The 52,765-nt window shown below is 38.9% G+C and overlaps 3 protein-coding genes across 3 annotated transcripts; 1 reads left to right on the forward strand and 2 right to left on the reverse strand.

The window, feature by feature from the left end:
- Positions 1-9,017: 9,017 nt before the first annotated feature.
- LOC138901596 (uncharacterized) lies at positions 9,018-9,792 on the forward strand. The gene is made up of 2 exons (XM_070189370.1): positions 9,018-9,343; positions 9,726-9,792. The coding sequence occupies exons 1-2, from the start codon at positions 9,018-9,020 to the stop codon at positions 9,790-9,792; spliced, it is 393 nt and encodes a 130-aa protein (XP_070045471.1).
- Positions 9,793-13,828: 4,036 nt separating this feature from the next.
- LOC138901597 (uncharacterized) lies at positions 13,829-25,278 on the reverse strand. The gene is made up of 2 exons (XM_070189371.1): positions 24,943-25,278; positions 13,829-14,002 (listed from the first exon to the last, which is right to left on the reverse strand). The coding sequence occupies exons 1-2, from the start codon at positions 25,276-25,278 to the stop codon at positions 13,829-13,831; spliced, it is 510 nt and encodes a 169-aa protein (XP_070045472.1).
- A 584-nt stretch (positions 25,279-25,862) lies between these two features.
- LOC117281239 (uncharacterized) lies at positions 25,863-33,373 on the reverse strand. Its single transcript, XM_070189372.1, has 10 exons — positions 33,247-33,373; positions 31,704-31,787; positions 27,889-28,232; positions 27,670-27,843; positions 27,251-27,408; positions 27,107-27,161; positions 26,653-26,883; positions 26,359-26,511; positions 26,131-26,256; positions 25,863-25,973 (listed from the first exon to the last, which is right to left on the reverse strand). The coding sequence occupies exons 1-10, from the start codon at positions 33,371-33,373 to the stop codon at positions 25,863-25,865; spliced, it is 1,563 nt and encodes a 520-aa protein (XP_070045473.1).
- Between the last annotated feature and the right edge of the window lie 19,392 nt (positions 33,374-52,765).

Genomic DNA, 52,765 nt, shown 5'->3' on the forward strand with positions numbered 1-52,765 from the left:
CGGAGCATATCTTCCAATATCTGAATAGTGCGCTCTGTCTGTCCGTCTGTCTGTGGATGAAATGTTGTACTCAACTCCACCCGCGTGCCTAACTCATGTTGTACAGCCCTCCAGAAATGTGAGGTAAACTGCGTACCTCAATCTGAAATATTAGACATGGGCATCCCGTGAAGGCAGACAATCTTACGAATGTAAATTTCAGCTAACCTCTCTGAAGAATAGGTAACTGCCACTGGAATGAAATGTGCTGACTTGGTCAACCTGTCCACAATGACCCACATTGTGTCAAATTTTCTCTGAGTCCGTGGGAGCCTAACAACAAAATCCATAGTGATACGCTCCCACTTCCACTCAGGAATTTCAAACTTCTGAAGCAAACCACTAGGTCTTTGATGCTCGTACTTAACTTGCTGACAATTCAGACATCGAGCTACATATGCAACTATATCTTTTTTCATTCTCCTCCACAAATATTGTTGTCGCAAATATTGATACATTTTGGCGGTACCTGGATGAATAGAATACTTTGAACTGTGTGCTTCTTCAAGAATTAATTCACGAAGCCCATCCACATTAGGCACACAAATACGACCCTGCATTCACAGAACCCCATCTTCCCCCACAATAACTTGTTTGGCATCACCGTGCCGCACTGTGTCCTTAAGGACAAGTAAATGAGGATCATCATACTGCCTCTCTCTGATGCGCTCATATAAAGAAGACCGAGCGATTGTGCAAGCTAGAACCCGACTGGGTTCTAAAACATCTAACCTCACGAATTGATTAGCCAAAGTCTGAACATCTACAGCTAATGGCCTCTCACCAACCAGAATATACGCAAGACTGCCCATACTGACAGCTTTTCTACTCAAAGCATCAGCCACCACATTGGCCTTTCCGGGGTGATACAAAATGGTGATATCATAGTCTTTCAACAACTCCAACTATCTTCTCTGTCTCAAATTAAGATCCTTTTATTTGAACAGATACTGAAGGCTACGATGATCAATAAATACCTAACACGAGACACTGTAGAGGTAATGCCTCCAAATCTCCAGCGCATGAACAATGGCTGCCAATTCTAAGTCATGAACATGATAATTCTTCTCGTGAACTTTCAATTGCCGTGACGCATATGCAATTACCTTTCCATCTTGCATTAATACTGCACCAAGCCCAATGTGAGATGCGTCACAATATACCGTATACGATCCTGAAACTGTGAGTAATACCAACACTGGCGCCGTAGTCAAAGCGGTCTTGAGCTTCTGAAAGCTCAACTCACACTCATCTGACCATATGAATAGGACACCTTTCTAGGTCAATCTGGTCAATGGGCTTTCTATAGATGAAAACCCTTCCACGAACCGACGATAATAACCTGCTAAACCCAGGAAACTCCGGATCTCTATAACTAAAGTAGGTCTAGGCCAATTCTGAATAGCCTCAATCTTCTTAGGATCCACCTTTATGCCTTCTGCCGATATAACATGCCCCAAAAAGGCAACTAAGTGTAACCAAAACTCACATTTTGAAAACTTGGCATATAACTGATTATTCTTCAAGGTGTGAAGCACACTTCAAAGATACTGCTCATGCTCCTCTCGACTGTTGGAGTAAATCAAGATATCATCAATGAATACAACCACAAAAGAATCCAAATAAGGCTTGAACACCCGATTCATCAAATCCATAAATGCTGCTGGGGCATTTGTCAACCCAAATGACATCACTAGGAATTCGTAATGCCCATACCGAGTTCGAAAAGTTGTTTTAGGGTTATCAGATGCCCTAATCTTCAACTGATGGTAACCAGACCTCAAATCAATCTTCGAAAATACCTTGGCACCCTGAAGCTAATCAAATAAGTCATCAATTCTTGGCAGCGGATATTTGTTTTTGATAGTGGCTTTGTTCTACTGCCGATAATCTATACACATCCGCATAGAGCCATATTTCTTCTTTACAAATAATACTGGTGCACCCCAGGGAGAGACACTAGGTATAATGAATCCCTGATCATGCAAGTCTTATAACTGCTCTTTCAGTTCTTTCAACTCCGGCGGGGCCATACGGTATGGTGGAATAGAAATGGGCTGAGTGCCCGGAGCAAAATCAATACAGAAGTCAATATCTCTGTCGGGTGGCATCCCTGGCAAATCTACAGGAAATACTTCTGGAAAGTCACGAACAACTGGTACTGAGTCCATAGAAGGAGCATCCGCACTGGGATCGCGAATATAAGCCAAATAGGCTAGACACCCTTTCTCTACCATACGCTGAGCTTTCATATAAGAAATAACCCTGCTGGCAGAATGGCTAGAAGTTCCTTTCCACTCTAACCGAGGTAACCCCGGCATAGCTAGGATCACTATCTTGGCATGACAATCCAATATAGCATGATAAGGGGACAGCCAATCCATACCCAAGATGACATCAAAATCTACCATATCAAGAAGTAGAAGATCCACACTAGTCTCAAAATTACCAATAGTAACCACACACGAGTGATAGACATGATCTACTATAATAGAGTCTCCCACCGTTGTAGATACACACACAGAAGCACTCAGAGAATCACAAAGCATAACCAAATATGAAGCAAAATAGGAGGATACATAGGAATATGTAGATCCTGGATCAAATAGAACTGAAGCATCTCTATGGCAAACGAAATAATACCTGTGATCACAGCATCAGATGAATCGGCCTCAGGCCTAGCTGGAAAAGTATAAAATCGGGGTTGGGCCCCACCACTCTGAACTGCGTCTCTAGGACGGCCTCTAACTGGCTGGCCTCCACCTTTAACGGTCTGACCTCCACCTCTAATGGCCTGACCTCTAGCTGCCTGACCCCTACCTCTAGCTGGCTGAGCAGGCGGTGAAGCAACCGGTGCCGGTATGATGGCACGAGAATCTTGCCGAGATCTGTTACTCGCCAATCTAGGGCAATACCTCCTGATGTGACCAATGTTTCCACACTCATAACACCAATCCTGATGTCATGGCTGTTGAAGCTGAAGCTGACCCAAATGGACCAGATAACTGCTGTAGTAACTCTAGAGTGGTGATGCACTGATAGGAGCTGAATGTGCACTGAATACTGGCTACCCAGAGTAAGGCATAATAGGACCATGACTCCCTGAAGCACCGGGAGATACATGAAGTGCTGAATGAAACGGTCTGGGAGGATGACCCCTACCAAAATTACCTCTGCCTCCAGACGAGGCACTACTAAAACCACCGAACTAACGAGGCCTCTTATCGGACCTCTGCCCTCTCTTCTGTGCAAGAACCATCTCGATCCTCCTTGCGACATTAGCAGCCACCTGAAAAAAAATCTCACTTCCAGTCTCCTTGTCCATCTGAAGTCTGATAGGGTGAGTGAGTCCCTCAATAAACCTCCTCACTCTCTCTCCCTCCATAGGTAGTAAAAGGAGAGCATGACGGGCCAAATCCACAAAACGGGACTCATACTGAGTAACAGTTATACTGCCCTGCTCTAGACTCTCAAATTGCTTACGGAATTCCTCTCTCAGTGTGATAGGGAGGAACTTTTCCAGAAATAGCTGAGAGAACTGCTCCTATGTAAGTGCAGGCAATCCGACTAATCGGGTCAATGTATAATCTCTCCACCACCTCTTGGTGGAACCCGTCATCTGAAATACAGTAAAATCAACCCCATTGGTCTCAACTATACCCATGTTCCGCAGCACCTCATGGCAGCGTTCAATATAATCCTGTGGGTCCTCAGAAGGTGTACCACTAAAGTGAACTGGAAAGAGCTTGGTACACTTATCCAGTCTCAATAAGGCCTCAAAAGACATTACGAACCTATCACCGTTCTGTGCCGCAACTGGCTGAACTACCCCAACTGGCGGGGCTGCTGGAGCCTGATTCTAGGGAGCTATCTGCTCCGGAGCGGGAGTAGTGGGAGTTTGTGCTCCTCCCCCAGCCTCTGAGACGGCTGGTGCCACTGGAAATATACCATTCTGGGCCACGCCCTCCATAAGACTTACCAAATGTACTAGAGCGTCCTGGAGTACTGGAGTGGCTATGAATCCTTCTGGGACCTGAACTGGTCCAACTGGTACATTCTGAACTGGAACCTCCTCCTGAAGGTCCACCTGAGATTCTTCAACAAGTGCAGCTGCTCGAGCTCTGGACTGAGCTCTATCTCGGCCTCTGCCTCGGCCTCTAGCACGACCTCGGCCTCAACCTCTACCCCTGGCCATAGTTGCTACCGGGGATTCTGGTCCCTGACCATCGGTAGAGGTATTACGTGTTCTCACCATCTTCGAGAGAATAAGACTAGAATGGTTCAATCATCGATGATAGAATAAAATCGCACGACGGAATAAGAAAGAAGTGATATTGTTCCTAAACTTCATAGCCTCTGAGAGATAAGTACAGACGTCTCCATACCGATCCTTCAGACTCTACTAAGCTTGCTCGTGACTCGTGAGACCTACGTAACCTAGTGCTCTGATACCAACTGTCACGACCCGAAATTCCCACCTTCGGTCCGTGATGGCGCCTAACATTTCACTTGCTAGGCAAGCTAACGTTAGAATGATATTAATCAATTTTTAAAAAATCTTTAAATTTATTAATAACAAATAAATAAACGCAGAAGTAAGGTCTAAAATATAGTGATTAATCCATAAAGACAATGGTGTCTAAATACCATCCCAAAATTGGTGTCACAAGTGCACGAGCTTCTAGAATAAATACAAATAAAGGTCTGAATAAAATAAAGCTGTCTGGAAACAAACACACAGCTAAAGTAAAGTAGATGGGGACTTCAGAACTGCGAACGCCGTACAGTTATACCTCAAGTCTCCTCTGAGTAGCTGAAATCCGAGCAAATCTATGGTACGCCGCTGGGACCAACTTCAAAATCTGCACAAGAAGTGCAGAGTGAAGTATCAGTACAACTGACCCCATGTACTGGTAAGTGCTGAGCCTAACCTCGATGAAGTAGTGACGAGGCTAAGGCGGGTCACTTACATTACCTGTACGCAATATTAGTAACAACAATAATAGTAGAAATAAATCAAGTAACTCATTTATAATAATTGAAGCCAACTCAGCAGTCATAACCAATTATCATTTTCATCAATTCTGTTGCAGCGTGCAACCCGCTCTCACAATATATTCACATTCAGTTATATTGGGGCGTGCAACCCGCTCCTCCAATATATTCATTTTAATCAAGTCTGTTGCGGCGTGCAACCCGATCCCCCATATATATATATATATATTAATATATATATATATATGTACGTCGACTTTTAAATAAGTCTGTCGTGGCGTGCAACCCGATCCTCCAATATGGACTTTTAATAAGTTTGTTGCGGCGTGCAACCCGATCCTCCAATATATTCATTATAATTAATTCTGTTGCGGCGTGCAACCTGATCCTCTAATATATTCATTATAATCAAGTCTGTTGCGGCGTGCAACCCGCTTCTCCAACATATTCATTTACCAATTCTTATAAAAGAAATTTTTCCAATAAATGCAACAATTAATATAAAATTATAAGACAACAAACATATAATAATTGTGATTTAATTATGAAACAAACAAAGGCAAATAGCAAATTATTATAGAAATCAGAGAGAAAATATGCAGTTTAATATTTAATATGCTAAATGTCAAATAATAATTAAGGCACATAATTCAAATAGCATGTAACAATTAATGCAGGAATTCAAGAATTAAAATTTGACAAAGAATAGGAGAGAAACAATTATTATAATAATTATTTCATGATTTAAAATAATTTATGATTTTTCAAGTAAGCAGGCAAACAATTAATTTGACGACGTATAGACACTTGTCACCTCGCCTATACGTCGTTCACATGCAATTCACATAATGAATAATTTGAGGGTTCTATTCCCTCAAGTCAAGGTTAACCACGACACTTACCTCGCTTTGCAAATTCCAATCAATTACTCGACCACAGCTTTTCCTTTTAAATTTGTCTTCAAAAGCTTCAAATCTATTCACAAACAATTCAATATACTCAATACGAATCATAGGAATTAATTCCATATGAATTTACTAATTTTTTGGATAAAATCCGAAATTCATTAAAATATTCGGCAGTGGGACCCACGTCTCAAATCTCAGAAAAACATACGAAATCCGAACACCCATTCCGAGATGAGTCCAACCATACAAAAATTATCCAATTCCGATATCAAATGGACCTTCAAATCTTAAATTTTTGTTTTTGGAAGAATTTATAAAAATCTAGTTTTTCTTCCATAAATTCACGGATTCATGATATAAATGAGTATGAAATCATAAAATATAATCAATATAGGATAAGGAACACTTACCCCAATGTTTTCCCGTAGAAATCGCCCAAAAATCTCCTCTTGAGGTTTAGGGTTCGAAAAATTGAAGAATGAATGAAAAATCCCGTCTAAGTCCAAAGTTATCAGCTGCGGATGTCGCATTTGCAACCTGAGCTTCGCAATTGCGAAGCTCGCAAATGCGAAGAGGTCATCGCAAATGCGAGAACCTTCACATTTCCGCTGCCTTCGCAAATGCGAAGATTATGTCGCATTTGCGACAATTGGCCCATCGCAATTGCGGGTAGAAATTCGCATTTGCGAACATGCCCTTCCCCGGACCCCCTTCGCAATTGCGAGGATAAACTCGCAATTGCGACAACTGCTTGCTAGGCTTTCTTTGCAATTACGATAAAAACCTCGCAATTGCCATACCTGCTTGGTTCGCATTTGCGAAGCCTGATCTCGCAATTGCGAGATCATTGCGAGATCAGAGGCTTGCTACAGACACCAGTTACACCAGCAATTCTCTAAGTTCTAAAATCACTCTGTAGCGTATCCGAAACTCATCCGAGCCCTCGGGGCTCCAAACCAAATATGCACGCAAGTTTATAAACATTATACGAACTTGCTCGTGCGATCAAGTCACAAAAATAACACCTAAAACTATAGATTTAGCAACAAAACTCATGAATTCCTCAAGAACATTTCAAAACTACTATCTTCCCAACCGGACGTCCGAATCACGTCAAATCAACTCCGATTTCTACCAAATTTCAAATACATGACTTACATATTATATTAAATCTATACCGGGCTTCGAAACCAAAATACGGGCCCGATACCAATGAGATCAAATATTAATCAATTTCTTTAAATCCATAGAATTCTAGTCTTACAATTTTCATCAAAAATTCATTTCTCTAGCTAGGGACCTCGGAATTCGATTTCGGGCATACGCCCAAGTCCCATATTTTACTACGGACCTTTTGGGAATGTCAGAATATGGATCCGAGTCCTTTTACTCAAAACGTTGACCAAAGTCAACTAAAAATTAATTTTAAATCCCAAAAATTATTACTTCATAAATTTCCACATAAAGGCTTTCCGGATTTACGCCCAGACTGCACACGCAAATAGAGGTGCATAAAAATAAGGTTTTTAAGGCTAGCGGGCCCAGAATAGAGTCTTAATTCACAAGATGACCCTTTGGGTCATCACACCTAGGATCGAGTGGAGAGGTTCTCTAGACTATGTTCCCAATAGGGAGATTTCATATCTGAAGGCCTAACGGATGGTTGGGAAGGGATGTTTGTCATGTTTGGCTTTTGTGAGGGATGTTGGTATTGATACTCCTACCATTGATTTTGTTCCGGTAGTGCAAGACTTTTTGGATATATTTTCTATAGACCGGGCATGCTACCCGACAGGGATATTGATTTTGGTATTGACTTGGTTTCGGGTACTCAGCCCAATTCTATTCCTCTATATCACATGGCACCAGAAGAGCTGAAGGAATTGAAATAGAAGCTTTAGGATCTTCTTGATAAAGAGTTCATTAGGCCTAGTGTGTCGCCTTGGGGTGTATCAGTTTTGTTTGTAAAGAATAAGGATGGTACTATGCGGATTTGCATTAACTACACGTACTTGAACAAAGTAGCAATTAAGAACAAGTATCATTTGTCGCATATTGATGACTTGTTTGACCAGCTTCAGGGAGCTACAGTGTTCCCTAAATTGATTTGAGGTATGGGTATCACCAGTTGAAGATTCGGGACTCTGATATTCTGAAGACGGAATTCAGGACCCGTTATGGTCAATACGAGTTCCTTGTGATGTCTTTTGGGATGATCAATGCCCCAGCAATATTTATACATCTGATGAACAGTGTATTCTAGCCATATCTTGATTCGTTTGTCATAGTATTTATTGATGATATTCTGGTGTACTCACATAGCCAGGAGGAGCATGCACAGCATTTGAGGATTGTACTACAGACATTGAGGAAGGAGAAGCTTTATGCTAAGTTCTCCAAGTATGAGTTTTGGCTCAGTTCGGTGGCGTTCTTGGGGCATGTGATATCTAGTGAGGGGATCAAGGTGGATTCGAAGAAAATTGAGGTAGTTCACAGCTGGCCTAGACCGTCTTCAACTACTGAGATTCGGAGTTCTCTTGGCTTGGCCAGATATTATTGTCGCTTCGTGGAGGGTTTCTCATCTATTGCAATGCCTTTGACCAGGTTGACCCAGAATGGTGTCCCATTCAGGTGGTTTGATGAGTGTGAGGAGAGCTTTCAGAAGCTCAAGACTGCCTTGACCACAGCTCCAGTTTTAGTTTTGCCTTCAGTAGGTTCTTATATAGTGTATTGTTATGCTTCTCGAATTGGTATTGGGTGTGTCTTGATGCGGGAGGTTAGAGTGATTGCTTATGCTTTACGCCAGTTGAAGCCCCATGAGAAGAACTACCCCATTCATTATATAGAGTTGGCAACCATTGTCTATGTATTGAATATTTGGAGGCATTATCGCTACGACGTATCTTGTGAGGTATTTACAGATCATTAGAGCCTTTAACACTTGTTCAAGCAAAATATCTAAATTTGAGGCAGCGTAGATGGTTGGAGCTGTTAAAAGACTATGATATTACCATTTTGTATCATCCCAAAAAGGCCAATGTGGTGGCCAATGCCTTGAGTAGAAAGGCGATAAGTATGGGTAGCCTTACATATATTTCTGTTGGTGAGAGACCGCTTGCATCAGATGTTGAGACATTGGCTAATCAGTTCATGATGTTAGATGTTTTGGATCCTAGTCGGGTTCTAGCTTGTGTGGTTTCTCGGTATTCCTTATATGATCGTATCAGAGAGCGTCAGTATGATGACCCCCATTTTCTTGTCCTTAAGGACACGGTTCAGCACAATGATGCCAAGGAGGTTTCTATTGGAGATGATAGGGTGTTACAGATGCAGGGTCGAATTTGTGTGCCCAATGTAGATGGGTTACGTGAATTGATTCTTGAGGAGGCCCACAGTTTGCGGTATTCCATTCACCCGAGTGCCACGAAGATGTATCAGGACTTGAGGAAGCACTATTGGTGGAGGAGAATGAAGAAAGATATAGTAGAGTTTGTAGCTCGGTGCTTGAATTTTCAGCAGGTGAAGTACGAGCATCATAGGCCGAGCGGTTTGCTTCAGAGGCTTGATATTCTTGAGTGGAAATGGGAGCGTATCACCATGGACTTTGTAGTTGGGCTCTAACAGACTTTGAAGAAATTTGATGTTATTTGGGTGATTGTGGACCGGTTGACTAAGTCCACGCACTTCATTCCAGTTGGAACTGCCTATTCTTCGGAGCAGTTGGTTGAGATCTATATTTGTGAGATTGTTTGCCTTCATGGTGTGTCGTGTCCATTATTTCAGATTGGGGCACGCAGTTCACATCACAGTTTTGGAGAGAAGTGCAGTGAGAGTTAGGCATGCGGGTTAAGTTGAATACAGCATTCCACCCTCAGACGTACAGACAGTCCGAGCGCACCATTCAGATATTAGAGGATATGCTACGGTCTTGTGTCATGGATTTCGGGGGTTCTTGAGATTAGTTTCTACTACTAGCAGTGTTTGCCTATAATAACAGCTACCAATAGAGCATTCAGATGGCTCCGTATGAGGCCTTATATGGGAGGCGGTGTCGATCTCCAGTGAGGTGGTTTGAGCTTAAGGAGGCTAGGTTGTTGGGTACTGACTTGGTTCAGGATGCTTTGGAAAAGATCAAGTTGAATCAGGATCGGCTTCGTACGGCACAGTCTAGACAGAAGAGTTACGCCGATCGGAAGGTTCGTGGTGTTGCCTACATGGTGGGAGAGAAGGTATTTCTCAGAGTTTTACCTATAAAGGGTGTTATGAATTTCGAGAAGAAGGGCAAGTTCAGCCCTCGGTATATTTGCCCTTTTGAGGTGCTTGAGAGGATTGGAGAGGTGGCTTACAAGCTTGCACTGCCACCTAGCCTATCGAGTGTTTCATGTTTCCATGCTCCGAAAGTATTTCAGTGATCTGTCTCGTATTTTGGATTTCAGCACGATTCAGTTAGATGGGGATTTGACTTATGATAGGAGCCGGTGGCCATTTTGGATCGGCAGGTTCGAAAGTTGAGATCAAAGAATATAGCTTCAGTGAAAGTACAGTGGAGAGGTCATCCAGTCGAGGAGGCTACATGGGATACCGAGCGGGAGATGTGGAGCAGCTACCCACACATATTTGAGACTCCAGGTATCATTCTAGACTCGTTCGAGGATGAAAGTTTGTTTAAGAGGTGGAGAATGTAACGAGCCGGCTAGTTGTTTTGAGTATTATAGCCTCGTTTCCCCATTTATTGCTTATTTTATGTTCGTTTGTTATTATGCGAATTGTCGGGGTGGTTGATTTAGTTCTGGGGATGTTTCGGAATGAATTGGGACACTTAGTCCCAAGGTTGGAAGCCTAAGTTGTAAGAGTTGACCGGATATTGACTTATGTGTAAATGACTCCAGAATGGAGTTTTAATAGTTTTGATAGCTTCGTATGGTGATTTTGGACTTAAGAGTATGTCTGGATATCGATTTGGAGGTCCGTAGGTGGTTTTGGCTCGAATTTGCAAAAGTTGGAAAAGTTGAGGTTTGGAGAGTTGAAAAGTTTAACCGAGAGTTGACTTTATTGATATCGGGCTCGGATTTTGGTTCCAGAAATTGGAATAGGTCATTTGTGTAATTTATGACTTGTGTACAAAATTTGAGTTTAATCGAAGTTGGTTTGATAGGTTAGGGCATGGATTGTAGAAGTTGGAAATCCATTAGTTTCAATAGGCTTGAATTGGGGCACGATTCGTGTTTTTGGTGTTGCGTGATGTGATTTGAAGCCTGGACTAAGTTCGTATGATATTTTAGGATGGGTTGGTATGTTTGGATGGGGTTCCGGGAGCCTCGGGTGTGCTTTGGATTGAAATCGAATTGAATATTGGACTTGTGAAGTTGCTGGTGTGATCAGATCTGGTGTCGCCGCACCTGTGTGAATTTGGTCACATGTCCGGAGCTGCAGAAGCGGCCAAGGGGTCGCAGATGCGATTATGGGTGAGTTGCGATGTTTGTACAGGTGCAAGGAGGATTCCGCACCTGCGAGCTCGCAGATGCAGAAGAATGGTCGCAGAAGCGGAAGAGGGGCTGGAGTGGTAGGTCTGCAGAAGCGGATGTTATTGCGCAGAAGCGCACCCACAGGTGCGGGCTTGGGACCATAGGTGCGGTTGATCGGGACTTAAGTGACTTCCGCAGTAGCGGATTTTTGACCGCAGAAGCGGTGAAAGTGATCGCAAGTGCGAGATGCCTAGCAGAATAGATATAAACGAGGGTTAGAGTATTTTCTTAATTTTTGGACTTTGGGAACTCGGATTGAAGCGATTTTTGGAGGGGTTTTCACTAGATTTCAAGAGGTAAGTAATTTTTGATCACTTTTGTCGATGTATTTTGAATAGCCATTGATTATTTTACCTATTTTTCATGAACCTAAGTTAGAATTGGGGGATGTTTGACCCATGTATTGGAGAGTAAGATATGGGGATTTAAGTGTCGATTTATTGTCGGAATTGGATGATTTTGGTATGGTTGGGCTCGTTATTGAATGGATGTTCGTATTTTGTAAATTTTGTCGGGTTCCGAGATGTGGGACCGGGGTTGACTCTTTGACTTTGGTAAAAGAACTTAGCTTTATCGTATGGAATCGATTCCTATAGCTTGTATTCATTGTATTAAGTTATTTCTGACTAGATTCAAGTCGTTCGGAGGCCGATTCGCGAGGCAATGGCTTGTTGGAATTGTGATTTGCACGGTTTGAGGTAAGTAACACTTTTAAACTTGGTACTGATGGTATGAATCCCCGAAATACGTGATATGTGGTTGGTGTTGAGGTGACGCACATACTAGGTGACGGGCGTGTGGCGTGCACCATGGTAATTGTGACTCAGCTGATTTTGTGGTACTGTGTAGTTATCAAATCTTGTTGTTACTCCTGTAATCCCTACGTGTTAGAGTAATTGAGCTGCGATCCATGTTAGAAATTGTGTTTAGGCTATATGTTTATCGTCTTCGGACCTACTGAGGTCACTTTTACTGTTGAGAAATTTTCTTAAATTGCAATTATGTATTCAGTCACATTCATCATTTGCATATCATATCTCAGTCTCTGTTATCATTTATTGTTACATCATGTTATCAATGTTTGGGCTGATCGGCATGAGATTTGTGAGCCCGAGTGACTAGAGAGATTGATGACTAAGTTGGGGCCTGAGGGCTTGCTTGTGAGTGATATTTATGGGATTGGGCTTGTTGACGGCCAATTTTGACCCTCCCTTTTTAAAATTGATTTATTTATACTTAAATATTTACAATGAATATTTTGAAAGTATTTTCTATCAATAAATTACCCATTTTTACAAATTAATTAAGTATTAGTTTTGAAATTAATAACCTATCATTAGTATTATGTAATTACAAATATACTTATTACTTTAATACTATTAAAATAATTTTTAAATACACCATAAAGGTTTTATAATTAATTTAACGAATTACTTCTCAAATTTTAATTAATTAGATTACTATGTTGATAATTCAAAACTAGTGTTATAATTTAGAAAATAAAGTATTTTATAAATAATTAATTATAATAGTTAGTAGTATATTTGATATTTATAATTTTACTACATTTTATTGAAAATAATTAAGTTTATTTAAGTCAATTTTTAAAAGGGTTAAAAACTAAAAGGCTACAATTGCAATTCCTTAATTAATTATACAATGGACATTTCTTAAATTAAACCATCCCAATACACACGCCCATTCCGAAAATGACCCAGGCCCAATTCCCTCCCTCTCCATGTTGGCAATCCATGCCATACCCATTGAACCAATGAGATCGTGCCACATCACCCATCCTGCTCACTCACAAAACTAACACAACAAATATGGGTCGTACGTAATTAGATCAAAGGCCCATGATTTTTAACTCTGTTTCCCCTTAATTTTAAAACTCCAGAGTTTTTAATCTTGACCGTTGGATCACAAATATCCAACGGCCACCGAATTTTCCACAAAAATCAGTTTAATCCCTAAATATATGGATCGTTGATCTAAAAGATCAATGACCCAGATCAACTCTTCCACTCTTAATTCAGAGACGGCCCTCCCCCAAATCTCCTAACCCTAATTCACTTACAACCCTTTCAGCCGCCTCCCTTTCCTCTTTCCCTCTCCTTTCTCCTAATCGCTCATGAATATCAATCAACAAACCTTGCACAAATTCGTGCAAGGTCATGAAATCTCTTACCAAATCGTCCTCTCTTGATTCTATCCGAGAATTCCACTGACCTTTCCCTTTTTTTCTTCAAATCTGAATAACCAGGCCCCGACCTTAGCATCGAGACACTGTCTCATCTTCGTTCTTTCAAATCCAAACTCAGAGAATCATCCGCTTTATCCTTAGGATATGAAGCCTGAAATTTATTTTCCATTTCCATCATTAAATTCAAAATCCCCAATCTGAAACCCTAGACCTAAAGGATGAAACTTCAATTCGTCTGATTTCTTCCTTCGTTCTTTCAAATCGGAGCATGCATGGTTGATATCTTCAGCTTCATCATCATTATTCATTTTCCAGAGATCAAACACAGTGACCTTTGGACATTAAAGTCTGACCACTGGTTTGAAGACTTCAATCGTAGACCTTCTCTCTTCTCAGGGAAAAAATCCTCGTTGTTTCCCCTCTATTCTTCTCTGATTTCACTCAGTTTGCTCACATTATCAACTCATCGTCATCTTCCACTATTGATTTTGAATTTTTTTTAACCCTAGAGGCATTGAATTCCACTATAAAAGGAGCCTTCAATGCTCTCACCTAACAATAGAAGATACACCACGAAATCACTTAACAAACAAAGAAAATATCAGTTTTAGTCTTGAGTAGTAAAAAAATCAAGCTACGGTTTTCTAACTAGCTTCTAATTTCTTTCTGATTCTGAGCTTTACACTGGTCGGAGTTTGAGTTCTTGATTCTATACGGCTAAGAAGAGTCTTTTTTTGGTTTGCTGCTCAAAGGGAGGTCAGTACAGCTCCACCCTTTCTCTTTTGACTGTTTTACTCGAATATCATGAACATGCCTACTATAGTTCATTATTTGTTTCCATTTATGATGTTTGTCACTAGTGTATAGATATTATTTCCAGTTCATAATGATGTGTTGTTAGTTTACGGTCATTTGTTATGCTTCTGAGTATCTCTAATTGGTATTGATCAAGTTGTTATGTGACCTTAATGACTTTCATTCTTGAATACAAATAGTTCACATGATTAAGTTCCTTAACAGGCCTCAATGACTTCTCATGTTTGCCTAGACTTCAGATTTTCTTCAATGATTCTGTTGTGATCTTTGTCCCTACCACACTATTTTTTGCATTCTGGTGTTTTGTAGTTAAGGTTGTTATCCGATAATTTTAAATAAAATAAGCATGAAACCATAGTTTAATCCTTCATCATTTAGCTGAAGTATGTGACGTTTAAGTGTTCAAAATGCTTCATTTCTTTACCTAAGTGTTTGTTAATTTTTAAGTATTCATTGAGTCATCACTATGAAAGCTTCATATCCATGTCTAACTGTTAGTTGTATCCCTAAGTATGAAATAGTCTTATTAGGATGAACTTCTGTGAACATCAGTGATCATTCTGCACATATTTTGTTATGATCATCCTACCTCTTATGAATTAGATTGTAGTTATGTCTGTTGTATTTGAATGCTAACTGTTTATAAGTCGAATGCAACTCCACCATGTCTAGCCATTAACCCTAGTCTGTACAACTGAGTTAAGTCTGCTTAGTATGGTGTTTCCTTGTTCTTAAAACCTTAATGATACTGACAATCTGATTTGGTAATGGTTGAGCCTCATCCTATCTTGTGTGGTCATAACTCTGGTTGAAATATCTATATGTGTGGATGAATGAAAGTTTGGAATAAATCTTTGTTTATCCCTCATGACTTCATACTTTTGAACACTGTTTTGAAACTGCAATGAGTTCTCTCTTTCCCTGTTAATCTGAATTGAATCTGGTCTTGGAGAAACCTCTTGTTGTTACTGATTGAATACAATAACTTGCCTATGTCATTGTCTAAATTTACTGGGGATTTCAAAAGGTTCCAAGTAGTATTATTAACCTATGTGTGTGCTAATAACAATATTTGATGTTAAACTAATCTGTAATCAATCTATTTGGAAAATAGCATATGTATCCCTAAGCTGTTGCAGCTCTAAACTATGTGCTTTTATCTGTCTGTGGGATGTGGTACCCCAATTGTTTGGTTCTTTAGCAACAATAGTATAAGTGTTCCTGTCTCCATGTGTGCTTGGAAATTTGACCTTTAAACCTGTTCAATATGTGTTTCATGCACTTAATACTGGAAACATAGTCATGAAGAATAAACTGTTTCTATGTTTCGTATGTTATTCTGTTGAGAAAGGGTATGCTTCTGTGGTAGGGAATGTCATAGTAGTTGGTTTACATTGAAAGAGCCTCATTGGCACTCAAACCTATAGGGAAGAATGAGTCGTTAGTGGTTAGGGGTATTTGGGAGTAGAGTTTAAATCTAGGCTGGGCTGCTCTCCACGGCACAAACATTGCCCTGGGCTTGTGACCCTTGGGAACTTTGTAAGTGTCGAGGATTCAAAGGGGGAATCGACCTTGATCAGAATTCTCTCCTTAGCCCTTAATTCATTGACACTTATTATTCTCTTCAAGTCTAGTGTTTAATGACAACGAAAGGTGTTCAATATGGATCATTTACTATACATAACCACCACATTAGTATAACCTTTTTTAGTGTTTAAATACTATTAGTTATCTTCCCTTTATTCTTTGCTTGCAAGTTCCCATGCATGATCATGTATATGATATTATCTTTCTAATGACTTTCTCTTTTCTTTTAAACATGTACAATGATTTGGGCCTCTTGATTTCTTTAAGAACTTAGGCCCAAGTCCAACCTCGCTATATGTAGAGATAGCTGTTGTCGTCCTTGTATTGTTGGGCCTGCCTCTTTGAGGCCCAAACACCAGAGTCCTTTCTTTCCCTTCGCTCTTTTATTTATTGTTTTCGTTATTCTATAGTTTCGCTATGTCGTTATTCTTTACTGTGTTCCTGGTGTTTTATCTCACATGTATACAACAATTATATATTAGATTGAGTGCTTTACTTTATATCTTAATTCATGTAAAACTTAGGCAAGCCTTAAAGAATTTAGGATCAAAAGAAGCTTTAGTTAGTAACTAATCCCACATTCGCTAATTATAAGTTGTTTGTATCATTAATCTACTATGCTTTGCTAACTTTTCTTAAAGATTTTGAAGTCCAAGGGTTTAATAAAAGGCGGCAGTCCCTCTTTCAAAAAAGAAAAACCAGAGCTGAGCTACGAGCTTAACTTTATAAAAGGAAATCAACTCCTTTCGAAAACCAAGGTGTTGCATCCCTAAAAAGGGACTTTCAAACGGTTTTCTTCAAGCCTAATGTTTAAAAGCCAAGGTATATCTTAGGCTTATTTTCATAACACCTTCACCTCATTAGAGTAATATGAACTTCTATACTTTAGAAAACAAAGTGCTTTAACTTAGCTTCTCTTTTACACATTTTTCATACAAAACATCATACATCTTTCAAGGATCTTTTCAAGCATATATGTACTAACATTATTTTCAAAGATTCTTCTATAAACCCATACCTCTTTAAACTATACTCTTCCTTTATAGGTATTATGCCCTAACATATGGTCAGATACACTTTTAAGCACTAGTTAAAGCATAGTACAAACAATTAGTCATAAATCTAGTCTAAGTCCTATGGAGCTACCTCAGGCAGATTTTAAGGGATGCCTAACACCTTCTCCTTAGAAGAACAAGAACACCTACCCCCAATCTCAGTGGTTAGCAGGCTAATGAAGAATATGACCTTTAGTAATTAAATAGGTACCTTTGTATACCTTTAAATATTAGGTGGCAATTCTCTTTCATCAAAAACAGATAAACCACAAGTTAAATCTTATTTTGACTAGTGTAAAATAGGGTGCAAAAGAGCTGCGCGCCGCAGCAGGCTTCATTGATACATTTATGGGATTGGGCTGCATGCCGCAGCATTCCATGTTAGCTTATATTAGCTCTTGGGCAGGATCCGCCCCTCCGGAGTCTGACAAACTAGCAGTGAGCGCAGGTACCGTTGAGTGCTGAGTACGAGTATCGAGCAAGAGTGTTGAGCGGTTGAGTGTGCTGGGTGAGATTGAGTAATCTGAGAGTGTGAGTAAATGAGTTTATTACTCTGTTGCATTACATGTAACATGCATATTTGACATGTAGACATCGAGATGTAATATTCCTCATGCGGGCTATACTTGGCATTATCAGTATTGAGCTTAAATTTTTGAACTTGAGAGCATGTCTACATCGCTGAACTGTGTACAAATTGATTATGGGATTTCTCTGAGTTATTACTGTCATTTCCCTGTTATATCTGTATTGTTATATTCTAGATTTGGATTGTACCTTTCTGAGCTCGTCACTATTTTCAGGCCAAGGTTAGTCCTATTACTTATTGAGTATATTGGGTCAGTTATACTCATACTACACTTTGTATTTCGTGTGCAGATCCAGGTACATCTAGACCTGATCGTTGCTAGACTTGGAGCAGTATCTTCTAGGAGATTATTGAGGTAGCTGCTTTGATGCTTGCAGACCTCGACTCTCCTTCCTTTCAGCTTTATTTTGTATTGTTCTATCTTTCAGACAGTTGTATTAGAGATTTAGACTGTGTTGACACTTAGCAACTTATGTAATCGGTGACACCCGGATTTTGGGGACTTTGTAGTTGAGTCGCAGTTGTCCTTATCAGTTATTTATGATATTTTCACTGTTAAATCTATTACATCTTGCTTTTAATATTAAAATGTGTACTTATTTTGTGATTGTCAGCTTGCCTAGTACTGTGATAGGCGTCATCACAACATGTTGAGATTTCGTGACAGTTTATTTCTATAGGCATGCTTTCTTGGCGGGCCATGTAATAAAAGAGAATATCAACAATAGCAGCTTTGATTACTTGAGTTGAAACCCTATAGACGTGATATCTAGTAATTGAAAGAAATATACCAAACGAGCAGCTTAAGTTATCGCGTTGACATCCTATAGGCATGGTATCTAGGTGCAGAAATGAGGCAATAACAGCAAATCCAATTTTAACCCATATAGGCATGCTTTCAAACATTAGATTATCCCTAAGTCAGGTTTTCTAAATGAATAGGCGAATTAATCAGAACGTAGTACACATAATTCCCCAAAATATGGGGCATGGCAAGCAAATAAAACAGCTAAAGCTCTATAGACAGGTTTTCTACGCGATCATGCAAGAAAATAAAGTATCCCAGCCCCCCTCCCCCCCACAATTCTACAAATTTCCCGTTATTCGTTATTACAAGTTATTACAAGCCCAAATGAAATAATACAAACTCAAGTATGACTAGTTACAGAATGAAACAACTACAAGCCCAATAGAACAGTTACAGGCCCAATACAGAATAACCCAGCAATGCTTCTAGGCCTTCAACAGCCTTACTCTTCGCACGACCAGCTAGCCCAAATCCCAGGCTTACAAGGACAATTAGAGTATTGCCTGAATCCAATGCCCATGTACACCAACATATATAGCCCAACAAAACCAATCCTAAATGAATGCTTTACTTACCCAACTAGATGCCAAACTAACCGTACAAGTGACAATTATATACTAAGTCAATTAAATAACCACACTTCTAACAATAGTTCTAACCAAAGGCACATAGACAGGGGCACATGAAGTTTTGGCAAGCATACAAGGCATACATAAGGTGGGCTATTCCAGAAATAAGTTCAAAGTGACAAGATTGAACATCATAAGCTAGCATACCATTCCAAATAGAGTCTCAAAGTAAAACACGATCCATAATTAGCCTAAACGACTTTAGACATAAGATTTTAACATGAGAATCTAGCATAATCATAGACAGGAACAAGTGAAATAGCAGTCTTCACATGGAAGTTTCTAGCATGAAAGCCTAGTGAAAGTATGATCACAAACAGCCTAACAAACAGGCTGGTGGCATGGTCTACAATAGTTGACAAGCAATCACTTAGTTGAACACGGGAAACTTAGCATGATGAGTATCAGTCATAGCACAAAAGGTTCAAAAACAACACCAGAACTCATGATAGGTGAAAATATATCAACTTTAGATTAACAGGACATGCATGCACTAGGGCTTGACCACATATAGGCGAAGAGGCTAGATATCGAATTTCATCCTAGAAGTATTAGATAGTATTAAAGAACATAGGATTGAATAAGTCAGGGAGCACACATTAAGTAGTAGGAAAACATGTTTGGCTAATAGCATGATCAAGAATAAATGCTAAGGAAAGTATTAAGTTGCACATGAATGATTCAACAGGAATTAGAACACATTTGGGCGTGAATTGGTTTATTATAAGAAACTAGAGCAAGGCAGAGAGATAAACTCAGGTCAAGCAACAGATATAAGCATTCAGACACACAAACGCACTAGGCTAAATAGGCTTAAGAGAGCCAAAAATCATTCATGTTGAACACATGCAATAGGCATACATCACAGTTAGAAATTAGGCAAGTTCAGATATTAGAAAAAGTATAGATCCACAAGAATAACTTCTGAGCAAATAGGGCTACAAACAAAGACGACATAGTAGCATATTGATTCACAAAAGTTTCAGTGGCATAGGTATACAGAGCATGAACACAAATAAAAGAGAATGAAATTGCGAGGGCCAAAGGTACTTACCAGTTATAAATTAACGGACAAGTAAATAATAAGAACAATTTCTAGTAGTACTTCAATCGTCAATAGCAAACGAGAATAGCAGGACCCCTAGCCCAGTGCATCAAAGTTCACAAGGGCTTCAAATGAGCCTCGAGCAGTGCTCACACTAGGAAGGTCGATAAAGCGAATTTTGGTGGCCTTGTCTTCCAGTCGGCCAAGAACCAAGAGTTTCAGAATAGAGTGAGTAAGTAAGTGAGGGGGTGATAGTGATTAAAGCCCATCCAAAAGGGGAAATCAGGGTGGGGTTATATAGTAATTGATTTGAACAAACAAACATGGAAAATAATCAATTAAACATAAAGAGGAAAGAAAAAATCTCATGTAATTAGAAACGATAAAGGAGATGGAAAATCTCATAACCTAGTTGGGTCCAACCATCTGTAAATCGAACTAAATGTGCAAATCATTCCTTGTTGAGTGTATATGGACAGAGTATTATCCAAATCCCAAAGATCATGTCATCATAGTATGATCTTGGAGGCAGTACTTGCTAAAATTAGGCAAGTACTTAAGTAACACCATAAATGAGCGACTAGTAGCGAGATGATACTAATAAGGTAAGTACATCATAGATTGATTCCATTTCTAGGTCAGAATTGGAAAGGAATTAGGAGGCAGCTGCTAGGTTTTACATAAGAGAAGGGGGAGTTAAGAGAGTTTAGGGGCGGTTGGGCGGAGGATATGGGTTAAGGTTTCGGGGTGAGGAGATATAAGGAGATAGGTAGGTTTATTATGGGCCGTTGATTATTTGAGATCAACGGCCAGGATCAAAGGGGGAAGCGGGGCGGGTTATTCAAACGGGTCTGACCAGGTTGGCTTAAAGGGTCGTTTGGTCTAGGTTATAGGGCATTAGGCCAGTGGTTTCGGCCAGCTTTTGGTCCGAAAATGGCCTTTATTTGGGCCGGATTTAAAAATACACGAAATTCATTAAGAATAAATTATAAAAATGACTAATAAATAATAACAAAAATATTATTTAAGAAATTAAATACTTAAAAATAACAACTCAGAGTAATAAAAATATAAAATATTTTGGCATAAATAATATAGTAAGTGCAATTATTATGAGAATATAGAATATTATTACAAATAGTGTAAATAATAAGTAAAAATACAAATATAATTATATACAATGAAGTAAAATATATAGAATCTGCACATGGGTAAAATTAATTTAAATTACTAAAAATAATTTGACAGAGTAATTAATAAATATTTAACAATTAAAAATACAATAAATCAACAGGAATTTCTCATATGGTGACCCAAAGACTGAAAAATCATCCATGAACACCTCCACAAATTTCTCTACCAAGTCAGTAAAGATGGTCATCATACACCTTTGAAAAGTCACAGGTGCATTTCATAACCCGAATGTCATCTTTGTAAAGGCGAAGATGCCACAAGGACACGTAAATATAGTCTTTTCTTGATCCTATGGTGCTATCACTATCTGATTTTAGCTGGAGTAAGCATCAAGAAAGCAATAATACTCATGTTTGACTAGCCTATCCAGTATCTGATCAATGAAAGGGAGAGGAATATGGTGCTTGCGCCTAGATTTGTTGAGTTTCCTATAATCGATGCATACCCTCCAGTGCGTTCTCCGTCACGACCCAAAATATCACCTCAAGGCCATGATGATTCCTAACCGAACTTACTAAGCAAGCCAACTCGCAATCAACAAATAAAGTCCATTTTCATTATATAACTAAGATAGAAAATAATTAAAGATGGAAACAGTCTCAAAATACTGATAATATCTGATAAAATCACAAGCAAGGGCTAAACACGGCCAAAACAATACGCCCCAAGACTAGGTGGAACAAGTAAACGAGCAAACTACGAAATGAGATCAAGTCTTTATACATGCCAAACTGTCTGAAATACAAATAGACAGAAATAATAAAAGGAACAGGGACTCGAGGACTGCGAAGTAGATCCATGAAATGCAACTCACCCTAAGTCTTTGTGAAACCTCCTAGCTAAATCAGGAAGATCTGCTAGGACCCACCTGAGGATTTGCATAAAAATATGTGCAGAAGCGCAGTATGAGTACACCACAATCGGTACCCAGTAAGTATCAAGTCTAACCTCGAAAAAGTAGTGGCGAGGCCAGATGCTTCTGAACACTTACCACTCAAGTATAATAACAGAATTTAACAACTTAATAATAGGTAATATCATGAATAATAAGAGTCACAGATATCAACATTTGGAAAGTATTAAGCATGCTTTTTTGGAATAGAAATAACCACAATGTTGCTCAGATATCGACATAAAAGATAACATGCTCAAAAAACGGAGCCGGAATTCCCAATTAGCATATAAGGATGTCAAGTAACAAGTAACAGTTAAATAAATATTTCTAAATGAGTCAATAATAGGACTGCATTCTCAACCGGTATAAGATCCATGTACCTTGATACACAATCCATGTATCAACATAACCCGAACACAATCCATGTATCTACCCGGTACAAAATCTATGTACCGACCACGCTCACAAAGCCCAAAGTAACATAGGTTATCACCTGACTCTGGAGGGACGGATCCAAATCCAAGCGCAAAAAGGGCATAATAGTATCCCTCATAAGTCAATATCGGATCATCATGTCCAATATGTCGTAACTATATCTCATCTGCACGCTTAATCTTCGTGCCAAAATCCTCAATCCAAATCACGTATCTATTATTTCAAACGTATATGTATGCTCAAGAATTATAGATAAAAGGTGCACAAGGACTTAATAAATATAATATGGATATGTGCTCATGAAATCTCTACGAGACTATGGACAATTAAGAAATTTAACATATAAAGAATAATTTTCCATGCCTTCACAGTTAATCATAAGTCTAGGCATGATTTCTAACATGAATAAGATAGCAAACGTAGTCACATAAGTCAAATAAATCATGAATCAATTGAGCATGTAGTCAAAACAAGGCATACAATATTCCAATTCTACCCCGGTCATAACATAAACTTGATTAATGCATATACGCTCATCGCCACGTATATACACTACCACCAAGACCTTAAACACATAGCAAACAAGTCAAATCCTAGGGGTTCCCTCTTAACAAGGTTATCCAAGAGACTTACCTCCACCCGGTAGCCTTAAAATCACCAAAAGTGCAAAATCCTCAAAAATTCAACTCCAAACAGCTCGAATCTAGTTAAATACAATCCAATAACGTCAAACAATGCTATAGAAATCAAACTCAAATGATAAATGTGAAATCTTTAATCAAATACACAAAGTCAACCAAATATTCTACCCAGGACCGCCTCCCGAAACCTGCCAAAACTCACAATTTTCGGATATCCATTCCGATACGAGTAGAAATATACAAGTTTCATCCAAAACCGACTCCAAATAGAGGTTCAAATTTCAATTATTTGCTTTCCAAATGTTTTACCAAAAATCCCCAATTTCACTTTAATATCCAAGCTTTTAGTTGTAGAAATTCATGAAAAATTATGATATAAAGTAAAATCCAAGTGTAAATTGCTTACTCCCAATGACGTAATGAAATTACTCTTCTAAATCGCCTAATCTCGAAGCTTAGGGCTCAAAATATGATAATGTGGGTAAAATTCCAAAATTCTGATCTTAAATACTCTGACCAGGCATACTCTTCGCAAACGCGGCATCTACCTCGCGTTTATGAAGAACAAAAATCACTACTCAGAAAAACCTCCTTCGCGAATACGACAGAGGTCTCGTAAACCTCCATCGAACATGCACCATGTAGTCTCGCGAAGGCTACAACCCAGCTCAACCTTCTTCTTCATGAACGAAGTTGTCCCTCCGCGAACGTGAACAGCAAAATCCCCCAGCACCTAAAACATTCATCGCGAATGTGATGCTCCTAAGCAAATGCGAAGAACATCAAACACCAGCAAAGATCTGATGTCCAAAACTCATAGAAATGGTCTGAAACCACCCCGAAACACTAGAGCCCCCCAAGACCCCATCCAATCATACCAACAAGTCCCAATACCTAATCTGAACTTATCCAAATGCTCAAAACACAATGAATAACATCAAAACCAAGAAGCAACAATCAAAACACATGTCAAGCTTCTCTTAAGTTCATTAGCTTCTAAATTTCGAACAAAGCGTCTGATTCAAGCCTAACCAATTTGATTCAACCCAAACTTTTCACACAAGTCCAAATGACAAAACGAACTGATTCTAACTCCCATAACCAAAAACCAAATCCGATAACCTCAAAGTCAACTCCCGATAAACTTACAAAGTTTTCAAACCTTCAAATTCCCAACTTTCACCAAGTCCAAAATCACCATATGAACCTATTGGAACCATCAAAATACCATTCTGAAGTCGTTTACACAAAAGTCAAACCTCAGTCAACTCTTACAACTTAAGCTTCCAAAAATGATACTAAGTGTTTCAAATAATTCCCGAACCTTCCTGAAGCCAAACCAACCATCCCCGCAAGTACAAATAACAAACACACATACGGGAAACATCAAATAGAAGAACGTGATTCAAATACACAAAACAACCCACCGGGTCATTACATTCTACTCTTAAACAAATGTACATCCTCGAACGAGTCTAGTAACATACCTTAGATACAAAAAAAATAGGGATATCTGCTTCGCATATCATGCTCGATCTTCCAAGTTGTCGCATCGACCAGTTGACTCCTCCACTGAACCTTCACAGATGCAATATCCTTCGACCTCAGCTTTTGAACTTGCCTATCCAAAATGGCCATTGGTTCCTTCTTATAAGCCAAGTTCTCATCCAACAGCACCGAACTGAAATTTAACACATGTGACTGATCCTCATGATACTTCTGAAGCATGGAAACATGAAACACCAGATGAACTCCCGACAATCTGGGTGGTAAAGCAAGCTTGTAATTCACCTCACACATTCTCTCTAAAACTTCGAATAGACCAATGTCCCGAGGGCTCAATTTGCCCTTCTTCCAAAACCTCACCATGCTTTTCATAGGCAAAACTCTAAGAAGAACCCTCTCACCCTCCATGAAAGCTATATCGCAAACCTCCATATCAACATAACTCTTCTACCTAGACTGCACTGTACAAAGCTGATCTTGAATAAATTTCACATTCTCCAAAGCATCACGAACCAGGCTAGTATCCAACAACCTAGCCTCCTCAAGCTCAAACCAACCAATCCGAAAACGACATTTCCTTCCATATAATGCCTCATACAGGGCCATCTAGATACTCGACTGGTAGCTTTTATTGTAGGTAAACTTTGCTAACGGTACAAATCAATCCCACTGGCCTCTGAAATCAATGACACAGGCTCTCAACATATCCTCCAAGATCTGAATGGTCCGCTCGGACTACCCGTCTATCTGAGGGTAAAACGCAGAGTTAAACTCAACCTGCGTGCCCAAATCACACGACACAGCTCTCCAAAAATGCAATGTGAACTGAGTGCCTCGATCCATGATGATAGACACAAGAACACCATGCAAGCGAACAATCTCTCTAAGATAAATCTGAATCAAATGCTCAGAAGTGTAGGAAGTCATGACCAAAATGAAATATGCAGACTTGGTCAGTCTGTCCACAATGACCCACATAGCATCAAATCTCCTCAAGGTCCTTGCAACCCAACCACAAAATCCATAATGATACTCTCCCACTTCCACTCCGGTATATCTAACATTTGAAGAAAATCACCTGGTCTCTGATGCTCATACTTAACCTGCTGACAGTTCAAACACCATGTAACATGCTCAACAATGTCCTTCTTCATCCTTCTCCACCAATAATGCGACTTCAAATCACGATACATCTTTGTAGCAACTGGGTGAATAGAATACTGCGAACTGTGAGCCTCCTCAAGACCTCAAAACATCTACCTTAGGAACAAAACTTTGACCCTGAAACCTCAATACCCCATCATCACCAATAGTCACCTCTTTGGCACCACCTTGTTGCACCATGTCCTTAAGAACAAGAAATGGAGGATCATCATACTGGCAAGCCTTAATGCACTCATACAAAGATGACCGTGACACAACGCAAGCAATGACCCTGCTAGGATCTTAAATATCGAACCTCACAAATTTGTTGGCCAAAGCTTAAACATCAATTGTTAACGGCCTCTTCATAGCTGGAATTAATGCCAAACTCCCCATTCTCTTCACCTTTCTACTCAAGGCGTCAGCTACCACATTGGTCTTCCCCGGATGATAAAGAATGTTGATATCATAATCCTTCAATGGCTCCAACCATCTCCGCTACCTCAAATTCAAATATTTCATTTTAAACAGATGCTAGAGACTCCAGTGATCTGTATACACCTTACAAGACACGCCATATAAGTAATGCCTCTAAATCTTGAGCGCGTGTATAATAGATGCTAATTCCAAATCATGTACCGGATAGTTATTCTCATGGGGCTTCAGCTGGCGCGACGCATAGGCAATTGCCTTATCGTCCTTCATCAACACATATCCAAGACCAACCCTTGAAGCATTACAATAGACTGTGTATGACCACGATCCTGAGGGCAATACCAAAACTAGAAACATAATCAATGCCATCTTAAGCTTTTGAAAGCTCTTCTCACACTCGTCTGACCACCCGAACAGAGTGCCCTTCCGAGTCAACTAAGACAATAGGGCAGCAATAGATAAAAATCCCTCAAAAAAGCGATGACAATACCCAACCAAGCATAAGAAACTCCTGATCTTAGTAGCGGTAGAAGGTCTGGGTCAACTCTGAACTGCTTCAATCTTCTTCGGATCCACCTTGATTGCATCACTAGATACTACATGGCCCAAGAATGCCATAGAGTCCGGCCAAACCTCACACTTGGAGAACTTAGCATACAGCTTCTTCTCCCTTAGAATCAGGAACACAGTCCTCAAATGTTGCTTGTGCTCCTCTATGTTACCGAAATACACCAAGATATCATTAATGAACACAATGACAAAAGAAACCAAATACGGCTAGAACACATTGTTCATCAAATACATGAAGGTTGCTGGGGCATTAGTTAGACCAAAAGATATCACCAAAAACTCATAATGCCCATAACGAGTCCTGAAATCCATCTTAGGAATCTCCAAAATCCTAATCTTCAACTGGTGATACCCCAATCTCAAGTCAATCTTCAAGAACACTCTAGCACCCTAAAGTTGGCCAAACAAGTCATCAATGCAAGGTAATGGATACTTGTTCTTGATGGTAACCTTGTTCAATTGCATGTAGTCAATACACATCCTCATGGAACCATCATTTTTCCTCACAAAGAACACCAACGCACTCCATGATGATACACTAGACCTGATGAACCCCTTATCCAACAACTCTTATAATTGTTCTTTTAATTCCTTTAACTCTGCTAGAGCCATGTGATATGGTGGAATAGCTATGGGCAGAGTGCCCGGCACCAAGTCAGTACCAAAATCAATATCCCTATCGGGTGGCATGCCTGATAGGTTTGCTGGAAACACATCTAGAAACTCCCTCACTTTCGGAACTGACTCAACAGTAGGAGTATCAGCACTAACATCGCTCACAAAGGCTAAGTACGCCAAACACCCTTTCTCAATTATCCGCTGAGCCTTTAGAAATTAAACCACCCTACTAGAAGTATACCCAAGAGAAACCTTCCATTCCAACCTTGGCAACCCCGGCATAGCCAACATCTTGGTCTTAATGCGACAATTAAGAAAAGCATGGTACGGAGATAACCAATATATACGCAAGATCACATCAAAATCCACCATACTAAGTAACAGGAGATCAACACTGGTCTCAAAGCCTCCAATAGTAACCAAACAAGACCGATATACACGATCCACCATAATAGAGTCACCAACAGGCGTAGATACATTAACAGGAATATCAAGAGAACTACGGGGCAAAGCCAAATACGAAGCAAAGTATGATGATGCATAGGAACAGGTAGAACCAGGATCAAACAAAACTGACACATCCCTATGTCCATGGCCTGACGAAATATAGTACTAGTCTCTGCCTCCCTAGACATAGCAATCTTGATACCAAAATTGAACCCTTCAATGAACCTCCTCACCTTCTCAACCTCGGTAGGGATCAGAAAAGCTGCATGACGGGATAGCTCAGTGAATCTCATCACATACTCGGTCATAAACATACGACCCTGCTGGAGGTGCTCGAACTAACCACGCATCTCCTCCCTCTTCATGAGGGAAAAATAATTCTCTAATAACAGATGTGAAAATCGACTCCATGTGAGTGGAAGTGACCCTCCTTGCCTGCTACGCTCATATGACTGCCACCACCTCTAGGATGGCCCCTAAAGCTGAAAAGTAGTAAAATCGACCTTATTTGACTCCATCAAACCAAGATTCCGCAGAATCTCCTAACAACCATCTAAGAAATCATGTGAATCTCCTAAATGATCACCATCATAACATAGAGTACCCATCTTCCTGAATAGATCAAACCTCTTTTGTTCCTCCTTAGACATAGCGACCTTCAATACTGGCCAAACAACAACCATGGGAGGATGTCCCCCAACTTATACTACTCCTGGCATATGATAACCAGTCGCAACCCGCACAGGAATGTAAGTAGTGGGAGTCTGTGCCCCTCTCCTGACCTGAGAAGTAGTTGGTGCCACAGGAAGTACTCCGGTCTATGCCAAACCCTCCGCAAGACCAACCAAGCAAACAAAGGCATCCTGAAGTATTGGGGTAACAATAAACCCCTCCGGTACCTGAGCTGGTCCAACTGTCTCACCCTGATCAAACACTTGCTCATCAACCGAAGCTACTAGTGGCTCCACGGCGGCACCTCTAACAGGGACTCTAATTGCAGCCCGGGCTCCGCCCCTGCCTCTGCCTCTACCCAGCCTCTTATAGCCCTAACCTATGGGGCTGGTGGGAGTCCAACTGCTCCTGAGGAACATGTTCTCACCATCTGCGGGAGAATAGAAAGACAGGAATTCAAACTTCAGATCAATAAAGTCGCACGATAAAGAATGGAATAAGGGTAGTTTCCTACATCATGTTGCCTCTCTGAGACAAGTACAGACATGGCTATACCGATCCACAAGACTCAACTAGACTTTCTCATAACTCGTGAGACCTACACAACCCAAAGCTCTGATACTAACTTGTCACAACCCAAAATCCTGCCTTAAAGTCGTGATGGCGCCTAGCTGAACTTGCTAAGCAAGCCAACTCGCAATCAACAAATAAAGTCTATTTTCATTATTTAACAGAGATAAATAATAATTAAATATGGCAATAGTCTCAAAACAGTAAAAATATCTGATAAAACCACAAGTAAGGCCTAAACACGGCCAAAATAGTACGCCCTAAAACTAGATGGCACAAGTACACTAGCAAACTACAGAAATACGATCAAGTCAGTATACATGCCAAACTGTCTAAAATATAAATAGAAAGAAATAATAAAAGGAACAGGGACTCGGGGACTATAAAGTAGATCCATGAAGTGAAGCTCACCCTAACTCTCCGTGAAATCTTCAAGATCAATCAAGAAACTCTGTACAAAAATATATGCAGAAGCATAGTATGAGTACACCACAATTAGTACCTAGTACGTATCAAGTCTAACCTCGAAGAAGTTGTGCCGAGGCTAGATGCTTCCGAATACCACACACAAGTATAATAACAGAATTTAACAACTGAACAATATGTAATATCATGAATACCAAGAGTCACAGATATCAACAGTTGAAAAGTATTAAGCATGATTTTCTAGAACAGAAATAACCAGAATGATGCTCAGATATCGACATAAAAGATAGCATGCTCAATTAATGGAGCCGAGATTCCCAATTAGCATATAAGGATGTCAAGTAACAATTAACAGTTAAACAAATATTTCTAAATGAGATAATAATAAGAAGCATGCTCAACCGGTACAAGATCCATGGACCCCGATACACAATCCATGTATCGATCCAGTACAAAATTCATGTACCGACCACGTTCACAAGGCCTAAAATAACATGAGTTATCACCTGACTCCGGAGGGACGGATACAAATCCAAGCGCAAAGAGGGGGATAATAACATCCCTCATAAGTTAATATTTTGATCATCATGTCCAATGTGTCGTAATTGTATCTCATCCGCACGCTTACCCTTCGTGCCAAAATTCTCAATCCAAATCATATATCCGTTATTTCAAATGTACGTATATGCTCAAGAATTATAGATAAAAGGTGCACAAGGACATGATAAATATCATACAGATGTGTGCTCATGAAATCTCTATGTAACTATGGTCAAAACCTAGTCTGAACTTATTCAATCATACCAACAAGTTCCAATACCTAGTCTGAACTTATCGAAATGGTCAAAACATAACCAATAACATCAAAACCAAGAAGCAACGATCAAAACACATGACAAGATTCTCTTAAGTTCATTAGCTTCCAAACATCGAACAAACCAATATAATTCAACCCAAACTTTTTACACAAGTCCCAAATGACAAAACGAACCTATTCTAACTCTCATAACAAAAATCTAAATCCGATAACCTCAAAGTCAACTCCCGGTCAAACTTATGAACTTTTCAAACCTTTAATTTCCAACTTTCGCCAATTAGAGCCAAATCCGTGTAAATCCATACATACGCCCAAGTCCAAAATCACCATACAAATCTATTGGAACCATCAAACACCAATCTAAAGTCGTTTACATAAAAGTCAAACCTTTGTCAACTCTTATAACTTAAGCTTCCAAAAATTATACTAAGTGTTCCAAATCATTCCCGAACCTTTCCAATTCCAAACCAATCATCACCACAAGTACAAATAACAAACAAATATACGAAAAGCGTCAAATAGAAGAACGAGACTCAAATACACAAAACGATCTGTCGGATCGTTACAATTAATGTTTTAGTATGTCTCAACTCATTTTGTTTATTTGCCACAACTGTCATGCCTCTTGAGTCGCTCAATGGCTGAATAAAGTGATTCACTTTCTCTCTGTTTGAACACTACTATCTCACTCCTTATTTTTGTGATTTTACCCGATGAAAAGAACCTAGCTAAGAACTTTCCAGTCAAATCATTTCATGATGTAATAGAGTTAGCTGGCTCAGATTATAACCACCTTTTGGCCTCTCCCATCATATAAAAAGATAATAATATGACGCTGACATAGTCGTACATGACCCAATTAGTTATATAAGTGTCACTAATTTCCAGAAAGTTCAGAATATTATGTTGGGGGTCCTCATGTGGAAATCCTATAAATTGTCTGATTGCATGAAATAGTTGGATCATGCCCTGTTTAAACTCGAAATGCCCAGTAATGCTAGGCTCAACGATGTTGGAGGTGATATTAGAAATGCTAGGCATAAACACCTGCACCGCCAATGGGTGTGCATCCGCCATTTCAACAGGAAGTTGAATGAGTGCTTGTAGATTATTTGCTTCCCGAGCTTCTCTCAACCTTCTGTGAAATGCTCTCTCAGGTTTTGGGTCAAAATCTTGTAGTCTATCATGGATCCTAACCCGCTGCATTCAAGCAAAGTACCTGAGATCAAACATCCAATTAAAAAGAAAATTAAAAACTTGATTTGATAAGTAGTAAAAGCTTAATCCAGTGAAATAATTAATTTCTAAGTCCCCGGCAACAGCGCCAAAAACTTATTGCCCTAAATTGCACACACAAGTATACGCAGTCAATCAAGTAACAAAGAGTGAGTAGAGTATCGTTTTCCCGAGGGCGTGCAATTAATTATCAACTAAATTAAGCAAATTCTAATTTATCGAGTCAAGAATAATTTCGAGGTGGTTTTTTCTTGATTAATTCTACTAACTAGAGTTGCGACTAAAAGAAGAACTAATTAAGTGGCACACTTAGTATGAAGATTTTAATTCAACGAGAAATAATATTCCAGAGTTATGGTTGGATAACAGTCTTGTTGAATTCTTCAATCAACTCAACTTATTAATTTATCTAGGTTATTAACCTACAAGAACAATAATACTCGTAGAAATTTGACAACTTCTGCTCCCTTATTTAATTTATTATAAACCCTATATTTCTATGATATTAGAGATAAAAATAATGCATTAGTAATTTCTTGCATAATTTGCTAAACACGAAAAATAGGTATATTTCATTCCGTATTCGCAAATTAATTCTCCAATGACTAGGTTCAAGATCACGCTCTATTCAATTATATTGCAATCAAAAATTATCTCTTTCAAGTTAAACTCAAAATTCATTATATAGTATTTCATTGTTAGCTAGGCAGTAAAATAATTAGGCACGGGATATGAATACATAATCCAATATGATAAATTAACTCTTCAAATTAATATTTGAATATCAACATTTATGCAAGACCATAATACCAGAATAAATGAGTTTAGTCACGCATGGTCATGGTAGCAATCTCAATTAAATCCTTAAAATACATAAAATTCAATAAAAGAAGAACTCAAGACGAATTCCATGATTTTCGAACTCTGTGATGGCTTCTCTCTACTTTCAAGTGTGTTAGATGCTCTAAAAGTTGCATTTTTGATTATATATTGCGTACAAAATTCATGAGCCAAAGTTTTCCTTTTCCCTTTCTGAATCAGCTTCAGGGATTGATGCTAAGATGGATGCTTCGCGTCCCCTTCACCTTGAAATTCCCAGCAGCGGATGTTGGGGTGGATGCCTCGCATCCAAGCTGTGTTCCTTCAACTCTAACGCACCTAGGTGAAAATGCTAAGATGGAGGCTTTCTTGAAACTTCAGTGCTAACTAGTGCTTCACATGGCATTGCTTGCTAGGTTGCATGCGATTCATAACCTCTTCTCCGGCAGCTGGAGACTTTTCTTCACGTTTTTGCAATCCAAAAATCCTAAATCATCACACTCAATTTAATTAAACTGCCATAATATCATGGCTCCTTGCCCCCACCACCATAGTCTCCCTACTCTGACTCTGAATACGCTCAATCTTGCACACTATGTCTATAGCCTGACAAAATATAGTACCAGTCTCTGCCTCCCTAGCCCTAGCAATCTTGATACCAAAATCCAACCCCTCAATAAACCTCTTCACGTTCTCAACCTCGGTAGGGATCATAAAAGCAGCATGATGGGATAGCTCAGTGAATCTCATCACATACTCGGTCACAGACATACGACCCTGCTGGAGGTACTCAAACTAACTAGGCATCTCCTCCCTCTTCGTGAGGGGAACAAAGTTCTCTAATAAGAGATGTGAAAATCGACTCCATGTGAGTGGAAGTGACCCTCCTAGCCTGCTATGTTCATATGACTGCCACCACCTCTAGGATGGCCCCTAAAGCTGAAAAGTAGTAAAAGCGACCCTATTTGACTCCATCAAACCAAGATTCCGCAGAATATCCTGACAATCATCTAAGAAATCATGTGCATCTGCTAAAGGATCACCATCATAATATGGAGGACCCATCTTCCTAAACCGATCAAACCTCTTATGTTCCTCCTTAGACATAGCGACCTCCAATACTAGCCAAACAGCAACCATGGGAGGATGTCCCCCAACCTGTACTACTCCTGGCATCTGATAACAAGTCGCAACCTACGCTGAAGTGTAAGTACCGGGAGTTTGTGCCCATCCCCCCGGTCTGAGAAGTAACTGGTGCCACAGGAAGTACTCTAGTCTGTGCCAAACCCTCCACAAGACCAACCAAGCAAACAAGGGCATCCTGAAGTATTGGGGTAGCAATAAACCCCTCCGGGACCTGAGCTGGTCCAACTGTCTCACCTTGATCAAACACTTACTCCGCAACTGGAGCTACTAGTGGCTCCATGGCGACTGCCCTAGCAAGGGCTCTAACTGCAGCGCGGGCTTCGCCCCTGCCTCTGCTTCTGCCTCTACCACGGCCTCTTATAGCCCTAACCTAAGGGGTCGGTGCCTGTCTAACTGCTCCTGATGACGTGTTCTCACCATCTGCGAGAGAATAGAAAGACAGGAATTCAAACTTCAGATCAATAAAGTTGCATGATAAAGAATGGAAGAAGGGTAGTTTCCTACATCATGTAGCCTCTCAGAGATAAGTACAGACATCTCTGTACTGATCCACAAGACTCTACTAGACTTTCTCATGATTCATGAGACCTACACAACCCAGAGTTATGATACCAACTTGTCACAACCCAAAATCCTATATTAAGGCCGTGATGGTGCCTAGCCGAACTTGCTAAGCAAGCCCACTCGCAATCAACAAATAAAGTCCATTTTCATTATTTAACAGAGATAAATATTAATTAAAGATGGAAACACTCTCAAAACAGTGATAATATCTGATAAAATCACAAGTAAGGCCTAAACACTACTAAAATAGTATGCCCTAAGACTAGGTGGCACAAGTACACGAGCAAACTACAGAAAAGAGATCAAGTCTGTATAGATGCCAAACTGTCTAAAATACAAATAGAAAGAAATAATAAAAGGAACAGGGACTCGGGGACTATAAAGTAGATCCGCGAAGTGCAACTCACCCTAAGTCTCTGTGAAATCTCCTAGCTCAATCAGGAAGCTTTGCAACGACCCACCTAAAGATCTGGCCAAAAATATGTTGAGAAGCGTAGTATGAGTACACCACAATCGGTACCCAGTAAGTATCAAGTCTAACCTCAAAGAAGTTGTGTCGAGGCTAGATGCTTCCGAATACTTACCACACAAGTATAATAACAGAATTTAGCAACTGAACAATAGGTAATATCATGAATACCAAGAGTCACAGATATCAAGAATTAAAAATATTAAGCATGATTTTCTAGAACAGAAATAACCAGAATGATGCTCAGATATCGACATAAAAGATAGCATGCTCAAATAATGGAGCTGAGATTCCCAATTAGCATATAAGGATGTCAAGTAACAATTAACAGTTAAATAAATATTTCTAAATTAGACAACAATAAGAAGCATGCTCAACTGGTACAAGATCGATGGACCTCGATACACAATCCATGTATCAACATAACCCGATACACAATCCATGTATCAACATAACCCGATACACAATCCATGTATCAACATAACCCGATACACAATCCATGTATAGATCCGGTACAAATTTCAGGTACCGACCATGTTCACAAGGCCTAAACTAACATGAGTTATCATCTGACTCCGGAGGGATGGATCCAAATCCAAGCGCAAAGAGGAAATAATAACATCCCTAATAAGTCAATATTCCGATCATCATGTCCAATGTATCGTAACTGTATTTCATCTGCACGCTTACCTTTCGTGCCAAAATTCGCAATCCAAATCACGTATCTGTTATTTCAAATGTATGTATATGCTCAAGAATTATAGATAAAAGTGCACAAGGACTTTATAAATATCATACATATGTGTGCTCATGAAATCTCTATGTAACTATGGAGAATTCATCAATTTAACATATCAATAATAAGTTCTCATGCAAGCATATGCATGATTTCTAACATTAATAAGAGAGCAAATGTAGTCACATAAGTCAAATAAATCATGAATCAATTGAGCACGTAGACAAAATAAGGCATACAATATGTCAATTCTACCTCGTTCATAATATAAACTTGATAAATGCCAATACGCTCCGCACCACGTATATACACTACCCCAATAACTTAAACACATAGAAAACAAGTCAAATCCTAGGGTTTTTCCTCTTAACGAGGTTAGCCAAGAGACTTACCTCATCCCTGTAACCTTAAGATAACCAAAAGTGCGAAATCCTCAAAAATCCAACTCCAAACAACTCGAATTCAGTTAAATACAATCCAATAACATCAAATAAAGCTATAGAAATCAAACCCAAAGGATAAAGGTGAAATCCTTAATTAAATACACAAAGTCAACAAAAAAAGGTTAACCCGGTCCCACCTCTCATAACCCGACAAAATTCATAATCCCGAACACATATTCCGATACGAATCCAAATATATAAGTTTCATCCAAAACCGACTCCATATCGGAGTTCAAATTTCAATTATTCGCTTTCCAATAGTTTTACCAAAAATTGCCAATTTTACTTTAACAAATCCAAGCTTTTAAGTACAAAAATCCATGAAATATCATGATATAAAGTCAAATCCAAGTGTAAATTACTTACCTCCAATGATGTAGTGAAATTTCTCTTCAAAATCTCCCACTCTCGAAGTCTAGGGCTCAAAATATGACAATGTGGGAAACATTCTGAAATTTTGATCTTAAATAACTCTACCCAGGCATACCCTTCGCGAACACGGCATGTGCCTCGCGTTCATGAAGCACAAACATCACTGCCCAAAAAAACCTCTTTCGCGAACGCGACAAAGGTCTCGCAAACCTCTTTCGCGAACACGCCCAACAGCCTCGCGAATGCGAAGGCTACTACCCAGCACAACCTCATTCTTCGTGAACGCGGATTCCCTTCCGCGAAAGCAAAATAGCAAAATCCCCCAGCACCAAAAACCTTCATCGCGAACGTGATGCTCCTACGCGAACACAAAGGACATCAGACACCAGCAAAGATCTGATGTTCAAAACTCATCGAAATGGTCTGAAACCACCCCGAAACACATCAGAGCCCCCTCCCCCCTCCGGGACCCCGTTCAATCATACCAACAAGTTCCAATACCTAGTCTGAACTTATCCAAATGCTCAAAACACAATGAATAACATCAAAACCAAGAAGCAACGATCAAACACATGACAATGCTTCTCTTAAGTTCATTAGCTTCCAAACTTCGAACAAAGCATCTGATTCAAGCCTCACCAATATAATTCAACTCAAACTTTTTACACAAGTTCCAAATGATAAAATAAACCTATTCTAACTCCCATAACCAAAATCCGAAACTGATAACCTCAAAGTCAACTCCCGGTCAAACTTATGAACTTTTGAAATCTTTAATTTTTATCTTTCACCAATTAGAGCCAAATCAACCTAGAAACCTCCAAATGTAATCCGGACATACGCCCAAGTCCAAAATCACCATACAAACTTTCTAGAACTATCAAACACCATTCTAAAGCCGCTTACACAAAAGTCAAATCTCTGTCAACTCTTATAACTTAAGCTTCCAAAAATGACACTAAGTATTCCAAATCATTCCCGAACCTTCCCAAAGCCAAACCAATCATCCCCACAAGTACAAATAACAAAAAAATATACGGAAAGCATCAAACAGGAGAACGAGACTAAAATATATAAAATGACCCGTCGGGTCGCTATAATTATTGTTTATTATGTATGAACTCATTTTGTTCATTTGTCATAACTGTCATGCCTCTTGAGTCGCTCACAGGCTGAATAAAGTGATTCACTTTCTTTCTGTTTGAACAAAACTATCTCACTCCTTATCTTTGTGATTTTACCCGGCGAAAAGAACCTAGCCAAGAACTTTCGAGTCAAATCATTTCATGATGTAATAGAGTTAGCCGACTCAGATTATAACCATCTTTTGGCATCTTCCATCATAGAAAAAGGGAATAATGTGAACCTGACATAGTCGTACATGACCCCATTAGTGATATAAGTGTCACTAATCTCCAGAAAGTTCAGAATATTATGTTGGGGGTCCTCGTGTGGCAATCCTATAAATTGTCCGTTTGCATGAACTAGTTGGATTATGCTCTATTTAAACTCGAAATGCCCAGTAATGCTAGGCTTAATGATGTTGGAGGTGACATTAGCTACTTGTACCACCAATGGGTGTGCATCCGCCATTTCAACAAGAAGTTGAATGAGTGCTTGTGGAATATTTGCTTCCCGAGATTCTCTCAACCTTCTACAAAATGCTCTCTCAAGTTTTGGGCCAAAATCATGTAGTCTATCCTGGATCCTAACCCGTTCCATTCAAGCAAAGTACCCGAGATCATACACCCGACTAAAAAGAAAATTAAAAACATGATTTGATAAGTAGTAAAAGCTTAATCCAGTGAAATAATTAATTTTTAAGTCCCCGGCAACAACGCCAAAAATTTATTGCCCAAAATTGCACACGCAAGTATACACAGTCAATCAAGTAACAAAGAGTGAGTAGAGTATTGTTCTCATGAGGACGTATAATTAATTATCAATTAAATTAAGCAAATTCTAATTTATCGAGTCAAGAATAATTTCATGGTGATTTTTTCTTGATAAATTCTACTAACTAGAGTTGTGATTAAAAGAAGAACAAATTAACTGGCACACTTACTATGAAGATTTTAATTCAACGAGAAATAATATTCTAGAGTTATGGTTGGATAACAGTCTTGTTGAATTCTTCAATCAACTCAACTTATTAATTTATCTAGGTTATTAACCTACAAGGACAATAATACTCGTAGAAATTTGACAACTTCTGCTCGCCTATTTAATTTATTATGAACCCTATATTTTTATAATATTAGAGATAAAAAGAATGCATTAGTAATTTCTTGCACAATTGGCTAAACAAAAAAAATAGGTACATTTCATTCTGTATTCGCAAATCAATTCTCCAATGACTAGGTTCAAGATCACGCTCTATTCAATTATATTGCAATAAAAAATTATCTCTTTCGAGTTAAACTCAAAATTCATTATATAGTATTTCATTGTTACCTGGCAATAAAATAATTAGGCGCAGGATATGAATATATAATCCAATATGATAAATTAACTCGTCAAATTAATATTTGAATATTAACATTTATGTAAGACCATAACACCAGAATAAATGAGTTTAGTCACACATGGTCATGGTAGAAATCTCAATTAAATCCTTAAAGTACATAAAATTCAATAAAATAAGAACTCAAGACGAATTTCACCATTTTCGAACTCTGTGATGGCCTCTCTCTGCTTCCGAGTGTGTTAGATGCCCGAAAGGCTGCATTTTTTACTTGTATATTGCGTACATAATTCGTGAGCCAAAGTTTTTCTTTTCCTTTTCCGAGTCAGCTTCAGGGATTGATGCTAAGATGAATGTTTCGCGTCCCCTTCAGCTTAAAATTCCCAGCAACGGATGCTGGGGTGGATACCTCGTATCCAAGCCATGTTCCTTCAACTCTCACGCGCCCAGGTGCAAATGCTAAGCTGGAGGCTTTCTTGAAACTTCAGTGCTAACTAGTGCTTCAAATGGCATTGCTTTCTAGGTTGCATCCGATGCATAACCTTGTCTCTTACAGCTAGAGACTTTTCTTTACGTTTTTGCAATTCAAAAATCCTAAATCATCACACTCAATTTAATTCGTCGAAAAATCAATAGTTAGCAAATGTTGGGAATTTTTAACATCAACTAGCACCAAAAAAGAGTTAAAATATGGGTAAAGAAATATTAAAATGTATAAAAATATGTCCAACATCAATAACTATGATAACATATTTAGATCCATATCTCTTTGTAAAGACATAAGAGCAAATAGGGTCATTTTTGTACCCTTCCTTTAGTAAATAGTCGTTGAAATAATTGTACCATATTCGCCCCGATTGCTTTAATCTGTGAAAGAATTTCTCAAGCTTTATTGAATAAGTTTCTCTGGATCTTTTATATGATTCATGAACTTTAAATCCTTCAGAAATTTTCATAAAAAAATATTGTCTAATGTGCCATATGAATAGGTCGTGATAATGTCCATCAGCCATATATCAAGCATTTCATTAACTGATAGATTTATTACATACCTCAAGATAATAACATCCGGCACAGGAGAATATATTTTCATATAATCAATGCCAGGTCTTTGAAAAAATTCTTGTGCCGCAAGTCATGCTTTATATCCTACTACTTTACCTTTCTCATTTTATTTTCGCACAAAAACTCATTTGTACCCCACTAGCTTGATACCTTTAGGTGTTCGAACTATTGGACCGAATTTTCAACTGAAATCAATATCGCTTGAATTGTGTCTTTTTATTTTTAGACAATTATTTCTCTGTCTATATTCATCGATAAATTTTGGGTCAAGATCCTCATCTTGTTGCATTACTTCAACTACAGTGTTATATGCAAAATTGTTGCCAATAATAATATTATTTCAATTTCACCTTTTTTTTGGAGACATAACTTATTGAGATATCTTTATTTTCATTATTTCCAGGTACTTGGAACTCCCATGAGATCTTATTAATTGTTATGTCTTGATGCTCTTCTTGAGCAATTGACTCCAAATTATGATCAACTTGATTATTTGCTCATTTCCTTTTTCGAGGATTCTTATCCTAAGAACCGATTGGTCTACCACGTTTAAGGCATGGTTTAGTCTCATTTACATTATCATACTATTCAATTGCGACTAGAACTCGAATTGGAGCATTTGCACCTGGAATATACGATATAGTAATCCTTGGAAGGTTAGTAAATGCATCTGGCAGTAGATTTGCAATATTTTGCAAATAATTTCGAACCACTTGTTCACATTGATTTGTATGAGGATCTAAATAAAATCGAGATAATGCACTCCAATTTTATCTTCTTTTTCTCTCTCCTTAATATTAGGAAAACGGATTCATCAAAACGACAATCAATAAATCTGGTCGTAAATAAAATTTTCGTCTTAGGCTCCAGATATTTAATTATAAACGGAGATTCATAACCAAATATATATTCTTAATCTTCATTAGGGATCTATCTTTGTGCGTTATGGTGGAGCAAGTGGAATATATATCACACATCCAAAAAATTGGATGAGAAATATTTGGCTACTGGCCAAAAGCCAACTATAATTGGGAGATTTCATGATAACTAGTTGGCCTTATGCGCACAAGCGTTGCATGAAAAATAGCAACCCGCACTGAAAGGGGAAGTTTATCCTCATGTCATGACCCAATTTCCCTCCGTAGGATGTCGTGACGGTACCTAATCTCTAAGACTAAGTAAGCCTAACACTTACTAAATAAATAGAAAAATTCAACCAACGAATAATAAATACGAGATAAAAATCTTATACACAATTACAATTTCCAAAATCGGTAGTACAAGTCATAAGCTCTACTGAGTTTGCTAGAAAACTTCTTAAATGCAAATGTTCGGGATAGAATTAAACAGTACAATAAAAATATCAGAAGGTGACTCCGAGACCTACAAATACAACGACAGGTTTACCTTGAGTCTCCACAACTCGACCAGCCAGCTAATAATCAACAACAACCGTGGCACCTGGATCTGCACAAAAAATATGCAGAAGCGTAGTATGAGTGCACCACAGCGGTACCGAGTAAGTATCAAGACTAACCTCGGTAGATTAGTGACGAGGGACAGTCAAGACACCTACCGAACTAAACAACCTGAACAAGTGTGAAGATGAACTAACAAAGAAAAATAATATTAATATACAACTAAGCAGGATAAGGAATACCAAGCAATACTTGCAACGAGACACCAATATCAACAATATTTAACAGGAAGCAGTCAGGTAATAATGACGTAGAGTAAGCTGGACACAGCCTAAGTCCGGTGAAATCAAAATAAAGGAAAAACCAGTAACAACTCAATAAGAACAGCCGCTGTCACACCAGATTTGTTCAAGCATTTCCACGAGGTACCGAACCTCATAATCACAGCTCACGGATCCCAATTCTTGAACCCTAATCACTTGATATCTTGTGCCCGCATTACAACTCATATCCGTATGGACGACTCACATGTCAATAGAACATCCCTCACATAGAAGCAAGTAGACAAGAGTATGTATAATGGTTAATGACATCACGATTCCCCTTTTGAAATCAACATGGGTGATTTAACTACGTGTATGCTAGTGCAAGTGTTCCACCACAATTTCAATCAACAAATAGAAGTAGAGACAATGAATGGCACATAAGAAACGATCACCACGAAATGTACAGTGTAATAAAAGCAGCAATGAAGTTTGAAGCATCGCCAGCACAACAAGATTAGCTACATAGAATTTAGCAAAATGTGTGTCACGGAGGAAAATAATTAGTAGTATGTTAAGGAAAACAACAATCAAAGACAAGTGCACAGAAAAAGGGAAATGACAACAAGAGTCTTCCCGAGGTATCGCGTCGTAGTCTCAAATCGCAAAAAGAGTCATAATTTTTTTTTATATCACCTCAGGAGCCTTTATATTAGTTTTGAAAATCAATTCGCCTTTCAAATCCTCATTTTATATTTTGAAAGATTTTCTCAAAAATTCCCATTTTTCCCAACTCAAATCACTAATTTAATGATAAAAATAAAGATGGAATCATGAAATAAAATCAAATCCTGGTAGAGAACACTTACCCCAAACCAACACGTGAAGAACCCCTTAAAAAAGCTTAAATCTGAGGCCTACAACTCAAAATATGATAAAAATGGCCAAACCTTCGAAATAGAGTTCTTATAACTCTGCCCAAGCATTCCTCTTACGCGATCGCGGAACACAACTCGCGATCGCGGAACACAAAAATCACTGCTCAAGGAAATGAGCTACGCGTTCGCGGAAACACCCCGCGAACACGATGAACAGATTGGCCAACCTTCGCGAACGTATACCAAATCTTGCGAACGCGAAGAGTAACATTCCACCAGCCTTTATGTCCCTTATGCGAACGCGGAACACCCTACGCGAAAACGAACAACAACCAGCTGAACCTTCGCGAACGCATGCCCACTGTCGCTTCCGCGATGAGAAAAAATGATGGGTTTCCCAGAATCACTTCGCGATCGTAGCTTCATCTTCACGATCGCGAAGAGCAACAGTAACACCAGAAACCAACAACTCAAAAAGCATGAAGAAATGGCTTGTAGCCCATCCGAAATACACCCAAGGCTCCCGGGACCTCAACAAAATATACCAACACATCCTAAAACACGATTAAAAACTTAGTCAAGGCCTCAAATCACATCAAACAATGCCGAAAATACAAATCGCACCTCGAATCGAACTCATGAATTTCCAAATCTTCCAACTTTCAAAACTCGTGCCGAAACATATAAAATCAACCCGGAATGACGTCAAATTTCGCATGCGAATTCCAAACGACATAATGGAGCTAATCGAACTCTCAGAATCGCATTACGACCCCGACATCACCAAAGTCAACTCTCGGCAAACCTCTTAACCTTCCAAAACTTCAACTTTCCAATTTTCGCCGAAATGCTTCAAATTACCCTACGGACCTCCAAATCCAAATCCGGACGCACGCCTAAGTCCTAAATCACCATACGAAGTTATTGGAATCATCAAAATACCATTTCGGAGTCATCTAGAAAAAAGTCAAATTCCGATCAACTCTTAATGCTTAAGCTTTTAAAACAAGAATCCTTCTTCCAAATTGATCCCAAATCATCCGAAACCCGAACTCGACCACACACACAAGTCATAACACATAATAAGAAGTTGCTTGAGACCTTAAGCCACTGAACGTGACGTTAATTCTCAAAAGAATCGATCGGGCCATTACATTCTCCCCCTCTTAAACAAACGTTCGTCCTTGAACGTGCCAAGAACCATTCCGAAGTCGTCAAGTCACTGAGTGGACTTACCATACATACACTTGCGGGTGATCCCATGTCACCCCAATCAACATAAGCTCGACAACACCACTCAATTGAAGATTATTCCTCCCACCCAGACTAATAAACCTTAGAACTTAATATCTCACCATCTGATCATCTCTAAAAGACCCGACTACCACATCAACACACGGTATTAACCTCAACCAGCTCCAACAACTTATGCCTAAACCCACAAGATACAACCACACGATGTAACATATCATACATATGCCCTTAACAACAACTCTAGCCACAATAGCCCCATAATCAAATCCAGCACCGGCAATTAGCCTCATAACCGCTACAACCCTGTTTCAAACCTTCACAACACTGACAACGATGCAAGAAACATGAAGACCTCATAACTATTCACCCGAATTAACAAGTCACATCTAACACCACCTGGGCACACACCTCGTAAGCTAAAACTCAATAAGCACAATACGAATATGACTGAATATGTAGGGAGAAACACATAAGAGAACTATCAAACAAGCTTGACATGCACAACACCCTATTAGTACCATATTACGAACCAATTTCACAAGGGAAAATCAAAACATATGAACTAATCGCAAGGATCTCATCCTGACATAACTCTACCGCGGCACGCAACCCGGTTCAAACACATGACACCGCGAAGGTCGCACCCCCAACTCTGAATCACAAGTAGAATACAAATCATACCAACCGAAACTTTCCACTAATTCAATTCCGCCAACAAAATCACAACACATACTGAACTCCCACATTAGTAGGACATCTAAACCACAAATCGTTACCAACCATCCAGAAATCAAATCAAAACTACCGTAATGAGTAACAGAAATTCACTTCTAGTCTCATAGCTCTCAATAATAAATTAAAACAACACGATAGACACATGTTACCACTATAAATCTCCCAACAGGGGTAAGCACATAAGTAGAGTACAAAATAACGAAACTCACCCATATATAAAGTAAAATAGAAGGACTCCCCCGATAAGCAGAACCAGAACAAAAATAAAAATGAGGCTCCTATATAATAAGTCGAAACCATACACGTACAACATCATCTGGTGCAGCAGCCTCAGCCCCACTGTTGAAAGCACATCAATGGGTCGGGCCTCCCCCTCTTGGGTGCCCTCTACTCGCCCGACCTGCACCCTAAGCTGGCGGTGCAAGGATATCAGCAACTGGAGCAGAACTCATAGCCTGAATACCCCGCTATGACATATCTGTCTGGAGTCTAGGACAATTTCTCACCATGTGGCTAGTATTTCCACACTCAAAGCAACCTATATGTTGATGTGGCTGTGGAAGTTGTCCGGTATGGGTACCCTGAGACCCATGGGTACCTGAAACTCTGTGCGAAGCCTGAAGTGCAAACTGAACTAGCTGACACACAAAACCTCTACCATGTCGTACCCTACCTCCAAAATAGGGACTAGTAGATCCTCCCAGTCTACGAGGCCTCTTAGCCTCCCTATCCTCTCTCTCCTGACCCTGCATGCTCTCTAATCGATGGGCGATCTCTACTACCTGCTAAAATGAAACATCCGACTTCAACTCCCGAGCCATGGTGAATCGGATATCATGAATGAGTCCCCCAATGAACCTGCGAACTCGCTCTTTTACTGTAGAAACCAAAATAGGTTCATGTCTAAACAATTTATTTAATCTAACAGCATACTCTAACACCGATATAGTGCCCTGGCGCAGTTGCTCAAACTCCACATGCCATGCATCCCGAAGGGTCAGAGGAACAAACTCTCTCAAGAACATCCCTGAAAACTGAACCCATGGAAGTGAAACTGCATCGGCCGGACTACCCAACTCATACGCTCGCCACCACTAATATGCCGCTCCCTTAAGCTGGAACGTAGTAAAAGAAACCCACTCGTCTACACAATACCCATAGTGCGAAGAATGCAGGAGCACCCCCCTAGGAACCCATGCGCATCCTCTGAATCCAAATCGCTAAAAGTAGGAGGGTAATACTTCTTGAACCTCGCAAGTCTAAGTTGTTCTTCCTCATATGTTGTTGTTCTAACCACGGGCTGAACTGGAACAACAGGTTGTGTCGGCATGATACTTGGAACCTGACCAACATGGACTCGCTGCTTTGGAATACGAGCAACGAGAGTCTGAGCTCCTCTTCCGATCTGTGAAGTAGCTAGTGCAACAAGAATATCTGAGATTTTCCTTTCTGGAATAAAGCCTGCCTGAGCATTACAGATGATACTAGGTATAACTTTCTGAATCCTAGCAGCCAAGATTTTTCTATGATCTTATACAATATGGTGCAACAAGCAATTGGTCTATACTCTTTTAATGCCAGAGGACTAGAATTCTTTGGAACCAAAGTGATCGTAGTGCAGTTAATAGCTTTAAACATTTTCCCCAATGCAAAGAATTGTTTAACTGCTAGACTCACCTCATCCTCCAGTATTGGCCAAGCTTGTTTAATGAAATGAGAGTTGTACCCATCAATACCTGGAGCTTTGTCATCCTCTATGGCCTATAATCTATATCACACATCTTGGTCAGTAATATCATCACATAACTCCCTTCTTTGTTGTTGAGAGAGGGTTGGACCTTTCATCATTGTAAGTCTGTTAACTGCTGGGATTGAAGGGGAAGTTGTACCCATAAGGGATTTATAGAAAGCAATAATTTCCTCCTTTATAGCTAGAGGATCAGTCAGTTGTGCTCCAGTAAGGGATGTAAGATGTAATATCTGCTTCTTTTGTGTTCTTTCCTTAACCAAAGCTGAAAAATACTTGGTATTGGCATCCCCAAGTTTTATTCATTTTGCACGAGCTTTCTGCCTAAGAGCACTTTCTTCCACAAGTGACCACTTCTCCAAATCAAGCAAGATCTGTTTCTTTTTTCCCAAAAGTTGGTCAGTACATTGAGCATTTATCAGCACCTGAGTTAGCTGTAGTTCCTCTCGAGCTAGGATAATTTTCTGAGAAATACTCTTGAATTACTCATTGTTTAGCTGCTTCAACAAAGGTTTAAGCAACTTAAGCTTTAACCATATATCCTTCATAGGCCACATATCTAGTTTCTGCTCCCAATTTTGTTGCACCATAGGCAGGAAATCCTAATGACCAATCTATACATTGAAGAATCTGAATAGGACATTGATGTTTCTAGCCTTAGTCTTGAGGGACAAGATCATAGGAGAATGATCAGAGATGAAAGGAAGTTCATACTCAGTTACTACATGCCCACATTGCAACATCCATTCATGATTACGAAATGCTCTATCTATTCTGCTACAGACCCTATCAGCACCAATCTGCTTATTTGACCATGTATAATACTCTCATTTCCATTGTAATTCGGACAGTAGAAGATCAGTAATACACTCGGAATAGGCTTTGATTTCTGCATAGGTAACTAGGTTCCCAAATATCCTAGCTTGAGGGAGGAGCATAGCATTGAAGTCTCCTATAATCAGCCAGGGAATATGAACTCCAAGTGCAACCTGTTTCAATCCTTGTCACATAGCCTCTCTATGTTCAATTGCATTAAAGCCATATATTACTGTAACTATACAATCTAAAGGTCCATGTCTCTCCTTGACATGACAGTGTAAAAATTGAGCATCCACTTTCAATACAGATACCTTATACAGATTTTTGTCCCTTAGTAACCATATTCTCCCATTCATAGCCTTCTGGTAATTGTTTTCCAATCCCCAGCAAGGGGCAATATTATTCCATACTTGTTTAGCTTTGGGTGATTTAACTTTTGTTTCAACTAGTCCAGCAAGGTTAATGTTCTTTATTTTAAACTAATTTCTCAACTACTTTTATTTATACCTCTTATTCATACCTCTAACATTCCAAAAATTGCAATTCATAATGAAGGTTTGGAGCCACCTCCTTTATCAGGAGGTAGTGTAAAACTCACACTATTCTTTTTTTTTTTTGCTAACACATTACCAGAAGATGATGCAGGGCCCATGGCAGGAAAATTTGCTAAATTAAGCTCAAGGCTGCTCATCAAGACTTTTTTCTTCTGTACATGAGGTTGAGGATCCACCGTTTTACTTTGCTCAACACACTGAACTACTACATAAGTAGCAGGTGGAGCTTCTTTAGGAACATTGTTGATCATCTCAATACTGGTAGCACCTACTTGAATGTTAGGTGCAAGCATTTGGAGGGACTGGTCCCTTAGTTTTTCATTCCATCGTAACCTTTCTTGGTTCTCTTCTTCTTTCCTGTGGTGCATGATTCTGAGTGCCAGCCTTAGGAGGAGGTGGACACTTATGTCCCACTACTTGGCATAGTTGGCAGAACTCAGGTTTCCAATCAAATATAACTTCCTAGGTGAATTGTCGACCATTTGGATCTAGCACTGTAATTGCTTCAGGCAATTCTCTAGTGACATTTACTTCAACAAGCATCCTAGCATAGGAAATTCGTGTCTGCTTGGAAGTGCATTCATCTGCAAAGATAGGAGTTCCAATAACACTTGCTATCCTACTAAGGGAGTTGCTACTCCAACAATTCATAGGGAGATTTGGGAATTTCACCCATAATGGAATCTCAGTAGGGAATTCAGTGTTGAAATCGAATTCAGGTGTCCAGGGTTTAAGAATAATAGGTCTATTATTGATTGAATAAGGTCCAGAATAGTAGACTGCATTCAGATCTTCAATAGTTTGGAACTTAATCATATAGTAACCCTCATCATGGAGATATAAATCAGGATTTGCAGCTTGTGCCCAGTTTTGGCTAACAAATCTACGCATGACATTGTAACCTAGTATAACACCTATGAAATAGGCTTATAGAGCACATCGCCATTTCAATGTCTCCTGTTCAACCTCATCTTTCTCCAACTGGACAATCGGATGCCCATCCACAATTTGAGGGGGGATATAGGATAGAGCCATACCATTCTCCGCTGACCTGTTATTCTTAAACAAGTTGGTCCATGCAGGTAGCTTCCCTTTGTCATTAGGTATACCATCTGTTCGATCTAATTCCTCAATCACCTTGGGTATAGATACTGTTTCATTGGAGCTCCCCTTACTACCATCCATTTTTTCCGCAGAATGAGGTGGAGTAGTAAGGTCTAATCGACCCAGAGATTGGATTGTTTCAGGCACTACCCGTTCAGAAGATACCACTGATTTATCACTCTGCAAAGGATTCCCTGTTGCAATCGAAGAAGAAGCTGTCGTCACAGCTACTGGTAATCGAGCACATACAGAGCTACCAAATGCTACTAATGGTTGTTGTTTCTGACCTCGTCCTCGTCCTCTTCCCCGTCCCCTAGCCATGGTCGAAGACACAAAGGCGCACATTAGCTATCGTACACCGAGCACCACGAGAGAGAGGTTAGAGAGAGAATCATGAATTTATTAAAGGTAGAAATCAGAAGAAACAATCTACCTTATCATGTGTGTCTAGAGATTACAGTTATTACTTTTTGTTATTATTTCTTTTTGCCGGCTTTTGATATTTTGTACTGGTTATTTGACTAGTGAGTTTCTCGAGTTAAACTTCATCACTACTCCATCGAGGTTAGTCTTGATACTTACTGGGTAAGGACCGTGGTGTACTCACACTACACTTCTACACATTTTTGTGCAGATCAAGGTGTTGGAGGCAGCAGACCCAGGCAAATTTAGCTTCTTGATCGCGAGGATTCAAGGTAGAGCTACTTGATCGTCGCAATCCCTTAACGTCTTTTCCTTATATTTATACTGCCAATTCTCTATCAGAACAATATTGTATTTTTGTTTTGAGATATTTCTATGTATTCAGCTAGAGTTTGTGACTCTATACTATCTAATCTTGGGGATTTGTAGTGATTAACGACGTGTTGGCTTGTATCACCTTTATTTTCGCATTTATATTAAACTCTGCTTCATAACATCATGTTTTAAATGATTTAACTATAGTAAGTGATCGGCTAACCTAGTTTTAGAGACTATGTTCCATCATGATCCTTATGGTGGAATTTTGGGTCATGGCATAATATCATCGAGGCCTTCAAAATCGACATCTTTAAAAGCAAGATTTGCCTTGGCATTATCATCAAACTTGTTTGAAGGCTCTGCCTCAATATCATTTTAAAGGTCATGTGTGACTCCATTAGGGCACTAGCAGAAGAGACTCCAATATTATTTTTCTTTCTTTTGGTGGAGTTTGGATAAAGTCTGACAAAATGCTCAGGGCGTGACATTCCATTTTCTAATGACTTTTCATTCCACAACGGTAATAGTTATTATTTTTGTCTTTTGAAGGATTATTTTGAGAACCCATATTGTTCTTCTATTTGCCATGACCACCATAATGACAATTATTATATCGTCTCTTGCCATTGCCATTCTCACGTACATTCATATGGCTACGATAATTATTTTATCTTCTTTTAGACAATTATTAGATCGTCTCTTGCCCTGTGAGACGGGCTTTATGATTTTTCATCAAAAGGGTATTATGTTGCTCAGTTATTAGAAGGCATGAGACAACTCTAAATACTTTTTAAAACCCATTTCACAGTATTGTTGTTGTAACACTATATTTGATGCATGAAAAGTCGTAAGTCTTTTTCAATAAGTTCTCATCATTCATAACATCCCCAGATAATTTTAATTGGGTTCGAAATAAAAAATAGTTATACTCACGGTCCTAGAATTTTGCAACTGTAAGTGTATCCACTCATATTGAGCCCTTGGCAATATCGTAGCCTTAAGGTGATCATACATTTCCTTCATGCCAGTCCACAATTAAAGTGGATCTTTTACTGTCAAATATTCAGCCTTCAAACCTTCCTCCAGATGATGACGAAGGAAAATCATAGCCTTCACTTTGTCATGACTCGATGCCTCATTACCTTGAGTAATGGTGTCATTAAGATCTTTAGCGTCTAAGTGAATCTCAGCATCCAAGACCCATGATAGGTAATTTTTTTTCAGAAATATCAAATGCCACAAACTCAAGCTTTCACAAATTTGTCACGAGAAAAACTATCAAAAAATAAATAAGTTAGAAATATAAATTGAAGTACAAAGAGTTAAGTAATTTTTGCTTTAGAAGTTCAATAATATTAGGTGGCAGAATACTTGAAAATATTTTTTCATATGTATAAATTATCAAACAGAAGTTTGCTAAAGAAAATTGATCACTTGCAGTACGTATGGAAGTGCGGAAACCAAGGAAAAAATATTCATGCTAATTTGTTGATAAACCAAGATCACTGTTCATTTTGTAAAAACATGTAGTCATGTAGACATACAATTTATTGAAAAGAGAGTGAAGTAAAAGGAGAAGATGATATGTCAATCATAAACATAATGTTCCGGTAAATATTTTATTTATGTTTTATAAACAGAAAGTATTAAGTCATCATAAAATTCATAAGTACGGTAATACAATAACTTTTAAAGAAACATACCAGTTTGGCAAATGACAGTAGTATGAGTCCAACGTGAGTAAAAAACAAGCTTCGCGGAGATAACATGTTAGGAAATAATATAACTTAAAGTAATAATATAAAACAAAAAAATAGGCAATAGGACAAGATAGAACTTTCTTATTTTTTTAGTGTATAAATGATAACATATCACATAATGTCTCTATTTATATTATTACATGGAGACTTACAAAAAGATTGCCTTAAACATGACATTAACAATTGAAATTACGAGGAAGATCATAGGAGTTACAATCATAATAGCGATGAATATTAGGAGATTATTTACATGATGGATGAAATTAGTGGAAGTAGTAAATATTCACATTAACTAATAATTTAAAATAATGCTTTAATACATTCTGAGTGTTGGACAGTCAAGAAATCTCATGTCCAGAAGATGAAAGTAGCATAAATGAGGATGTTGAGGTGCATGTGTGGGCATACCATGAAAGATAAGATTATGAATGAAGTTAACAATGTGAGAGTGCCCCTGTGGAAGACAAACTGCGGGAATCGAGACTGAGATAGTTTGGGCACGTGATGAGGAGAGATATAGACACTCCGGTTAGCAGGTGTGAGAGGTTGACCACGGCGGATCTGAGGAAGGGTAGAGGTAGGCCTAAGAAGTATTAGGGTGAGGTGATTAAGCAGGACATGACATTGCTTTAGCTTACCGAGGACATGACTCCAGATAGAAAGGTGTGGAAGTCGAGAATTAGAGTCGAAGGTTGATAGGTAGTCGAGGGTGTCTCCTGGTCTTACCGGTAGTATTAGTAATATTCTTATATTTTCTTGTTCCTAAATCTTTTTATTACATGTTATGTCATTCTTATAGTAGTATTAGTTAGGGGTGTCAATGGATATTCGAAAACCGACTAAACTGACTGAACTGTACCGCACCGAACCGATTTTTAGGTTTCTTTTTAAGAAACCGTAAGTTTTTATATAAATCTATAACCGCATCGATAATTAGAGTAGATTTTTTGTTTTATAAAAATAAACCTAAAAAATACCGAACCATACCGAATAAATCTTACATGTAAAAAATATATTTATCTAGTAAGTTTAAAAAAAATAATGCATTAAATTTTTCTTTAGGCCTTGGAATTATGCAAGCTATTACAAGCCAACAAGTAATTAAACTCAAAATACTAATTCCTAAAACCTATTATGTTACATCTACTTAAACTAAGTTATTTCAAGTATCTTTATTAGCAAGACACAAAGTATTCTAGCGATAATGAGTAGCAAACTACAATATATTGAATATGTTTCCTTTCATATAATTTAGATTTATCTTTTTAAATATTTAATCTTCTATATACTTTATTCTTGAGTCCTAGCTTGGTTAATATCTTTCCACTCATGTGATTTATATTTTTTTTGCCTTTGCTTGGTTTCTTTTACGTTGTTGTAGAATAGCTGATGGATCTATACTCTAGCCATCTTTCATTTTTTTTTTAATTCATCACCCTTTAAACAGTAAAAATATCTAGAGAGTTTTACTAAATACTATAAAAGAACGTATGTTATTGCATTCTACTTCTACTAGAGAATTTTACATGATATTTAAAAAAATACCGAAAATTAACCGAACCGTACCGATACCGACCAAAGAGAAACCGATATGATTGAGACGGTTTCGA

This window comes from Nicotiana tomentosiformis, chromosome 11 (assembly GCF_000390325.3).
Source record: "Nicotiana tomentosiformis chromosome 11, ASM39032v3, whole genome shotgun sequence".
Lineage (NCBI taxonomy): Eukaryota > Viridiplantae > Streptophyta > Magnoliopsida > Solanales > Solanaceae > Nicotiana > Nicotiana tomentosiformis.

What these genes read in the sequence shown, in the direction of transcription:
- LOC138901596 (XM_070189370.1), top strand. Translation starts at nt 9,018, where the DNA reads ATGGGTAGCCTTACATATATTTCTGTTGGTGAGAGACCGCTTGCATCA. An exon ending in GAGGAGGCCCACAGTTTGCG is followed by an intron (nt 9,344 to 9,725) that starts GTATTCCATTCA and finishes CCATTATTTCAG; the next exon opens with ATTGGGGCACGCAGTTCACA.
- LOC138901597 (XM_070189371.1), bottom strand. Translation starts at nt 25,278, where the DNA reads ATGGAGGGTGAGAGGGTTCTTCTTAGAGTTTTGCCTATGAAAAGCATG. An exon ending in AGGATATTGCATCTGTGAAG is followed by an intron (nt 14,003 to 24,942) that starts GTTCAGTGGAGG and finishes TAATGTCCAAAG; the next exon opens with GTCACTGTGTTTGATCTCTG.
- LOC117281239 (XM_070189372.1), bottom strand. Translation starts at nt 33,373, where the DNA reads ATGAGATTCACTGAGCTATCCCATCATGCTGCTTTTATGATCCCTACC. An exon ending in GAGAGAGCATTTCACAGAAG is followed by an intron (nt 28,233 to 31,703) that starts GTTGAGAGAAGC and finishes ATATTTCGTCAG; the next exon opens with GCCATGGACATAGGGATGTG. An exon ending in GTCAAAGTTTTGTTCCTAAG is followed by an intron (nt 25,974 to 26,130) that starts GTAGATGTTTTG and finishes AACTGTCAGCAG; the next exon opens with GTTAAGTATGAGCATCAGAG.